We start from the raw sequence: 72089 nt of genomic DNA, 5'->3' as shown, positions 1-72089 counted from the left end.
CCTCCTATCTTTACAATCTTCTTATATCTTACTCCTTAACATGTACTTTTGATCCAGTTTCACTGGCTTTTCAACAAACAAGACACTGCATCTCTTGCCTCTGGACATTTTCTCTGGTTATCTCCCAGGCATGGGACTCTCCAGGAACCAAAAGACCTTCTTGGCTTCCTTTAAATCTCAACTAAAATCCTATCTTTTACTGGAAGCCTTGCCCAACCTCTCTTAATTCTAGTGCCTTTCTTCTGTCAATTATTTTCCATTTACCTTGTATATCGCTTGCTTTGTGTTTGTGTGTGTGTGTGTTTGCATGTTGTCTCTCTCATTAGATTGTAAGCTCCTTGAGGGCAAGAACTGTCTTTGCCTCTTTTTGTATCCCCAGTACTTAGCACAGTGCCTAAGACATAGTAGGTGCTGAATAAATGTTTATTAATTGATTGTTTGAACAGATTGACAGTACGACTACTGCCTTGCTGCCAACTGAGACATTAGAACAGCCAGAGAAAGGTTTCCAATGTGTGAATGTTCTATGGAGGATTTATGGAAAGACAGAAAAGAATTGCACGGGGTAGGAAGGGGGTACAAGCAGTATCACTGGAGAGAGCCTCCTTGACAAGGCAATCATAGATTTATCAAATTATCAGACACAAAACAAGACTCCAGACAAGTATCTTCAAAGCGTTGGGGATCCACAGTAGGATCACTTAAGGCTATGAAATCACAGGTATTATTATTTCTGCTGCTCCTCTGCTACATAGGCTAGCTGGTTCTTTGCCTTAAAAATGGATTAAATTGAAGATTTAATTGGCCCAAGGAAGAACTAAAGGTTTGGGCCACTGATGTAACTTTCTGTTGTACAAGTACAAAAGTCATATCATCTGGGTCCTCCCTTAGACTTCAGACTGGCACAATGGCCAGCATGACCAACACTGACATGGGAAACCTGCATTCAGCACAATCAGTGCCATAGCTTCTCTCAATATCCTTCATTTCTTATGGTTAAATCAATCACTGGGTGAGTGTTGCACGGACTACAAGGATTCCATTTTGTCTCAGTTTTAAACAAGAGCTACCAGACTGTCCCAGTCAGCTCTGGTCTACTACATCTGTAGTTTCCCATTCATTTTCTGAAGGGATAACCTAAAGCCGTTTCACTTACTTCAGTGACTAATCCCTTTCAAAAGGCATAATCCTCTATTTAATTATTCATTTGTTTCCTTCTTCACCATTTCCTCTCTCTCACCATCAAATAAAAGAGTTCCAGGTCTTGAATATTTCATGTGAGGGTGGCAGGTGTCTCCTGAGTGTTCACACTATTGTTTCCTCTAATTCCCTGAGAATCCTATTGGATTGGGGTCTCTCCACTGCCTGTTAATATAGCAGATGACGTGTTAATAGGATAAATTCCTGCTTTCTTCCTCTTGTGGCCTCCAGCTTGACATTAGACATACACAATTAATTAAGGGAGCCCAGTAACTCACAATATACCTTTTTGTTTCTCCCACACACATACATTCAGCCTTCTTTCTGCATGACAGGAATGTACAACAGAAAAACACACCTCTTCCCCCAAAATGATTCAATTTCTTAGGATTTCAGAAAGTGTATGGTTTTCCTTGGTTTTAATAAAACAATCCAAAAAAATTCACCAGTCTGATACATCCATGGTCCATCAGGAGGCACCTTGGAAAGTTTTGTGATAGATTGTAAATTGTCTTATGTAAAGAAAAAAGGTTCAGTATGAGTCTTTCCCTTTAAGTAATTAGCATCCATGGATGCCTCCATAAGCTACTTATATTTTTATTGTACTTCTGTTGAGGCAATGGGTTCCACAAGTTAACCACCTACTGTTTAATGAGACTGTCCTTCTTTGTCCTAAAGCTACTTCTTCATCCATTCCCCAATAGATATGTGGTTGAGGGCTATGAACAAACATTTGCTCAAAAAAATTATAAAGTATTAACAAGCATATGAAAGAATGATCCAAATCATTAATGATGAGAGAAATTCAAGTCAAAACAACTGAAGTTTTACCTCAGGTGAAATTGTTTTATCTGAGCTAATTGTCAAAGATGACAAAAGGTGGGAATAAATGTTGGAGGAGTTGTAGGAAGATGGACAGCCACGCTAATGCACTGTTGGCAGGGCTGTGAATTGGTCCAACCATTCTGGAAAGTTCCATGTGGAATTGGGCAAAGAAAGTTACTGAAATGTCTACTCTGCTAGGTATATATCCCAAGGAGATCAGAGACAGAAGGACCAATACATCAAGATATATGCATGGCAGCATTCCTCGTATTATCAAGGAACTGAAAAAATGCAGTTACCCTTCAATTGGGAAATAATGAGCTGTGGTACATTAATGTACTATAGAATGTTGCTGTGTTGAAAGAAATGATAAATATCATAAATATAGACAAGCATCAGAAGGTTTATATGAGAGGCAGCATGGACTAACTGATAGTTCACTGGACCTGGAGAAAGAAACACCTGGGTTCAAATTCTGAATCAGACAATTACTAGTTGCATGAAAGTTGGCAATCACTCACCCTTTCTGTACCTGTTTCCTCATCTGTAAGTGAGAGTATTGGACTTGATGTTCTCAGGTCCCTGCCAGCTCTAAACCTATGATGCTAAGAATTGATGCAGAGTGAAGTGAGTAGTTAAAAAGCAGTAACACAACAACCTTGGGGATCAGTGACCCTGGGCAAGTCACTTAACCTCTTTTTGTCTTACTTCACTGGAGAAGGAAATAGCAAACATTCCACTACCTTTGTCAAGAAAACCCCATGAATAGTACGGTCCATGAGGTCACAAAGAGTCATACATGACTGAATGACATTGACACATTATTATTACTTACTAAGGCATAGGAAACATTGGATTCTTTGCAGAGGGCAGAGAAGACAAAGAAAAGGATGACTCGGGTCCCTTAGATACTGAGGCAGGTAGATGGCATGAAGGGTGGAAGACAAGACCTGAGATCAGAAAGACTCGAATTCAAATCCAGTTTCAGATACTAGTTACTTGAGCCTGGGCAAGTCATCTAACCTCTAATTGCCTTAGATTTCCACATCTGTAAAATATGGATAATAATAGTGCCTACTTCTTAGAGTTGTTCAAATGTAAGTTGTTCAAATGAGATAACTGTAAAATGCTTACCACAGTGCCCAGAGTGCTATGTAAATGTTAGTTGTTGTTATTATTATTATTATTTCCTGAAGTAGTGTGTATGAGGGGAGAGGAATTGAGGGTGAAAAGGGCATAGCAAAGAGAAGCTGGGTTTACCTGAGGACAAACTTCTCTAATTCGGTTATCTCGCCTGAAGCCCAGTTTGTATTCACTTCTCAACCTTCTGGGGTTTCACTGCCCCTCTACCACACACAAAGCAGCCAGTCCATCCAGTGGAAGCATCACTGTCCTGAGAAGAAACTGTCCTTTCCAAATATGTTAAGAACACCAGCTCCAAGGCTGGCTGCAGAGTGGTTTAGATCAGGGCTATTCTGGGGCAGACGAGTTATGTTCTGCTGATAGGGGAGGATTAATGAGGCAGTCTGCTCATCCGTTGTAATTAGAAACAACGCTAAAACTATTCCCAGGCTATTTCTATGCAGGGAACTTGAACTGCTCATCAGGCCTTACTCACTCAGAGACCTGTGGGTAATTAGGGCCGTGTTAAATTTAGGAGAATCAACCCAGAGAAGCCCCATCTGTGCTGTCTCCTTAAGGGCTGAAGGTACAGTGTGCTATTGGCTAGTTCTCCAAGGACTATAAAAAGAGGATTTAGCATATACCATAAACTTTGAGGGTTGCTTAGCAAAAGTTAAACATGTCCCAGTCTCTTAGCCCCATATAAGGCCCACAGGATGCAGTTCAACTCCAAAACCCCTGACAACCCCAAGAAAATGTTCTGACATTTATGGACTCTGATTAGCCAGGCTCATATACTTGCCAGCAGAACTTTCAAAAGAGTAGTTCAAATCCATCTCCTGGAGAAATGATGACGAAATACAACTCCCTCACTAGAGAGGTGGGGGCTTGTGGATATGGCTTGGAGTATGCAGTCAATCATAGCAGTTGGTTTGGCCTAAATGGTTTTCTTTGTTGTGTGGTAGGGTTCAGCATGGCTAAGTGGGAGTTGGGGAAATGATTGTCATGTACAAAGACTTTTAAACTTTAAAATTAAATTAAAAAAAAAACCAATTCTATCTAATGTTTGGCATAGGGGATTAAAGAAGAGTCCAGCGTCTGGAAATCTGAAGGTTGAACAAGCTAAAAGAAAGGGTAGAGGTGACATGTAATGGCACATCTATGCCCTGTGGCATTGTGAGACTACTGTGTCATTATAAGGCACTTTCATGCCCTTATACAGAAGTCCCTCTTCATTGTGCTGATTCAGCAACCAATAGCCCTCTGCATTTCTAAAGAATGTTCTTCTGAAGAGTTTAAGTAAAAAACATTTAGTGGGTATAAGCTCATTTTCTTCCAATGTTGCTATGAAGTCTAGAAGGGACAGGCTAGTATTATCCCCATTTTATAGAAGTGATCATTACCCTAATTATATGGAAACCAAAAGCACAGAGTTTAAGAACAGATCAATGAGTATAGCTACACTGAACCCCAAAATTCTCACTAGCAAAGGAGATTTATTTTTTAATGATCTCATCTTGGATAGAGATTACAAATGAGCAGTGAGTTGGGCCCAGAATTAAACAGGAGAAAGAGAGAGGACTGTATTGCTTTTGGGAAACTAAAAGGGCCCTTCAGTGACTTCAAATTTCTCCCTAGGAAAAAAGACCCATCTTTTTCTTATACCAATATTTTACCAGTGTTGTATGGCTATGAGTCATGGATTATGACAGTCTCCAAAGAATTAAAAATGGTTATCACTCAGAAGGCTTTGGAGAAGTGCATGGTGGTGTGAACAGAGTGCAGTAGATAACAAACAAGGAAATATGAAGAATATTAGCTAGCATTTATATAGTGCTTTTAGGTTTGCAAAGCATTTTATGAATATTACCTGTTGATCCTCTCAATAACCCTGACAGGTAGGTGCTATTATTATCCTCATTTTATAGAGAAGGAAACTGAAGCAAATAGAGGGTTTTTGGTTTGTTTTTTTTTTTATTTTTTCCCCCCCGTGTCATGCAGCTAATAAGTCTTTAAGATCAAATTTGGAATCAAGTCTTCCTAACTTTAGGTCCAGCACTCTATCCACTGTGAATATCATCAAAGAAATACATGAAGAAAATGGGCTGGTCACATGGCAAATGCAAGGGGTGACCAATGGACAGTGACAGCTATTATGCCTCACTGAAATACTTTTAAGGAAAAGGGAAGTGTGGATGGAATTTTTCCTCTTTTAGGGGAGGGCATGTACAGAACTAAAAAGTATAGATGGGATCTTGAACCATATAACTCAAATTACTATCTACATCGAGGAGGTCACAGTATTTGAGAAACAACCTCTGATTGATCATTGCAAGCCTTAAAATGTCCTATAAATGTCAGCTAAGTGATGTATATGTGTGTGTGTATGTGTATTCATTTAATAATCATCACTACCTTGTTAAGTAGGTACTGATATTAACCCCGTTTTCCAGATGAAGAAGCTGAAGCCCAGAAAGTTTCAGTGATTGATCCCTGGCCCCACTGCTGACGAGTGTCTGTGGTAGGACTGAAACCCACATCTTCCTGGCTACAAACCTAGACCTATCTGCTATACTACACTGATCTCCCAAGGGAGGCCCTGAGAACCAGGCATAACATACTGAATATGGCTTAACCAGGACAAAAATTAAATTTCAAATATTTGAGAAAGCTAGTCCTCACTTCCTCCATCCCCAACCTTAGACATTTTGAATTGCAGAATTAACAATTTCAACAGAAAGGAACACTCATTTCCTTTTGGTTGCTGCTCCCAATACGCTGCCTAAAATACCCCTCATCCAAATAGCTTCCAAAACTGGTTTAAAGTCCAGCAGTGTCAAACTCAAATAGAAACAGGTCCCTGCTGGCCACATATTGACTTAGAAAATTGCAAATTAGCATTATCTATGTTGTGTTATATTTCTATTTGTTTTGTTAAACATTTTCCAATTACATTTTTATTTGGTTTGGGATGTACTCTGGAGTTTTGTACTGCATGAAGCCCCTGAGCCCAATTGTGACACTTTTCTGACATTATATAAACTATTTGGGGGAAAGAAAAGGTAAAGAAGAAGTCCTACCAAATTCTTTCTATGATATAAGTATAGTTTTGATACCTAAACCAGGAAGAAAGAAATAGATAAAGAAAACTATAGACCAATCTCCCAATGTTAATACAAAATTTTAAAATAAAATTCTAACAACAAGGCTAACACAAAAATCATACACTATGGCCAAGTGGGATTTATGCCAGAAACTTAGGGATGGTTCTATATAGAAAAATAATAAAAGTAATTGACCTTATCAATAATAAAGAATTTAAAAAATGGTTATAGCAATAGATGCAGAAAAAGCTTTAGACAAAATACAACACACATTTCTATTAAAAACAATAGAAACCATAGAAATGAATGGAGCTTTTCTTAAAATGATAAATAGAATAGTATTTATCTAAAACTAAGAGCAACCATTATCTGTAATAGGGATAAATTTAAAGTGTTCCCAATAAGATCAGGGTAAAGCAAGGATGTCAATTATCACCATTATTATTCAATATTGTACAAGAAATGCTGGTAATGGGTAATTTTATTGCATTATGATCTGAAAAGTATGTATTTGATATTTCTTCTCTTCTGCATTTATCTGTGAAGTTTTTCTGTCCTAATATATGGTCAATTTTTGTAAAGGTGTCAATGTACCACTGAGAAAAAGGTATATTTCTATTCTCATTCAATTTTCTCTAGATGTCTATCATATCTAACTTTTTGGAGATTCTTTTCAACTCCTTGAATTCTTATTTACTTTTTGGTTAGCTTTATCTATTTCTGAGATGGAAGGTTGAAGTTCCTCACTATTATAATTTTGCTATCTATTGCCACCTATAATTCATTTACTTATTCTTTTAAAAATTTGGATGCTGTAACATTCGGTACATATATGTTTAGTATTGATATTACTTCATTATCCGTGGTACCTTTTAATATAATACAGTTTCTCTATCTATTTTATTTAAATCTATTTTAGCTTTAACTTTGTCTGAAATTGTGATTGCTACCCTTGCTTTTTTATGTCAGTTAAAGCATAAAAAATTCTATTCCAGCCCTTTATTTTTACTCTATGTGTATCTGTCCTTTTTAAATGTGTTTCTTATAAACAACATTGTCAGGTTCTAGGTTTTGATCTAGTTTGCTATTCATTTCCATTTTATGGGTGAGTTCATCCCATTCACGGTCAAAGTTATAATTACTAGTTGTATATTTCCCTCCATCTTATTTTTCCTCTCTCTCTCTCTCTCTCTCTCTCTCTCTCTCTCTCTCTCTCTCTCTCTCTCTCTATCTATCTCTCCTCTTCAGAAGTTTAATTTGCTTCTGACCATTGCCTCTCTAATCCACACACTCTAAGAGTATGTCCCTTATCCTAGCTCATTGTCCTCCTATTTCTCTGTAAATTAAGAAGACTTCTATACTATGCTAGATGTATATGTATTTCTTCTTTAACCCAGTTACAATAAGAATAAAATTCCCACATTACTTGCCCTCCACCCTCTCTTCCCCTCCACTGTAGCAGTTCTTCCACTGAAGCCTCTTTTATATGATATAATTTACTCTATTTTGTTTTTTAGGATCATCCCATAATAATCAAGCAAACCTTCTATCTATGTATACTCTTTTGAACTATGCTAATAATGATAACATTCTTAAGAATTACAAATATCATTTTCCCATTTAAGAAATAGTTTAACCTCATTTAATCCCTTCTAAGTAGTCTTTAATTTTTACCTTCTTATGTTTCTCCTGGTTCTTGTAAGTCAAATTTTCTGTTCAGTTCTAGTCTTTTCCTCAAGAATACTTGAAAGTCCTTTAATTCATTAAATACCAATTTTTTTTTTCCTTGCAAGACTACACTCAACTTTGCTGGGTTGATTATTCTTGGTTGTAAACCCAGCTCTTTTGCTCTCTGGAATATCATATTCCATGCCCTTTGGTCTTTTAATTTAGAAGCTGCTAAATCTCATGTTATCTCGACTATAGTTCCACAATATTTAAATTGTTTCTCTCTAGTTCCCTGTAATATTTTTTCCTTGACCTGGGAGGTTTGAAATTTAGCTACAATATTTCTATAATGTTCCTGTGAGTTTTAATTTTAAAATCTCTTTCAGATTTTGATCAGTGGATTTTTTCAATTTCTATTTTACCCTCTAGTTATAAAATTTCAGGGCAATTTTCCTTGTGCCGCCACCACAAATGTTCTTGCTCCCTATGGTCCCTCCTGTGGCTACAAATGTCAGCTCCCCACTCTGCCCTGGAACTGAACAGGGACTCCTCTTTCCTGGGAGTGACCACAACCGACATGGCCCCTGCCTCTCTATAACCATGCTCAATGACATGTGCTTGCTCCTCCTGTACCACAAGCACAGCCTGGGACCCTGTCTGGTTAGTACACCTGAGCCCCTTATCCAGCACAAGCGGAAGGCCCCCACAATCATCCCCTGATCAGCCACCCAATCCCCACCCCACCACACACACACACACACACACACACACACACTGTCCATGGAGGGATGGAAGCTAAGAGTGGGCCAATACAGCTGCCCAGGGCTTGCTGTTTATCGAATCTGCAGCATCTGTACTTTGCTCTGGCCACACCACCATCCCAGAACGTCAGATCTTTCCTAATGTCCTCACAAGTTGTCTGAGGCTGGATAACTGCTTTACCCCAACTTTTAATTATTTCTGCCACTCTAAAATTCACCTTGAGGTGTTATTTTAAGTTGGGGAGGGGAAAATTTGGGAAAGCTGGGTAATTTTCTGCCTTATTCTGCTATCTTCTCACAATTCCCCGTTTTCTTTCTTCCGCTAAAGTCAGATGAAGACAGACTCATAGATTTAGAAGTAGGAGGGAACTTAGAGGCCACTCTTTCAGGTTTCTTCTCACCACTTGGGAGAAAATTGTGCTAAATGTTGCTTAAGGTTCTTCCATGAATTACCTCTGAGTATTATACTAAATATGGCTCTTTGAACAAAGCTTCCACTTTGGAAGAGGTTAGGCACTAGATTTTTAGAGTAGATTGTGTGTGGTCTTTATCCTGAGGAGGAAAAGGGACAAAATAAGTGAATAAGTACACAAAATTCAAAAGGGGAAATGGATGAGGAATTCACAACAAATCAAAACAAAACAAAGATATGGTACAGCACCATGGCCTATAAGTTATGGAACACTTCAATTATCTGGACGTCTGCTGAAGTTCTCTCTTTGCCAAAAGCAGAATTTCCCTTGACTTAGTGATCATTTCATTCTTCCAAGAGAGAAAAACCAACAAGGGGAAATTTTATTCTGGATCTGCTTGGTTTCTGGGGTGAAAATGATAGATCTTGGAAGGAAATGAGCGCTCTAAGCCTACAGATTCTGTGATAAGAAGGGAAAGATATCAATGGTCTGACATGTACTTATGGATAAAAGTTCTACCAGGGAAGTCTGGCCAGGAGGGATGGGAAGCTCTCAGGGATACAACTCTGAGGACAGAGAGAAACAAGGGGGCAGGTGGCAGACACATCATGGGGGGAGTGCGAGAAGCCTGACACCAAGGAATAAGTAAGTGATCACCAAATCACACCAAATCCCTCCTCCCCACTTTCTGTGACAGTCAATCCTGGGGCATTTCTCCAACACAACCTCACCTCTAATCGGTTGCCACGTGCCTTTGTTTCTACCTCTCCATCTCTCATATCTGTTCTCCTTTTCTTTCTATGTGCACAGCCACCATCTAGACTTTTTAAAATCCTAAGGATTATTATTGATTGTAGCTTTTTCCTACCTCTTGTGGATTTAGAGCACAAACAGATTTTGGTTATCAATGCAGAAAAAAAAAAAAACCTCACAACTATTTATGAAGGCAAGTGGACTATTTACAATGGTAGCCAGACTAATGCAAGTGCAACAGGACATTCCAACAAACAACAAACCAAATGATATGCAATATAAATTAATATAAAAGAGAAAAGAGAAAATGAGCTCTCTGGAGATCCAATCCATCCTCTTCAGAGTTGCCAAAGTGATTTTCCTAAAGGGTAGGTCTGGCCATATCCCTCCCGTCTTCAACAAACTCCAATGGCCAGTACTTAGAAATACTTAGCCCAATACCAAATGACATATGACTGAACTAGAGTGACAGCTTTCTTTATACGCTCTCTCTCAATATATACATATGCACATATACATGTGTATATATAAATTACAAAGCCCTGACAATTTAGGCCTTCTCAATAACTCTTATAGATCTCCTCACCTCTTTATTCCTACTTATATAACATTAGTACAGTCTTCCCTTAGCACTTAGGCTGCTGGAGTTGCTTCTCAATAGAATGAATAGTTAAGGAAATATATGGATGGTCCATCTTTCCAGTTATTTCCAGACTTAACTTCTCCAACCCTATAACTAAACAGACATCATTCCTTCACTCTAAAACCTTCAGCGGTTTCCTACTCTCCAGAAAGTTAATGATCTAGTAAGGGGGTTCTTACTCTGGGGTCTGGGCACTTTGAAATATATATATACATATAGGTATGTATACATAAATATATATATATATACACATATAGGTATGTAGATATATAGAGATACATATTATTGTATTTCAATATAATTGGTCTCCTTTGGATTCCTAACATTGAACACATCCCACAATCTAGTGCCATGTCACCATTATCTAGATAAGCATCCTCCCCAAAGATGTGCATAGAATGAGGCCCTCAGAGAAAGGGTCTATGATACTTTTCATTCTGGGGTGTTCTGGAACACTCAAGTATCCCAAGCCCATGTTCCATGCATAACCATGATCCTCTCTACTTTTCTAAGATCCAGCCAGGGACAGCAAGTAGCCTCAAGGGCTCCTGCCATTCTACCTTTGTTTACAGTGTGGCCTATGTCTATGTTGCCCTCTCCCTCTCTTCCTGATGAATTTCTACCTGCTTTAAAACCCAGGTCAAATGTCATCTCATTCAAGAGTCTTTCCCTGATACCATCTGTTATGACCTTTTCTTATTTTGTATTTCAGAGAACTTATAACTCTCAAGTATTTTATTTTTTTTCCATATCTGTCTCTTTTCCCTAATAGATTGCACAAGGACGATGTTATCTAAACATTTTATCTCCCATAGTGCCTTGCACAGTGCTAGGCAGAGCAGGTGCTTAAGCAATAAATAAATGTTTATTGAATTGAATGGTCCACTTTTGGTATTTGATTAAAATTCTAACCCCTTTCTTGGACTTAAAGTTCTTTCACTGCTATCCATTTATCCTACTCATCCTGTGTTCCTTTCATCTCAGTGTCTATTCTTCCCCAACAAATGGAATATCAGATAGTCTATCATTCTTCTTCACAGGTACCCTGCAGTAATTCCTCTTGCCTACACCCCTAATTTGTCCACTTCTCTTACTTCCTAAACAAAGGAAGGGCAACATTAGAGCCAGAAGATGCTGCTTCCTGAGAAGGAAGTGATGGAACCATTAGATATTCTCTACTTTATTTTGTGAACCTTACACTAACTGGATAGTAAATTCTTGTTGATTGATAGTTCAGTAGACAAGAGTTGGTGATTTAAATGTTTATGAGCTTTCTCCTTTTGCTATCCTACTAAACCAATTAATTTGGTTATTTCTTGTCCCTACCTATATATAATAAATATCCCAAGAATTCACTATATTAAAACATTGTCTACTCAGTGCTTAAAGGTAGACATGAAGTTATTCTGTGAAATGTTCAAATACAGGTGAAACCTGTATTTTTTTTCTCTGCACATCAATCTTCACTTGAAGCTTCTAGGCCCCTGAAGAGGTTGTGAGTTGGAGGGAATTAAGTTTCTTAAAGAGTAGCCAACCACATTATTTCCATGCACTGGTTAAGACTCCTTTATGGGTAGAGATGAAGTAACTTCTAACAGATTAATGGAAAAAAAAATATGGATCCAACTCAGAATTCTTGGTAGACCAGTTCTCAGGACTTTTGACCGCCTCATGCCAACTTCCTTTTTCAAAACATAAACCACCCCCCTCTCCTGTCTCTCTGCCTCTACCTCTCCCCTGTCTCTGTCTCTCCCATCTCTGTCTCTATCTCTCCCCTGTCTCTATCTCTCTCCCTCTCTCCCTCCTTCTTTCCAGCCCTGGAATTCACACATTGAAATTATCTTCCAGCCTCTGTAGACACTCTGATTGGTTTACTCTTCTCAGAACCTCCCTTTAAGGAAGGCATCCAGCTTGGTTATGTCTCATTCTTCTCCAGGCTCCACTCTGGTCTTCCTTTAACTACAAATCTTTCATGCCTCTCCTCTTCTTTTTATGTATTGTCTTCCCCTATTAGAATGTTAGATCCCTGAGGACAGGGGATTGCTCTTTCTGCTTACATATGTATACCCAGTGCTGAGAACAGTGCCTGGTGGGTAGTAAGTACTGCTTGTTAACTGTCTTATACCCACAGAACTCTAATCATGATCATTCTATGATAAAATCCTTAACTACAGAACTGGCTGAAGAACTACAATAATGCTTTCCTCTGCCTAACTTTAAAAAAATACTAGTAGAAAGTTAACATTGGGTATTAGAATTAATAAAATAAGGAGTTGTCTGAATTATGAACATCAATTAAAAAATTGAAATTTACCTGGCTTCTTTAATATCCCCTAATCTGATGAAACTTGCTAATTTGAGGGTTAGACAAAGCCTAGAGATTTACCCTACATGGAATACTCAACATTAAGTAACTCTATTAAGTCCCTATTTCTCTTTTTAGAACGAAAGTACTATTAAAAATGCTTCTATGGGATAAGTAGCTCAAAATGGGGTATATGTTGACTAACGTCAAGTAGGAGAAGACTTATATGAACTGAAGCATAATGAAGTAGGAAGAACTAAGGAAAAAACATATGCAACAACTGCAATGTAAATGGAAAGAACAATAATAGCTAGCATTTACATGGTGCTTACCATGTGCCAGGCACTGTGCTAAGCATTTCTCAAATATTATCTCATTTGGACATCATAACACAACCGAAACAGAATGCTCTGAAATTATAATGACCAAGCCTAGCCTCAAAGAAGTTAGGAGAAGGCCCCTTCCTTTCTTCATTGAGGTGGAGGGCTATGGGCATGAAAAAATGCATATCTTAGTTTTGTTGAACCTTTCTTTTTTTTCCTTTTTAATTTTTTGGTTATAAGGGATGACTCTTGGGTGGGGGGAGACTGTAAGAGTAGGTAACATAAAAACAAAAGATATCAATAAAATTTATTCTAAAGAATGTAACCCACACCATTTGTAAGCAAAGAGTTCACAAAATAAATATGACCAATGTGATCATGCCTAGTTTGGTAAGTTGTGTTCTCTGAACTTTATTAGTTCTAGATAAGTGTAAAATTTACAGGAAATTCTGCAGCCAGGCCTTCTGGGATATTTGGATTTAATAAAATCCTAGAGATCGTTTTTGGTTGTGCCATTTTTCCTACTTTGGCAGATTTTGATTATCAATACAGGACAACCCTAGTTATGGAAACAAAAAGGACTATTGACTGTGGCAGCTAGACTAACACTAGTGCAACATGAAATGCCAAGAAACCAAATTCTACCAGACAGTGAGTTGGAAATGCCAATAACAGGGAACATTTAGTGGAAATTAATTTTAAAGAGGAATGATAAGAGAGAAGAGAAAAGGAGTTGCAGAAACACAGCTGCAGAAACTATGGATAAATGTCGCCAGAAGAACCAATGAGAGCAAAATGTACCCAGAGAGAGCATCATTACCCCCAGCCCTGTGATCTGACCAGATGGGAAGGTTGTCCTTGATGGGAGGTTTGTCACTATTCTGTTGTTAGAATTGGAGTATGGAGCTTTTCATTTAAAGACTAGGTCACTGAGCCCCAGAAGAAATGAAAGCATCAATGTGGGGGCTCAAAATCGTTATGGGTATCCACAACCAAAGAAGGTTTAGGTAGGAATACATAACATCCTGAATAGAGAAGACTCACTTTCAAAGAAGAAAAAGGAGTGTGAGTGTGCATAAAGCCCCATACACACACACACACACACACACACACCCCACACACTCTCCTCACTCTTCCACTCCTTCAGTCTCCCACATGCCCTGAAGCAATATAGCTTTTTTTCCCCTTTCTTTATCTCTGCTTCCTCCAAATAAAAATTTTTAATCCTATTTCTTGTGAAGCTAACTACAAAGTAGGAGAAATGGGAAGGTAAGACATATGAGGGAGAGGAAAGACAAGAAAAAGGGACACGGATGCCAAAAGAATTTTCATTTTTATAATCAAAATGATTTTTTTACATAGACAACAGAAACACACCAATATTTTGTGCGAAAAATATTTTTAAATAAATTTTTGTCTTTTTTTGTACATTCTGATATACATATGTAACAAGGTTTATGGCACTGTAACCAGAGTCAAATCAAAAGAACAAAGGAAAGGGGGGGAATAAAAGGTCATTGCTTTTGTTTTACTCCTTCCTAAATCCAAGCTGGCCATGTTTGTCCTACCTTTCTATTATTAAAGAGCCAGCTCTAACTGGTTTGCACACTCAAAACATTTAATTATTGCACAAGAAGCCAGTGAAGGCATATGGCATGATGGTCAAGTTCCTTGTTTTGTAGAAACCTTTTAAACCCAAGAGGGAGAAAAACCAAAAACCAAAAACCAAACAAAAAAAAAAACCCAACCCAATCTCAGCATATGAAGCAAACATAATCAACAGTACCTTTTATCTCTTTAAAAGGGTGAGTGAAGGGTTCTTTAGGCAATTAAAGCTGTCTTGATACCTCCTTTTCACTGATGACCACAGCTGGATTTGGTTTATGTTTTCTGTATCAACAGCCTTGGCAGAATCAAGGCCTTTTTGTTTCAGTGTCTTTAATGCTTAATTTTGGCTATTTAAAGTTTTTTAAATTTTTAAGTAATTTATTGGGTCTATGAACCTGCACAGACTACTTAGCCATAAAGTCTACAAGTAGCTGAAAAGGGGAGACAGAAGGGGGTAGGGAGTCAGGTGGAACAACAGTACCAAGTGCTGTTTTGTTTCTACCATTGGGTTTTTTTACATGACCTCTTTAGTTTCCCTGTTTTTGATGAGTTGGTGGGACGCGAATCTCAATGTCATCTGACGTGAAATTGTTCTCACACTTGCTAAAAATAAAAAGGATTTAAATGTTTGTTTAACTAACAAACTTTACCCCCAATCGCAAAAAAGAATATTAATAATAACAATTATAATAATAATAAACAACCTCAACCCTCCCTCCTCCAAATCAAATGAATAACATCACACGGTGGTCACACAACTGTCTCCACTCCAATGAGCTTTGGCGTAAGGATTCTTGGCGTCACTCCATTATTGAGGTCTTCCTCAAACTCCAGCAATTGTCCCATAAAGTTAAGGTTGGGGGAAATAATTGGTCGTTTGCCTTTGACAAATTTATAAGCATCAGTCATGGTCATCCGGGTGTGCTTCATCAGGTAGGCAATGACGATGGTGGCTGAACGGGACACTCCTGCCTGGCAATGGATGAGAAGTCCTTTCCCACACTGGTGAGCTTCCTCTGAAAAAAGAAAGTGGGAATAGAGGGGAAGGGAGGAAGGGAGAAAGGAAAAAGGGAGAAGGGGATGGTGTTTACTCTTATGGTGTGAGCTCCATTAAAAAATATTAGCATAACTGGAACAGTTTTGAAAGCAAATACAATTTAGTAGTCATGTCACCATGAGAAAGATGGCATGGAGGATAGAAGATTGGTCATAGAGTCAGGAAAACCTGGCTTCAAGTGCTGCTTCTGATACATATGAGCTATGTAATTCTGAGCAAGGCACACAGCCTCTCAGTGACCCTGGCAACTCAGTTAAGAAAATAAATTACAGATGAGTTGCTGACCTGCAGTGGTGGAAGGAATTTCCATATAAAGAGTTCCCTATACAGATAAAATCAGTTTCTCACTCTGTCACACAGCCAGAAACCAGATGAAGGTGAAGTTAGTCATAGTAGTAGAATAAATTCTACATCTAAGAGAATTTAAGAAAAATCAATTGAGCATAATAGGAGTATGGGAGGAGGAAGAGGGTGAGAATTGAAAGGTTTTCTTTTTCAATCATTTGGGGGGGAAATATAATTTGCATTGTAAACAGTAACTGTGGGATACGTTGTCCCATCAGCTCTGCCCAAGGATACATAGAACGCTTTATGATATTGCACTTGGAACGTCCTAAAGTTTCAGACAATGATGAGCAGGGTGTAAGACCTCAGGAGACTAGTTATTTTGATTGCATTGACTTTCAGTGTGCCTGAGTTAGAAATTGACATTGGGCTTACCAAATGTCCTCATATTGCTTTTATCTACCATACAATGTTGCCACCAGCTAAGGCAGCCTCTGTAGTTTTCCCACTGGTTTATAATTTCCTTCACACAACAGTAAGGAGCTGGGTTGTGTGACTTCTAAGGGCCCTTACAGTTCTAATTCTTTTTCCCAGATAAGGAGAGGTACAGAGAGCTTAATTAACTTATTGAAGGTCAAACAGGTATTAGAAGAGCCAGAATATGAATCCAGGTCCTCTGACTCCAGTGACAGTATTCTTTTAATCTTGTCATGCTGTCCCCTTAATAATAATTGGTTGGTTGCTTGTTTGTGGTTTTGTTTTTTTTTTAATCTACCTACCCACTCAAGGGCAGTCAAAATTATCCTTTAGGCCTATGTATGTACCAAGAACAATATTTATACTCTTTATATCACTAGCAACAAAGACAGTGCCTGGCACACAGCAAGTACTTAATAAATACTCATTGATTAAAAAAAAAAGATTCCCCCCCCCTCCTCCATTACTTGTTAAGGTAGAGGATAAAAATCTCTTCTTTTAAAAAAAATGTGATTTTTTTTTTTAGAATTTTTCAGAACATTAAACTGGTTCTGAAATGAAGGGAAACTTGAAAAGCTATTCTATAACTTTTAGTGTATACATAGTGACATGCATATCGCAGGCACTCAAATATTTGCTAAAGGGCTCAGTAAATAGAGTGCTGGGCCTGGAGTCAGGAAGACTCATCTTTTCTTCCCAGGTTCAAATCCAACTTCAGATACTGACTAGCTGTGTGATCCTAGGTAAGTCACTTAACCCTGTTAAATGAGCTGGAGAAGGCAATGACAAACTGCTCCAGTATCTTTGCTAGGAAAACCCCAAAAGGAGTCACAAAGAGTCGGACATGGCTGAACCGAAACAATAAGAACAAAATGCTTGCCCACACGTGTATCTATACATGTACCATGACAGCAGGGTAAATTCTAGACCCTAAGCTATCCGAGGTCAAGAGACTGCCTGCTCTAAACTTTGTTATCACTCTACTATAGTACACCTCTGTATAGTCAGTGCTTAATTCATGTTTTATGAATGAATGAGGAAACTAAGCCAAAGTACAAATGTCACAGCAACAGAAAGAAGCACCATTGGGTACATTTTCAGAAAGAAAATGAAGACTCAGAGGAAGTAAGAATGGGTCTCCTTTGGTTAAAAAGAGTAGCTGCCTAGGAAGGGGAAAGAGGAAGAGAGACACTAAAAGATAAACATGATACAAAAATGTGTATCAATAAAAATAAAATATAAAACTACAGCAAAGAAGTTATAGTGGGTACTTAGGCAGTCTGGTTATCTTTACTAAGAACCTTTGAAAACCAAGTGACAAAGGAAATTTCCTTGAATGTCAGTTTGAGAAGTAGCATGACAAGAGACAAGGGTATCAGGATACAATTTCCCTAAGTTATTTCTATTGGCTTTCAAAAATCTCACCTGATTTTTATCTAAACCTAATTTTTATTTTAAAAACCATAGATGAAACAATGAGAACCATGAATTTTAAAATGTATCCTTTTGTATGCTGGGTTTTTTCCCCTCCTTGTTGTCTTGTACTGCTAGACTTCCAAACTATTTAGCAAATAAAATTGATTTTGGCTGCCTCAAATCAAAAGCACAAAATTTGGGGTGAGGGCATAAGATTGTGGTCAGGGCTACTTATCTCAAGATTTACTCACGGGTCAAACAATTAATAGCCCTCTGCATCCATGTAAGCTATGGTTCAGGTCATTCTTCAGTTTATTTCCCCCACCTTTGACTTTCAATTTTTTCCAGCTCTGTTCTAGGTGGTCCTTTTGAGTGCTTTCCCATGTTAATTTATTAGTTGATTTATTAACTAGCATGAGGTATATATGCTCTAGGATGATTCTCTCGTCCTCTTCCTCTCCCCCTCAAAGCTTTCCCAGTTCTATAAATTATCCAGGTTTGCCTGGCTAACCCAATGCAAGGAAAACAATTTCCTCATGCTTCTCATCTATGGTAATTAAGCCAGACTATATCATCAGCCACACACCAGTCTATTTTTCACCTACATGATGATGATGAAACCCTTCTTACTCAAAGCCAGAAAGTAGAACATCCTCAGGGCTCAAAACTTGGCTCCAGTATGGTCAAGGAAGGAACTGAAAGTTTCTATGTAGCCATAATTAATTATAGGTTAGTAAAACTAAAAGAAGAAGACTATATATTACCAATTACTAACCACTGCTGGGGTGAGTATACTGTTTAACATGAGCACTGTGGAAGGGGTACAAGCATCACTGCATGGTTCTGTGAGGAATCCCAGCTCTGCCGCAATATCTTTCTGTGGTGACTTTGACCTGCCAAAAATTCTCTGCGCCTCAGTTTCTTTAATTTGGAATTGAGGGGAGGGGGTTGTTGATAAGCTCATCTCCCAGTTCTAACATTCTGTGATTTTAAATACAAAGAAAACAAAAGCAAGGAAGGAGAAAAAGCAGCTTAGATGCCACAAAATGGCTCTGATTTTCATAATAAAGAAACACCCTGCATATATTATTATTATTTTTTTACTTAATATGATAAAGACTTGCTACTGACTGTGGCATTTTGGATAGCAATGTGTGTTTACCCCTACAACCACCACCACCACCACCCACCACCACTACCTTCATCTCACGACCTTGATGTATTTTCTATAATCATTTCTTCACATCTAGAAACTTTGATGCTAATAGTTCTCTTCTCCCTTTTAGTCAAAATAAGCACTTAATTTTTTTCATTCATTTATTCACGCATTCATTCTCTATCTTTGGATCCTGCTATAGTTCCCTAAAGGTATGCCTTTTTCTATTTGTTGTGTGTTCTTAGTTGAGCAAGCACAAGGAATATGGTATCTCCTCACCAGGACTAAAATTCATCCCTCTTCTGTGCTAGGCCACCACCTTTTAAGAGATGAAAACCGAAACCTTGGTGACCAAAAGAGGGAACCCATACAAACAAACACCACAACCCCATCAACATTCCTGCAAGACTTCCTAGAACTCTGCTTGAACAAATGGGACCCTGCCCTGGCATCCCTTTCCCATCAAGCAGTGCTCTAGAAGCCTATGCTAGGGAAGTAAAAACCACTGGGAAAGTAAAAGTTAAGCCTAAGGGAAGGTAAAACCAGAAACTGATAGACCTGAGTCCTTCTTCCCCCTCCTTCCCTCATGATCTAGAGGAGGAACAGAATCAGGTATGTTACCCTTCGCAAGAACATGTTAAAGAGAAGGGGTCCACTAGGGGTCCAGATCAGTAGTAGTCTATGAAAGGCTTTGCTAGTAGAAATTGTGTCATTCTATATATTTGTACCCCAGCACCTAGCACCATACCTGGCATAGAGTAGGTGCTTAAAATCAATGCTTGTTAGGGCAGCTAGGTGGCACAGTGGCTAGAGCCCCAGACCTGAAGTCAGGGGGACCTGACTTCAAATCCGACCTCAGACCAATCTCTTAACACTTACTAGCTATGTGACCCTGGGCAAGTCACTTAAGCCCAATTGCCTAAAAAAAAAAATCAATACTTGCTGATAGACTGGGGGTAATAGATAGAGCCCTGGATTTGGAGTCAGAAGACATAGAATCCTAGTCCTGTTATTTAACTGGCCAAACCAGCTAGCATTGATTGAGCAACTTACTAGATGCCAGCTACTGCTAAGGACCGTGGATACCAAGATGGGCAATGATCAGTCCCTGATATCAAGGAGCCCACAGACTCTTTGAGGGACAACATGCGAATGACTAAGAGATATACAGAGTAAACTGGGGGTAGCTTCTTATGGAAGGCATTAAAATGGAGAACTGGGTAAGGCTTCTTGCAGAAGGTCAGACTTTAGATGAGAATTGAAGCTAAAGAGGAAGCTCAGAGGAGGATGGGGGGCAGCTAGTGAAAATGCTGGGAGATTGCCCTATGACTTTTGGCAAGTCATAATTATACCTCTTTGAGACCCATTTTCTTCATTTGTAAAATAGGAATACTATATATTCTATCTACCTCACGAGGCTATCTTTATAAATCCCCTGAGTTGTGGGTATTATTATCCTCTTCCATGTACTTCTCATCTCAACTGTAGATCACCCAGTCACCTCTTATTACAGACGAAGTGGCCTTTCACTATCTGAATAGGTCTGAATTTGATTTCTGAAGGTAATATTCAGGATAACTCCCTTTCAGAACTGTAATTGGATACGTGGGTGATAGGAGCAAGCAGCAGAAATGTTAAATTGACTTTTCAAGACAAAGTCAGATGAGGAGGAAGAAAGATTCCATACCCCCCACCCCCTAAGACATTAGTTCCCCTGAGCAGAGACTCAAGGATGGGAGGGAAGGAACTGCCATGGGGCTAGCTAGGGGGAGAGGAAAAGGGAAGAAGCATACTGCCTGGTAGCTTTCCATTTTCTCTAATTATCCTCGATAATTAGCTTAGCTGTTGCTATGCTGGTGAGGAGGGGAGCAAGTGATTTTTACAGTATCCCCTAAATTCTGATGCCCTTGGGTAAGGTCCTAATTGTCCTGGCCTAGTTCGGGCTCTTGCTCCTTTCGATTATATAGAGGCAGAAGAAAGGAAGAAAGGAAGGAAGGAAGGAAGGAAGGAAGGAAGGAAGGAAGGAAGGAAGGAAGGAAGGAAGGAAGGAAGGAAGGAAAGGAAGGAAAGGGAAGGAAGGAAGGAAAAGGAAGGAAGGGAAGGAGGGAAGGAGGGAGGAGGGAAGGAGGGAGGAGGGAAGGAGGGATGAAGGGGGGGGGGGGGAAGGAAGGAAGGAAGGAAGAGGAAAGGGGAAATCTTGGAATCCAGACAATTGATGAGCCTGCCCTGAAAGCAGAAACATAAGAGAAATATGGTAAAGGAATGCCCAGAGGAAATAGTTACCAATGAACTCAAAAGCCTCTTCAAAGTATTGCCTCAGGTTCTGTTTGTTGCTGTCCGTGGCAGGCAGTCGTTTGTAGTTAAACAGGCCCTTCTCATAGTGGTAGAGGGGGAGGTGGGTGGTGACATTGATGATGTAGCCAATGTTCAGTCGCTGCATGGTGTCCAGGTCCTGAGCATCATGCTCATTGCCGAGGAACAAACAGGGCAGGATGGGGGTCAGCTCCGCGTTCTCAATGTCAGGGGTGGTGGGGGGGAGGGGTTGAGGTAGCACACTGGAGGCTGCAGATGCTCCCCCACCACCCTCTGGGCACTCCTGCAGCTGGAGGGAGCTATCACAGAGGTTTTCATGGTTCTGCTTAAAACTACTGAGTCCACCTAGAAAGGGAGGAGAAAAAAGAAATTCAAATAGAAAATCATTAGTTTTTTTAAATGATGGAAATCTTTTTTTTTTGGTCCCATAATTTTTTTAATGACAACTGATATTTATATACACGTACAAAATAAAGTAAAAACAGCAAGCAATGCACAAGGAAAGTATTCAGTCATGACTTTTACTGGATGCTTTCATAGGGTGCATATATACCCTCATCACATCCAATTTTGAGGCATACTTGGGCTCAGTTTTGTAAGTCTTACCACTCTCACTGGATTTTAAGTTCCTCGAGGACGGGAACTATATCATTTTCCATGTTTTGATTACCTTCCAAATTCATTTCAACAATCATTTGTTATTTGACAATAACAACAACTCACATGTATCTAGAGGTTTACAGTTTTTTCCAAGGCCTTTCTTTATATGAGCCTTTAGGTGCCTAAGCTGTGTCCTCCAAATGATGATTTATCTTTGTTTCATTTTGCCCATAGCCTAAAGGAAATGTATACTTTTAGGGGCTAGGAGTAAATACCAAAAAAGTCTACCTCCCTATATGATACCACCTAGCATCAAAGTATCTATTCTGTTACTTTCACGGATGTGGTCAAATTCCAAGCATTCTCTTTTCTACCTATAAATGGGGGTGGGGGAAAGATGAGAAGAGGAGAAATATTCTCCAAGGTCTCTTCTTCGTAGTATTTTCCATTTTTCTCTCATAGATTTTATCTACCTCAACTTCCAATGGAGATAGAAGTCTTCTTGGAGGAAAAATAAAATGGACATGTGGTGATTTTTGTGCACAGTCAGGTGGATACCTAATGTACGTTCTATCAGAACTAGACAGGCTGTAGTTATGTGAATCAAAAGAAAATAGTAAATGTAGCAAACTCAGAACTGTATAGAGAATACATCTGCTGACACCTCCCTGAAGTACTTAGTACACAGAGAAAACACAAAAGTTTACATGCCTTAGATACGATGATGCCCAGCTACCTTGATAATATAACATAATACAGAAGGTGATAGTGAAAGAATCAAGGGGATATAGTCAGGTTAAAAATCAATATAGAAAGCCTGTTACCTCACCAGTTTCTGAACCAAATGCAATTTCTAGTCTTTCTCTTTCAAGTTTCATCTACAGTAACCCATCTAGCAAGTCCAAAATAGACAATATCTTAGAATGCAGATATCAATAAAACCGGTAAGAGATGAGCTGAAATAGAGAAGAAAATGGAAAAGCCACTTTATTCCTGGTGATAGCTCTCCTAAAAAATGTAAAGGGTCAATATTATAATTACTGAACTCATTCAAAAAGAAACAAAAATAAAACAGCTTTTACTTGGAAAATGAAGAAACACATTGGGGCTATAATTGGCTTCCATATTTAGATAGATACCTCCAATCGTGAATATCACTATTCTACTAGCTAAGATAACATTGGCCATAAAGGTAAGCTCAAACAGAATTTTTGAAAGAGAAAGTGAGTGGAGGAAATTCAGGAAATAAAAAACAAAACAAAACATTTTATGTGAGAGGTCTCTTTCTATGTCTCCCTCTCTGTCCTTCTGCTCTATCAATCTCTCTGTTTCTCTCAAAAATTCAGTCACCTACCATAACCACCCATTGGAGGACCTCTAAATGATTACAAAAACCTGCTTAGTCTGTCTCTCATGGAATTCGACTAAATACTTCCCATCAGGCATTCATAGTTTAGATCCTCATGCACTTTCTCTGAAGAAGGAAGAAGGAAGATGGTATACTTTTCTGGATCTGATGTGTATAAGGACTGATCAAAAACGAGCTACACAAAAACTTTAAAGGCCAAGAAAAAAGGTGTCTGGGCTGCCATTCTTTAGTACACTGAAGCTGCATTATATCTTAAAGGGAATGATCTTTAAAAGGAAACAACATACTCACACACCAAAATACGACACCTCCCCCCCCAACAACTCACACTCAAAGCTGTGTGCTGCTTTTTCAAATTCCCTTTCTATACCTCCTTTCCCGATGACATCAGCTTGAGGCTCCCCACCTGCCCAGTTGCCATAGCAGTTACACAAAGACACACAATGACATCAGTTGGCATGATATCAGCTCTTTGAGTGCAAACAATACAAGAAGAACTACTCTGTTTAAAGACTTTGGTACAACTGTGTTCTGGGGAGCCAATGATGTAATGTGAACAGGTGGCTTGGGCCCTCCATTTGCCTACAGGGTGGGAGGGGGGCTGGGAGATCCGGTAGGGATGAGGAGACCGTGCATGACAGACACTAACGGAATACTCCATATCATTTGGAGTGTGCGCATATACATTTTATGTTGAGGCCATATGGAGCTGTATACACACACTCAATATACTTGGTGAGAAAACAAGCTGAAGCATGAGGGTTAGCGGAAAGTATGGAGAAAACATACTGGCCTGGATAGGGAGATACTTGCTGAGGCGTCCAGAGAAATAGTCTAAAGTTTATTAACCCAAAGCTTCTCATCCATTTTCATTTTAGTAAATTGAAACATATGAATATGGGCACACACACACACACATGCATGTGAGAGCAAGAAGAAAGACAGGTTAGAAGATGATTCCTGTTCAAGTCTGAATTGTTCTAGATGGTTTATGGGGTTCCTCTTCCAACCATGAGAGTATATGATAAATGTACACACACACACACACACACACCTGCAAAATGTTTCTCCTTATGTGGGCATAGTAAGAATGAAGAATAGGTGGAAGGGATGAAGGTGGCAATGAAGGTAGGAACTAAGGATTTTTATAATTTTTGAAAATTTCTGTGGGGAAGTAATGGGGTGGATTTTTTTAAACCAGCCAAATATTTGTGACTGTAAACCTTAAAGGGCTATCTAAATGTTAGCTATTATGATTATTGTTATCATAGTATTTAAAAGCCAGTGTATCACACATATAATTTTAGGAATACTTCTCTGGAACTATGAGAATATTTAATAAGTCTTGTGGGGGTTTTTTTAAGTTTATGATAAAGGGCCTAAAGTAAAGACCAAGGCTTTTTCTTTTAAAACAGGGTGGCCACCAAGAAATTCGACCAGTTTTATTTAGCATTAGAAAAATGACAAAATACTTTTTTAAAAAACCCCTGAGATGACAGACATTCCCTTTCTGAAAGGCTAAAATCCAACTTCACTTAGTTGGCTGGGAAATGGTAGTCAGACTATCTTTGGATGGATAGCTTTTTAACAGGATTTTGTTTTAAAAATGAAAGTCTATGGTTCTGGCCACAGGGGCTCTCCTTTCCTCCCACTTCAAAGTTATCAGCACAAATATTTTCTAAGCGTGAACAGCTTAGCTAGAGCTACAGAATACATGTTTGACACTGCTTCCAGGGACCAACACCAAAGCGCTTTGGAGCACTACTGATGAGTCTCTCCCCACTTTGAGAGAGGTTAGAAGGATTTATCTTCTTCTCACCTGTCTTTCTTCCCCGCCTCTTTCTTCTTGCCCTCATATGCATGTGTGTGCCCATGTTCATATGACAGGGATTGTTCCACTGACTTTGAAACCCTTTGACAAAGGAAATGTGTGCCAGTGGAACTGATGCTTCCCAGGGACTGAAAGAACATTTAGTGATGTAGTTGAAAGCTAGTCTTCTCTCTATAGTGAGTTTGAGAAACCTCTTTGAATGTATGAGCCAGAAATCTCTTCCACATGTTAAATATAAAGAAACTTTTATACACAAACTCATGAATTTAACGCTAAGCTGGAAAGTAAGCAATTTCCAAAGACTTCTCCATCCCAAAAGAAGAAAGGAAGAGAAATGTTAAGTGCAGATAGCATGTAAAGTGAATTTATCTTCGGTGTTTGTGGCCAGAGATGCGATGGCAAAGTAATGGATTGAGTACTAGGTTTGGAATAAAAAAAAAAAAGAACTTGATTCAAATTCCATCTCTGATTTTTACTGGACAAGTTACTCAACCTATCTGTGCTTCAAGTAATTCCCTAGTCTTGTGTAAACCAGAAAAGACTGCTAGATTTGGAATAGGAGGACCTGAATTCAAATCCTGCCAACTACTGATTACTGCGTGGATAATGGGCAAATCACTTAACTTCTCTAGGCCTCAGTTTCCACATCTGTAAAATGAAGTTAGATCAGTTGACCTTTGAGGGCTTTTCTCGATCTGAATGTACAGCCAAGTCATTTATAAGTTACCTGCTTGAGTAAAAGGAAATCCTATAATACAGGTTCCTCAGAAGTCATAAATCCTTTCTGTATTCTTCTCTTACAGGTACCAATTCAGTGCCAAAGTATTATAGCAGTTCATAAAAGAAAGGAAGGAAAGAAGGAAGAAAGGAAGGAAGGAAGGAAAGAAGGAAGGAAGAAAAGAAAGGAGGGAGAAGAGAAGGGAAGGAAGGAGAAAGGAAGGAAATTTATTAAGTATCTATTATGTGCTAGGCACTGTGCTAAAGTGCTTTATAAATATTATCTCATTTGATCTTCACTACAACTCTGGAAAGTAATTGCTATTATCATCTCTTCTTTACAATTAAGGAAACTGATGCAAACAGAGGTCAAGCAATTTGCCTAGAGTCACACAGATGTTAAGTGACTGAGGCTAAATTTGAACTCATATGTTCCTGATTCCAGTCCTTGAGCTCTATATACTGCAGCACCACCTATATGTCTCCAGGAGAGAGTAACAGATTATTATGAGCTGGGATACTCAGGGTAAACTTTAGAGAAGAGCCAGGATTTCAGATGCGTCTTGAGGATAGGGAGGGATCAGATAAATGGAGAGAAAGGAAAGGTCACCAACTGAAAAATCAACAACCAGGGACGGAGAGGCAGTACAGTATGGTTATTAAAGTATTGGACCTGAAATCAAGAAGAACTGTTGGGAATTCAGGCCAGATATTCACCCAGTCTATGACACTGAGCAAGTTAACCGCTCTCTGCCTCAGCTTCCTCCTTTGTAAAATGGGAACAATAACTGCACATACACTATAATACTGCTGTATCAAATGAGATAACATACACACTTAAGTACTTTGCAAAACTTAAAGGCTCTAAAAAATGCTACTTAATATTATGTAAACTCCTACCACAAAGAACTGCAGGCAAAGGATACCAATGTAGAAACAAAAATAATAACAACAATTATTATTACTATAGCCACATTTATTAGAGAGCTTTCAGGTTTGCAAAACAATTTTAAATATATTGTCTCATTTGATCCTCATAACTCTGTGAGGTAGATGCTATTATCCCCATTTTAAAGATGAGAAAACTGAGGCTGGAAACAGTTATATGACTTGCTCAGGGTCACATGGTTAACTCATGCCTTCTTGACTCTAAGTCTAGTACTCTACCTGCTGAACCATCTGGTTGCCTTTTGTGAGGGGACCACTTTAGAGAATCTGCTTTTATGAGGCTTACATTCTTTACCATTCAGTTGTCTTTTTACTTCAAACTCTGTGAGATTTCGGGGTAGGAGGGGTTGTGTGACTGGAGACTGAACTTGGAATGACAGGTCCCTATGAATACTTTCATCCATGACTCACCACTGGAAGTCAAACTCGAGTTGCCAATTAGAAATTTTACAGTATCAGAGGTAACTTGGTGGCACAGCAGATAGAGCACTGAGCCTGGAAAACCTGCACTCAAAGGAAACCTCAGATACTTAATAGCGTATGACCTTGGGCAAATCACTTAACTTCTGTTTGCCTCAGTTTTCTCAACTGTAAAATGAGGGTGAATTAAAAATTATTTAATCAACTAATTAATTAAAATAAAATTTAAAAATTAAAATAAGATCAAAATTAATTTAAAATTTAATTAAAGTTAATTAAAAATAGGGTTGTTGTGAGGATCAAATGAGATAATATTTGTAAAGTGATTTAGCACAGCACCTGGCACACACATAGTAGGTGCTATAGAAATGCTTTTTCTTTTCCTTAGTGCATAACTTTTTAATGCCTCCTTTTTTCCCATCTGTAAAAATAGAACATCTTTCCCCGTACCCCACTTTGACTGAAAGCTCCCAGGACTTCCTTTCTTTTCTCTTCCTGGGCCCTTTATTCTTTGGCTTATGCAAAATGCACTATTTATGTGTTTACCCGATGCTCACTCATTTTCTCTCTCTCCTGGGCACAGGCCAACCTGGATGTGGTCTTCATTGGACCGTAAGCACCCAGGCTCTATAGAGGGGTGGAATTTACATAATATCACTTTGTATAGGACCTTGCACTGCAGCTACAGAAAGAATTATGTTTTACCAATATTTCTGATGGTGTAAAGGATACCAGCCTGGCTGAGAAACCAAGGAAGGTTTTGCTATAAATGATGAATATAAAATACAAATACATACGCACACATAAACAACACACATACGAGGTTGTCTCTCCTTCATGCTTATTTTGTGTTATAACCAAGACAGGTTGGTACCCCTTACAGCAGAGGTCTTCAGGAAATGAGGAGATTCCTCAAATAAGGCCACTTAGCTGCTATTACCAATGGTTTATCCCTACTGTAAGCTTTCATGTATTTGATTTAGATTGCTTTAGACAAGCATATTTTGACGATGTCTCCAAAATGCTTAGATAGCTGCCCTCTGTTTGCTTGAACATTGATAAAGATTCTCAAAAATTGCTCACTCTCACCAATTGTGGGTGGGACAGTTGATTCTTTTTCTGCTCCCCCGGGGTGTTACAGAAAAAGGCACAGGAGCTGGAACCTTAGGTGTTAAGTGTTGGTGTGGAAGAATAGCCTCCCCCCAACACCATCACCATCACCACCACTACCACTACCACCACTACCACCAAATGACAGCTGCCTAGCCCAGTTCCCCCATCCTAAGTGGTTTTTCAATATTAATTCCCCATCTGTCATTTCCAAACTAAGATTTAATGGCTGATAGTCTGGTGGACAACAAACATAATATGATAATATTTGAACAACATGGGCAGACTGCTTGAGAGGATCATTGAGATATCTGTAAATATAGCCTGTTCCTTTAAATCTGTTACCTCATTTATTTACATTAGAACAGAAAGCAGGGCCAGAAGCAACAGCTGATGACAATCCTGTGTAATTTTCCACAAGGACAACAATTAACCAGCTTTGGGGTGATTTAACAAGTAGAAGACTTCTATGAGAGGCAGATTCTAACTGCAAGGGCTCTGAGGTACTCCAGCTCTGGCAGACTTCGAGAGAGATCCAAATGCCTAAAGAAAAGCTCCCATCCTTTCTACAGAACCTTAGGGACCCAAAGGGGACTGGGCTGGAAGAGTCTGGGAAAGGGAGGAAATAAAAGGCCAAAGCATCCTCAAAAGAGGGCTGGAGGGAGGCAGGCAGCAAGGTTTATGCTGCAGCTGAACTCAGAAGACCTGGGCTCAAATCGTATTTCTGACACTTACATGTGTGACTGTGGGCAAAGTCATTTAGGATTAATGGGTTTAGAGTTGGAAGGGACTTTAGTTTGGAGACTAGTCCAACCCCCTCACTGCACAGATAAGGAAACTGAGAGACAGTGAGGACAAGTGATTTGCCCAAGGTCACAGAGGTACTTAAAATTCTCTGCTTTATTTTCCCCAGGTATAAAATAATGGGACTGGCTAGACTAAGTACCTTGGAAATCTCCTCCAGCTCTAAACCTAGGATACTAATATATTTTTATTTCTGTCATTCAGAGTCAGAAATGCTCTTCCACCAGTAAGGAAGAATTCCTACTTTTCAAAGCTAAAAATGTGAGTGGCAGGTCTTTAAAACATGGTGGATCAGAACTCTGACCAACCACATTGTTTTAAGAGAGCTGCTGACTAGGTAATCAGTGAGTGCTGCAGACAAGACTGGTCCTCTCCTAAGGGTCTAGATCAGACAGCAAACAAGCACAGAACTTGCCTCTAAGGTCTCATTCTTCACTGATCTATGTCCAACTTTCTTAAATGTTGTCTTACCCAAAGACAAGGGAAAACACGATGAATAACTTACCTATAGTCCTTCTCCTAAGATTCCAAGACTGGAAAGGTGATTATATGGGTGCATGAGATATTTGGAGGTAAGATTTCATCCTCTGATTTAGAAAATGCCCTGATTAGAAATTTGTGTTTTTCCCCTACCTCCACACAGGAGGTTGGGGGCTCCAGATTTCACACATGCTGCCATGGAGAGTTCTTCTCCTTCCAAAATAATTTTATTCTCACCAAAAAATCCTCAATTAAGAGAGTGTAAAAACAAAAATGTCCACCTTCAGTAAAATTAATTTACCTAAGTATTGGGCCAGTTACTGGCTTTCAAGTTCTCACTGTCAAAATAAGCATTCTTTTTAAGCCCAGCTCAACAGCAATATTACTAAAAGTAGATAGTTCAGTTGTTTTTCTTTATTTCCCCTCACTCTACAAAGTATCTGTGTGTGTGTATGTATTGTGTGTATATATACATACACTATATATATACATATATACATGTGTATAGTATATATAACATATATATATACATATATATGCTAAGCCACACCTGTCCAGAAAGAAAAGTTCATAAAAATATTTCTTGTTTTTATTAATTTTAGCATACTCAGTTATGTTCTTTAAAACATACACACACACACACACACACACACACACCCCTTTTATAACATCTTTAAGAGCAAATATTGCTCCATTTTAGAGACTATGAATTGAGTGGATAAGTGACTTCCTGACAATGAATGATGAGACAAGGTGAAAAGTCCATCTTTTTTCATTACACCAGCCAGTCCATCTTTTTCCCAGAAACACAATCTGGCCTCTAGCAGTTTCTACAAACCCTCTTCTTAATTTTTATAAATGGAATTTCCTCTCTCTCTTTGGCATCATGCTGAAGGGTCTCTTTATCTTCAAAATATCTTAGGCTCCTGCTTATTAGCATACCTTCAACACCATGAGATACCAAACACGGCCTGGCGATTTTTGTTTCAACAAACAAAAGAAAATATGGAGAAAGGTTCTAGTTCACAGGAAGAGTTCATAGCCTAGATACGGGACAAAAAGGAATTGAATGCCCTCTTCCACCCTAGGAAGGTATATGCTTATAAGTTTTTGCCTCCTGTTAGGTTTAGTCTTTGGAATAAGTTAGCCTTCCTCTGGGCCTGAAACTCTTGCTAAAGAGTCTTGTTAGATTTGCCATAACCAAAACACCCTCCATACCCAAAAAATGGATGACTGGGATAGCTTCCAAACTGGGCCTCAGGGTACTACCGCCCTAATCTGGACTCACTCTTGAGGGGCTGACCTAAACTGGCCTGACTGAGGGCCAGAGCGAGTGAGAGGGGCTGTCCAAAGGCCAAAGTTGCATCTGAGAGGGGAGCACACTGGGACCCCCAGGGCCAAAGTAGTCAAACTCAACTGCCTGCACCCCAGCCCACACACAAAAGTCAACTGTGATTCCTGGCTTTCTCCCATCTACTCTCCTGACAATCAGGCAAGGCATCTCTATTACTGAATCACCATCTTGGAACACTGGATCTTCTGATAGACATACCACAGCGGTGCTTTGAACCCCACTTTGGGTACCTGCTCCATATCCTATCTATATCCATCGGTTATAGGGTCATAGATTAGAACTATAGTTGGGGCCATCAAGGCCAACTCCATCATTTTACAGATAAAGAAACTGAGGCAGGCAACCAAGGTCACTTGCTGAGAGGTCAGGTGGCTAGTAAGTGTTTGAAACAACATTTGAACTAGGGTCTTCTTGAACTCCAAGCTCAGCTATGTTACCTAGGGCTTCCTACCATACTCTTTGCAAAGTTCACTAGTTAAATAGGTCAAAATGAATATATATATTTTTAAAATGTGAGGTTATATTGGAAGGTGGGGGAGAGGCATTAATAGAATGATAGAAAGTATGGTCTTCTACTCTTTTCCTTCAAGAGACTCAACAAGCTATTCTGCATTTTATTGTTTCATTCTCTGTGGAGAAGGGAAGCATTCTCTGCCTTTCAATGCAGATAAAGTATCACTAGACAAACAAACATGCCAATCAAAAATCCTGGCAAAGCTTTTCATCAAACATGGCCAGTGTAAGGAAGGCAGAGAACAGGGAAACAAAGAATTGCTTAATAATCTCCAACCCCTCGAGCGAAAGACATTCACCTTAGACCTCAAATTAAAAGCAACAGAACTTCATGGTAAAAGTGGGTTTTCTAGTGGGTTTTAATCTAACATTCTGTCCAATTAAATACATCTCTGGAAATGTCAAGAGCCAGACTCAAGGGAGAACACACTTCTATGGTGAAACATTCCTTCTGGAAGTTGCATTGAGAGGTCATCTAGAAACATTCATGGTATCATGATAACACGCAGTTTATTGCTTTTGGCCCATAAGGGTGCTAAGGCAGAGGAATTGTGAATGAAGAAGCAAGAAGCTATTATAACAACCTCTGACAAAGTGATGGCTGACCACAAAATGCCTAGGATTTCTTGTTCTTCCCAGTTTGGGAAGGGAGAACACTAACACTCAGCCCTCAGCCAGGAGGATGTAAGTTCTTCACATATGGGTTAAGGCTTGGGACTCTTAAGGAGAGAGAAGGGAGAAGTGGCAGTCATCCCATGGAAGTAGCAGGACCACAGCAGCAGCCTGTGACATCTGAAGTTTCCTTCTGTGAGACCATGAGAGATGATCTCTACCTAAATAAACAAATTGGGAGAGAGAGAGAGAGAAAAGAGAGAGAGAGAGTGAGAGAGAGAGAGAGAGAGAGAGAGAGAGAGAGAGAGAGAGAGAGAGAGAGAGAGAGAGGTTTGTTTGTGACAGTAAGTTTTTATCCCAGTAGGAGTCCTGAGAAAAACAAGCCAGCTGAGAGGAAAATACAGGCCTTACCTTGGCCCCAGACTTATTTCCACTTAACTGTGTCCTTTTAAATTTTCTTAAAGAATACAGTTGCTAGATTTAACATCATTTCTCATAAACACCTATGACTGACCCTGTCCTTATGATGCTGGGTGTTCCTTATTTGCTTCATGAGAATGTAATGGCAGCCACATCTGAGACAGGGACCTTTCCCTAGGGCGAGGTTGGGAACTCTACTCATTACTAGAGAATTTTACTCTCTAAATAGTGGCATAAGCACCAGCTATTTCATTTTTTTTTTCTTTTTCTTTTTTTTCTTTTTGGAGGCAAGTGGGGTTAAGCCCAGGGTCACACAGCTAATAAGTGTCTGAGAGTGGATTTGAACTCAGGTACTCCTGACTCCAGGGCCAGAACTCTAGCCACTGCACTACCTAGCTACCCCTGTGCCAACTATTTCAAAATTACCCTTTTAAGTAAGGAATGACTGTGAACATTAACCACATTTTATAAAATTGCCATATAGACAGAAGCCTGTGTTATACTATGAAATACCATGAAATTGAACAACAATAAAATGTGTGTGCTCTCCACCAGTGTCCTTTAAAATGGTGATGCTGAACATCAATCAGTTGGTCATCTTCAATGAACCACCCACACTCTGGCAAGACAAAGCCGGTAAGACCCCAAAGGCATGTGGCATTACAGAGAATGATGGACTTGGAGGCAAGATGCCTAGGTTCCAATAACGATTCTAAAGAATCTTAATATCTGTGAAACCCTGGACAAGTACCTCTGAGCCTCAGTTTCCTCATCCGTAAAATGCAGATAATAGTAGCACCTACCTCACAAGACTGGTGTAAAGAGTGATTGAAATAATGCATATAAAGCTCTATATGCATGTAAGCCATCATCACAGCCATGAGAATCGCATCCATGGATACTTCCAAAATGCTTCTGAGGTTAAAAGGTAGGGGCTTGGAAAACAAGAAGGACATCTTTACATATCTTCATAAATTTCTAAGGAGCTCTACTTAACCAATGAGTTTTTGGCTCAGAACAACTACAGCTTCCTTCAGTCACTCAGCAAAATTCCATATTTGGCTGGGATACTTAGCAAATTCAAGCATCTCTGATTAACCTCCAGAGAGTCTGAGTTTGAGCGATCTCTTTTCAAAGGTATCATCACAACGTTGACACTATACTTACCAATTCCCCACACACACACACACATACAAGGAGAATGGGGTTTTAGCAGATTATCAACCAAACCAGGCTTGTTTGAGACCCAAAAAATCAGAGGTAATGTTCACACGTTGACTCCCTTCTACAATAAAGTGAAGTTGCTTTATAGGTCTAATCTTACTTAGTTTTATGTAGTCATTCCCAAGGAAGCAAAAGAGACCTGGAATATGCATTTCAATCCCTTGGGAACACTTTTCCATTTGATCAACTATAAACAAAATCCTTGGGTGTCATCCAGGAGCTGTCACAGGTTGATAGCTATATTTTCAAAGTGCACACTCAGAAACACACGCAAAAAAAAAAAAACTCGCTGAGTATAGACAGACCAGGATCCCCCAAAGGCTCAGGTCTTGTATCATCAACCTGTACTATGAAAATTTTAGGTTTTCAATTCAGCAAGCATTTATTATGTAATTACAATGTGCAAGGTTAAGAAAAAAAAATATATATATATAAAATTTACCCTCAAAGAGCTTACAAACTGGTATGGGAATAATAGATTGTAATAATATATGCCATTAAGAATTAAAAACAAGTTAGAATGATGCATATGCACACAAGAGTGTTAAGAAATTGAAAAAAAGAAAAATTCACCCTTATCTGGCTTGGAAGGGGTGGGAGGAAGACATTAGGAAAGAGGTAATAACTGTTACCTTGATGAAAGGAAAAGGTAAAGATATGAAAGGGATTCTTTCCAGATACAGAGAACAGTATGCAAAAATGTATAGATCCTGGAGAAGGCAGGTTGAAAATCGGTCAATAGCTATATATTAAGTGCCTTCTATGTGCCAGTCATTTTGCTAAATACTGGACATACAAAGAAAGGTAAAGGTAGTCCCTGGCCTCAATGAGCTCACATTCTAAGGAAGGAGACAACATGCAAATAACTACTTAAATAAAAGATATATACAAAGTAGAAGGGAGGCAATCTCAGAAGGAAGATACTAGCATTGGGAGAGAGTTGAAGACAGCCTCCTGAATGAGGTGGGATTTGAGCTGAATCATGGAGGAAGCCAAAGAGGCCAGGAAATAGAGGAAAAGAGAGACAGCATTCCAACGCCACTGAAAAAGAACTGAATCAGGAAATGGAGGGCCATGTTAGAAGAACAAGAAGATGGCCAGCATTGCTAGATCACAGAATACATAGAGGAAAATTAAAAGTAAGGAAAAAGGAAATGTAGAAAGAGGGAAGGTTGTGGAGGACTTTAAAAGCCAAACAGGGGTCAGCTAGATGGCACAGTGGATAGAGCTCTGGCCTTGGGGTCTCGAGGACATGAGTTCAAATATGGCCTCAGACACTTGACACTTACTAGCTATGCGATCCTAGGCAAGTCACTTAATCTCAACTACCTCAGCAAAAAGCAAAAAAAAAAAAGCCAAACAGAGGATTTTACATTTGATCCTGGAGATAACAGGGAGCCGCTGAAGCTTGAAACATAAAATGTATGAAGGCGAATGATGAGAAATAACGCTGGACAAATATGTTGAGCCCAAACCATGGAGAGCCTTGAATACCAGGCTAAAGAGTCTGTCTTTTCTTCCCCTATTAGGTAAAGGGAAGCCACTGAAGGTTTTGAGTGAAGAAGTGATGAGATCAGACTTGTACATTCTGGTGCTTATATTGGAAGGATAAATTGGAAAAAGGAAATAGGAAGAGAATTTGGAGGCAACACTTATCACAGTAAGTAAGGTAAACAGGGATTGCAAAGAAAGGGGGTGTAATCAATAGCGTCACATACACAAAGAGATGTGGTCAATAGTGTTACATACGCAAAGAGTTGTGGTCAATAGTGTCACATACACAAAGAGGTGTGGTCAATAGCGTCCCATATTACACAAAGGGTAAAAGAAGATAGGAGGCTGGGGAAAGACCACTGGGGACTTCGGAGAACAAGGTTTCAGAAAACTGATGACTACAGAGGCCAGATTGCAGGGGCTGAGAGAAGAGTCAACTGGTGGAGAGGAAATGGAGGCAGTGAAAGTAAGGAGAGATATAGGGAAGATAGCATGGAGTGATGGTAGCAGGATAAAGGGAAGATTTTTTCTTTGCTTACTTGTTTTAACATAGGGGAATTCTGAACATGTTTCCAGGTTGTAAGGAAAATCCTAAAAGACAAGAGGAAAATTGAAGATGAAAGAAAGAGGATGGGGGTGGAATAAGGTCCTGGCAGAGATATGGGGGAAGGAGGGTCGTCTTGGCAAAGAAGACCATACCTCATCAACTGTGCAAACTCAAGGGAAGAAGGAAACAACGTTGACTGCATGGAGAGGTTTTGATCTGTAGAGGATGGAAATTTAATTCAATTCCATTGATTCCACATTTATTAAGTAATATGTGGGAGGCACTCTATGGTGTGTGTGGGGGGGATATAGAGACAAAAGTAAAAATTATACTGTGTTATAGAAATTCTTGTTGTATTCCATAAATAAAAAATAAAAATAAATTAATTAGTAAATAAATGAGGAAAACAAAGCAACAATAAACAGTCCCTAACGTCAAAGAGTTCCTATCCTACTGAAGCATTCGATATACACAAGGAGAGGTAAATGTAAAATACTTTGGAAAAGGAGAGCATATTGACAACAATGGAGGTGGGAGCAGATTGGGAAAGGCCTCAGGGAGGAGGTGGCCTAAGAATTGAACACTGAAGGGAACAAAGGATTGTAAGAGGCAGAAGTGTGCAGTTCAACCATAGAGAACAGCCTAAGCAGAATCCTAATTTGTGGAACAGCAAATCAATGCATTTGGCTGGAAATTTTAGCGCAAATGGTGAAGAAGCTCATGAAAGACAGCATCGGTTTTCTAAGTGAAAAGGATGCTTGTCTGCTAGGCAGGCTTCTACCGCCCTCTGTCAGATGAAGAGAAGTAAAGATGGGCCCGGAGATGGGAGACTGCCTCTGTAGGAGAGAAGAAAAGGTTTAGCCCAGCTACAGTAGGTCCAGTATTCAACGATTAACAAAAAGACTGCTGCATAGTTGTGAGGATCCATAGGAGGAGAGCTAGTCAGCAAAAGCGGTGATTTCTTTCGAAAGCGTTAAGCAGGTTGGGAATGAGGATCAGGAACAAATAAGCAGATGAAGGGGGTCATCCGGAACTGGGGATTAACGGGACAAAGGGACTAAGGGATCAAATGCAGACCTGACCATAGGGTCAAGGCTGAAGGAAAAGAAAGGAATTCAGGTCAGCAGGACTGAAGGTCATGGAAGATAAAGAGCAAGTTCAGTAGGAATGAGACCATGAGAGAAGCAGATAAACAGGAGATTGATGTCAGAGGAAAACAAAATTCAGAGCTCAGGATGTTAGAAACAGAGAAGTTTTGAGCAATGGGAAGGTCCAATATGCAACTTCCAAGTGAAGACAGAGGTTATAAAAAGCAGATAAAATAAGGGCCGAGGATATTCAAAGGGTCATCTACACAATTAATGAAGTGAAAAAAATCACCAAAGTTTATGGCAAGTGAGAGGAAAGAGAAGACAACTGCAAACCAGGTGTTAAATAAAACTGAGGAAGGTCAGAGTGTGACTTAGAGGTCAGTCAATGGCAGTGGCAAGGATCAAGAGAAGGCAATAAAGTTGGATGCTATGAAATTTGAAAGACAGAGAGATGAAGATTGACATACAGCAGAGCAAGGTTCTGAAAATGGCAGAGGAAAGTAAGGAAAATGCTGACTCTTCCTTTTGGCCCCGAATCAACCAAACATTTTTAATGACTAACACCAATCTGGAATTAATGGTAGCACAGCTTTCATGGTTGGCAAAGGGAGAAAAATCAAGTGAAAGAAATAATCCAGTATGACCGTTTGGAGGCCATTTAGAATTATCAGCAGACCATTAAGCACCAGAGCAATATCAACCACCTATAAAAGCAGGGGCAGATTCCAAACCTCGACATGACGGCAGAAGAGAGACGAGCTGCAGATCTCACATCCAGATTTTTAAGCAGTTTCATCAACATCTTACATAAGTTGTGCGTGACAGTGAATGGCCAGATGGAATTCCCAGAGACATCCCGGTAGGTCATTCATCTATTAGCGCTCAAGGTACGGGGCAGGTTGGTATAGTAGAAAGAACACTTAATGAGGAGACAATCAACCTGGGCTGTATTTACAAATGCTATCCTTCATTGACTGTGATGTAATCAACGAGTTGTTTAATTCAACAACAAAATAACATATCACGTCTCTGACCTTCCATTTCCTCATCTGTAAAATGGGAGAACTGAAAGAGGGATTCTCTGCAGTACCTTGAGTCTATAACAGTTCAGTTCTGCTAATTAGGACATGGAGAAAGGGATCAAATCAATGCAAAACAAACATATGAGTGTCCACTACATGAAAGGTGTTGGGCAAGGAAATGGAAACACAAGTGAAAAATAACCTTCAAGGGAGCAGAAGTGGAAGACAATTTATATAACAATAACAACATTGTAAAGGCAAACTGACAGACTTGGGAACTCTGATCAATACAATGATCATCCATGATTCCGAGGACCAGTGAGGAAAGATACTACTCACCTCCTGACACAGGTGATGGATTCAGGATGAATAAAACATATTTTTGGATGAGGACAATGTGAGAATCTGTTTTGCTTAACTCTGATATATTATAGAGGTTTTCTTTTTCTTTTTTTTGAAATGAAAAGAACAGGAGGGAGAAAAAAAAAAGCAAATGCTTGTTCATTGAAAAATACAATAAAATGGGGGAGAAATAACCATCAAGTCATTGGCAATCTGTGCCAAAGAGGGAAAAGGAAGAGTCATCTGCAGCAGTATCCACAGCAGCCTAGAACAGAACAATCAGCAATAGGCTGGCTCTTACTGAGAGCCATAGCACCGGGCAAAGGGTGTGTCTAAGAATGATATTGGCAGAGAGCACTGGGTTTGGAAACCGGCATCTTCCACAATAGCATCCCTTAGGCAGCCATACAGTATGGCATATATGTATGTCTGTGCATGTGCATTTATATGTACAGATATATACAATATGCATTGTGTATATATTTATATACATATTCCACATGCATATGAATGCATGTATTTGTCTGTAAGTATACACAAAGGTTATCAAGGGTAATCTTAAAGAGATGTCACTAAAGGGCAACATTCAACTTGGGGTGGGGAGGGTGGGATAGGTTTGAGGAGGGGGATGTGGCTAAAGAGGTCAAGAGAGGCCAAAAGAACAGTGCCACAGCAATTCTAGGATGCATGGATGTGTGGTTCACCTCATGCGTGTGTGCTTCAGGCCCTTCTTAGCACCAACTGGCAGTATTAAAATCCCTTTCCTGATCTAAGTCTCTGCCCAGAGGACCTGTCCCCTACACCAAAGGAGACCTTACTGCCTGCTCTGGCTGCAAGCCAAACATACTATTTGTACATGCCTAAAATGCATGCCGACATGTATCAGTCTTTTTCAGTCACACCTGCTCACACAGTGACCCCTGCTAAATAGCACCATCCCCTTCTACAGAACAATGGACAAATGAAAGTGCAGTCAGCTTTCCTGCCAAGCACTCTCAGATCCCAAACAAGGATGGCTTGGGCACACAAAGGACACAATGCATTTAGACATGTTGACTCACACCAACACTAACAAGGTACTTTACAAGGCACTAAAGCCAGGGCGGTGTAGTAGAAGGAATACTGGTCCAAGGAGCCAAGTGACCTGGGCTCTAGTTCCACTTCTGACTCTGGGTGATGTTGGCAAATAATTTCTTTTCCCTTGGACCAGATGTTTAGTAAGGTCCCCCCCTAACTGTACCATTTTGTAACTCTGACAACCAGATGTGAAGCTCAGATCAGGCAGAACAGATAATTATCTGCAAGGAACCTGTCTGATCACTAGGGACTATTGCAACGGAGAGTTCAATAGTCTCCAAGTTTATTCTTCTCAATGGTTATTTCAAATTCCATGCTTCTCCCTCTTCTCAGAAATCTACAAAAAACCAGACTGATATTCCTGTGGTTACAGAGGTTCTGAAACCTTTCTAGCTGTCAAGTTCCTGAAACGATATGAGGAACAGCAGCAAGAGAAGTTGGGAGGTGTCTTCCTTCTTCCTCCACTGGCGACATTAGAGAGGTGGCAAAGTCCAGTAGACAGAGGGCAGGATTTGGAGTCAAGAGAACCTGAATTCTGTCACTTACTACCTCAGTCAAAGTACCTCACACCTCTCTGGGTCTCAGTTTTCTCATGTTACTAAGTAAACTATTACTACCATGATTTGAAAAAAAAGAAGAAACAAAATTGGAAAGAAAATGAAATTGGGGGAGGGTGCAGAGCTATTCAAGAGTCTCTCTGTAGGCTGCATTGAGAGGCATGACATAAAGGACTAGGCAGATGATAGTTCCCCATCTTCTGCCTGGTTAGAGCACACCTAGAGCATGGGATTCAACTTAGAGTCACATTTTCAAAGGCACACTGATAAGCCAGAGGGTATCCAGGAGAAGGCAACCCAGAATGGTGAAGGGCCTTGAGTATAAAGCATAAAAGCAACAGCTGAAGAAACTGAAGATATTTAGTCTGAAGTAGAGAGGACTTGGGGTGGAGGGCACAGGGGTTGGAGGGGGTAGAGACATGATAACAATCTCCAAATATATCAACAGCTATCATGAGAAAGAAGGATTTGTCTTAGTCCACTTGGATACAGAGGGAATTAGGAACTATGGTTAGAAGCTGCGAAGAGGCATTGAAGTAAAGGAAAATATTTTAACAATCGGAGCTGTCCCAAAATCTTGGGAATCAGTAGATTCCCCTCACTACAGATCTTCAAGCAAAGGGAAGATGACAACTTGTCAGGTATGTTCTTGGGACTGTTGTTAAGGTAAGGGTTGGACCAGACGCCTTTCAGGTCCCTTCCAACTCTGATTCTGTGATTTCCAAAAGCTTCTTTCATAAATAATGGGCCATTCTTCCTTTTTGTCCCTGTGATGCCACATGTTGGTGAAGAGTTCCAATTGGACCTTTTTTTGAATCTGCCCCCTAGGGATACACCTGGAGTAATCCATCAATCCATCGGGATAAAAAATTCCAAGTTAGTGACCTGCAAGAATGTTGGAAAATAATACCTCTTTGAAGGAAAAGAATGAAAAGAATAGAAGGATCGAATTTGGAGGGAAGAGAAGGAAGCAGAATTCAAAATTACAAATTTTATTATAAGATGTTATTCCTTTGGTCTGGAAACAGCATACCATCTGTGAAAATCAAAGGAGATAATGTATGTGAACATGCCTTATCTTAAACAAATGAGAGGGTTTATTGTGTTGGTGGTTTGGGTGAGAGGCAGCATGGCAAATGAAGAGAATATTGAACTTGGAATCATAAGACATGGGTTCTGGGTACCAGCTCTGTCACTTACTATGAGACCTTGAGCAAATCACTTAACTTCTGAACATTCATAAAACAGGGATAATTATTTTTGCAATGCCTCCTTCAAAGGTTGAAAGGGGAAGGGGCAGGGGTTTTGTAAATGGTAAAGCACTATATAAATATGGGCTATCCCATCATTTATCAGATTCACAAAGCAATGGACACATTCACAAAAGTTCTTTCTCTCTGAGTAGATCTGCTGTGTATTCTGTTTCTCTGAGATTATTCAGGTCTTGCTTCTTCAGAAGGACATTTAGTCTGTGGAATGCCTCTCTGTTTTGGTCACCACTTCTACCATCCCTCAAAGTCAGATCAAGGAGTGTGGAACCAAAGGACATCCTCATCTCTCACCTGGCTGCACTACCTTAGGACTTCTCTGACTAACTTCTCCACCATGCCCCAGGAAGCTGATTATTGGGATAACTTCATCATCCTGTAAGATCCTAGTAGCCTTGGTACTCCATCTCATCATTACCTCCCGCCCTCTCTGATTGGAGGGTGGGACCAGGAACTCCAAATCTCTACCTGGAAAACCCCAACTCAAACATGTCCTCCTCCCTTACCTGTCTGCACTACCTTGAAACTTTTCTGATTCCTCCACCATGTGCCCCACCCAAAGGGCTATCTTCCCCAACCTTCCCAGCTTTCAGCTTTCTTTGCTGTTTAGTCTTTCCCCATTAGATTGTAAATTCCTTGAGGGCAGGAACTTACCAAAAAATGAAACTGTCTTTTTCATCCCCAGAGCTTAGCACTGCCTTGTACTTAACAAACATCTATCAACTGTTGGCTGTTATTGACATGGGTTAGAATCCCAACTCCACAAACTGTATGGCCTTAGAAGAGTCTCAAACTTTCTGGGCCTTGGTTTCCTCATCTTGGGGATCCTCAACATGGGGCAAGAAATAGACTAAATGATCTCTAAAGCCCCTCCAGCTCTCATATGTAGTTCAAATAAAGGTAGAATGTCTAAGATTAATAATGCATTTAATTCTATTTTCAAATGTCTAGCGGACCTTCTAAGATTGCCTGTCTTTGACTCTATATGTATCTTATATGTGCCTATATATTTACATTACCCCTTCCATTATTATGTTCATTTCCTTGAGGGCAGAGACTGGTTTTTTGTGATTTTTTTTTTGGCCTTTCTTTCCAGTTCCTGCCACATGATAAGTACTTCACTAATAAATGTCCATTGATTGAGAATCTTGACTTAATTTGGGGACAAGAGGTTTTTGTTTTGTTTTGTTTTTAAAACAAGTGTTGTCTCATTTGAAAAGACTCCATTGAGTCTTTGAAGTATTTGCAGAGTTGGACCAAACTGCAAAACTCCGTTTTACACACACACACACACACACACACACACACACACACACACACCCCCTCTCCCCTCCTCTCTGTATTAAGCCTATATGAGTGAAGGCCAACTTGAATCTAGGAACAAAAGTTGGGAGTGTCCCATTATTTGTCGAAGGAGAAGCTGCTGTTCTTTCTATTCAGGTCATCCCCCGACATGACTGCTTCTTGTTGTTTTGAATACCAATGATCAGCTTTCACCCTTCATGGCAAAGTAGGAACCAACAGAAAGAGCTCTTGCTTGCTCTGGAGTCAGGGGACATAGGGTTTGGCTTTCGCTTTGGCATTTTCTACCTCTTTGGGAGGTTAGAAAAATTCAATCATTGGACCTCCCTAAGTTTTAGTTTTCTCATCTGGGAAACATCTAGACAACCTCAGAGGTTCTTTCTAGCTTTAAAATCTTTGATACTACGATCTTGTAATTTCTAAGTAAGGACTCCAAGGCTTAGTTATGGCAAATTCTCTGGTTTATATGTTGGCAAATCAATGTAGATGAAGAAAAAATTTAAAATCATTATTATCATTATCATTATCATTGTCTTATAGACAATATTTCTTAATGTTTGTAAGAGTGTTGTATATATCTTAGCTTATTTGACCCTTATTTGAGCCAGCCCTGAGAGTTAAGCCCCACAGATATGATCCCCTTTTTTATAAATGAAGAAACTGAGACCTCAGGGGGAGGCACATGCTCTTACAGCTAGTAAATGTCATGGGCAGAATTCAACTCTAGTTCTCTTCTGACTCTAATTTTTTATTCTACCACATTGCCTTTCATTTGCCCTTCCCCCCCCTTAATACAAATGTATTAAATGGTTTATCCTGTCTTTGAAATAATCTGGGATCAAAAATGAAGAGAGATTGAGTGAATAAAAAGAAAGAAAAATAGGATAGAGGGTTTGTTGTTGTTATTTAGTAGTTTTTCAGTCCTGATCCCATTTGGGGGTTTTCTTGGCAAAGATACTGGAGCAGTTTGCCATTTCCTTCTCCAGCTCCCTTTACAGATGAGGAAATTGAGGCAAACAGAGTTAAGTGACTTGCCCAGGGTCACTGCCAGACTCCAGGCCTGGCACTCTATCCACCTCGCTATCTACCTTCCCCCACAAAAAAAAAGAGGCAACTCACAACTCCTGGTTACTGGAAATGTTGTTCAATTGTTTCAGTCGTGTCTGATTCTCTGTGACTGCATTTGGAGTTTTCTTGGCAAAGATACCGAAATGGTTTGCCATTTTCTTCTCCAGTTCATTTTACAGATGAGGAAACTGGGGCAAACAGGGATAAGTGACTTGCTCAGGGTCACACAGCTAGTAAGTGTATAAGGCTGGACTTGAACTCAGGTTTTCCTGACTCCAGGCACAGTGCTCTACCCACTGCACCATCTACCTGCCCTAGATGTTTCACTGATCAGATTTACACCACCAGGAAATATAAGGCAGGCATTTTAAACTTTTAGGGAATTAGGTGGAACAGCGGATAGAGGGCTGGACCTGGATTAGGAAGACTTGAATTTAAATTCAGCCTCACACACTTCCTAGCTATGTGACCCTGGACAAGTCACTTGGCTTCTATTTACCTCAGTTTCCTCATCTATGAAATATGGATAATAATAGCTCCCACCTCCCAGGATTGTTGTGAGGATCAAATGAGAAAACATAATGTAAAAGTGCTTTGTAAACCTCAAAGTGCCAGATAAAAGGTAGCTATTGGCTACTATTAATAAACAAAGAAAATTCGTTTTGAGGTTTTAGGCCTCAAGAGCCTAAATAGCCTAGATAGTAATTGTCTAAGGTTTCCTAAGATTACATTCCTTTTGCACCATGGCATTTCTTCATGCATAGTTATCTAATCAAACTAGCCGAGATGATGAAATTTTCTAGGCCTCTTAAAAGTACCCATCAAGGGCATGCCGATTACCCTCTTCTCTCCCTTCTGCACCTGACAATCATGGAGGGAGAGCCAGAAGGAACCCTAGAAGCAATCTTGTCCAATCTCCTGGTTTTAAAGGCAAGAACCTGAGACCCAGAGAACTTCAGTTACCTGTCCAAAAGTCACCAGGGAGTAAAATGTGGTACAGTGAAGATCTTGAACCCAAGTCTTCTTATTTCAAATCCAGCCACAGTAAGGAGATTACTGTTTTCTCAGTGACCTCAGATCACTTTCCAACAATGGATATGATTAATGTTTTGGGTATATAGGGGAGGAAATATGCTTTTTGTATCTGATGAGGAAAGTATGCTATAGCTTACAGCGGTAGGCTTAGAACATACCAACCCACCTAGTAAACTCTTGAGCAATGATCCTGGCTGGGTATTTTGTAGCAAAATCTGCTGGTTTTAAAATAATTCAGTTTTACAAACTAAGTGATTTCTCACTTATGAACTCTTCTGAGGGAAAGGCAAACTTAAACCAAATCTAGAGTATGCCCTTCCCTCTCTCTCCCCCCATCACGAGTCCCTCCCCACTACACCAGTGGTTCCATTTTTGGTAGTGGTTTAGAACAATTCACTGAACTTATAAATGTACAAGGAGAATAATTAGCTGTGGAATAGCCATTTGTGCCTTTAAACCTTTTAAATTTTATTTATTTTATTTTATTTTAGCTATTCACAGTTTCAGCCTCTGTACTACATCTTGGGGCAATGAGTTTCATATATTTACTACCCGCTATACAAATTCATACTTCCTCTTATTTTGCCCTAAAATTCCCTTTCGTGCATAAATGGGTGCCTCCTCACTCCCAGTCCCTATCATACCATTAAAGAGAGTACAGGCTTTAATCATGTCACCCCTTCAAAGGTGAATGAACAGCCCCAAGATTGTTTAAGGAGGATCTTCATTATAGTAGATCCATCACCTTGATTTCTCCATGTCACTAAGAGAAGTTAGTAATACCTAACCTTTATGATTGACATCAAAGGAGATTATCACCACCTTTTCATGAAATTTCATAAAATAACAGAGTTGGAAAGGGGCCTCAGCAGCCCCATAACTAGAGAAGAAAAAAAAAGAAAGAAAGAAAAGCCAAGATTCAAAGCCAGCTCCTCCATCTTCAAATCTAATATTGTTTCTGCAGAACCACAGAAGCTCTTTTATATTGTGTCTAGATTTTCTATGGCCTTTCCAATAAAACATTTATTATTAAACACCTATGTGTAGAGCACTGTGACAAACACGCTAGAGGAGATACAAAGTTTAGGTAAGACATGCCTTTCCCATACCACTGAGGACACTCTCCATTCCAGTCCCCACTGCTTCAGATATTGTCAAAGAATCCAGGTAATCTCTCTCTAATCTCTCCTTTACTTGCTGCCAGTGTAATTTTCTTAATACACTACTTTAATTGTGTTGATTCTCAAATCCAAAACTTTCTTTGGCTTTCCATTGCCTCCTGAATGAAATTCCTAGAGTCCTAACAATTCAAGGCCTTCCACAATTCAACCCACCTTTCCAGCCATAACACACTACTCCTTACCACATACTCTATGTTCCAGTCACTTAAGACTGGAAATTCTTCCTTCTTTATCAACCTGTCTTCAACTGTCATGGAGCTTTGGCTCAATCTACACACACACACACACACACACACACACACACACACACACACACACACACACACACACTCCCTTTCCCTACCTCCAACCATGCCAAGATTGTATTTTCCTGTTATTGGTGCCCATTATGCCTGTAAAAAATCCCTAGCTTCCTTTAACGCCCACCATCATTGCCTTCTCTTTCATGAAGGCTTCCCAGATCCCCTCCTCTGATTAATGGTAAGCTCTTTGTCCTGAACATTTTTCATAGCACTTTTCCTTGGCCTCTCCTTTGCAATTCCTTACATGACGGTAATTTGTATACATCTTTTTCCCCACCACAACCTTAATTCCAATGTAAGCTCCTTGAAAGAAAGACCTGTTTTCTGTTCATCTTTCTTATTCCCAGTGTCTAAAAGAGCTCTTTATATGTAACCAGTGTTCAACAAATCTTTGTTCAACTGACATTGAGAATTGTAGTGAATAATGACAGTAAATAAATTTACTGTGATAATGAAACCCACAAGGATAATTCAGTTTGGAACAGCCAACTGTAGCACTAGAGGCAATATTGTCAGCATTCCACCACTGGGCAGCTAGGTAGCACAGGAGATAGAATGCTGGGCCTTGAGTCAGAAAGACTCATCTTCCTGAGTTCAAATCTGGCCTCACATACTTACTGGCTGTGTTACCCTGGGCAAGTCATTTAACCCTGTTTGCTGCCTCAGTTTCCTCATCTGTAAAATGAGCTGGAGAAGGAAATGGCAAACCACTCCAGTGTCTTTGCCAAGAAAACACCAAATGGGGTCATGAAGAGTCAGACACAACTGAAAAATGACTGAAAAACAAAATTTCACCACTCGCCTCCCTGTGTGTCCTTTACCATCTGTCATTTGCCCATCTCTCTCCTTTTCTTTCTTCCATCTCTCCTGCTTATGGCCTAGGCCTGCCCATAGCAACAAATGTACCAAGTACTGTGCTAGGTGGTGAGCACACAAAAAGAAAAAAAAACAATTCTTGCCCTGTAAACAATTACAAGATATGTGTGCATGTAAAATTGCTAAAATATATAATTTTGGTGAAAGATATTAGCTGCTGGGGGGGGGGAAAGGAAGAATCAGGAAAAACTTCACATAGAACATGGCTAGGGACTCCCAAAGCAGAATGAGTACAAGATACACCCTAGGCATAGGGGCCAACCCATGCCAATACACAGAGATGGGAACGAAAGGGTCATGTGTGAGGACAGTAAGGAAGTCACTTTGGCTAGACCATATATGAAGGATGATAGTATTTAATAATATTGGATAGATAGAATGGGAACAGGTTGTTAATAGCTTTAAATGCCAAGTTGGTATATTTAAAACTAGAGTTAATAGGACTGAATAGGGAATTGGTGTATTCTGTTGGAAAGAGAATTGGATTTAGAAGCAGAGGACCTAGGTTCAAAGTCTTGCTTTGCTACTTATTACCCATCACACTTTCCCCATCTGTGAGCTGAAGGGATTGGACTAGACAATTTCCCAAGTCCCATCCAGGCCTAGATCTAAGATGAGTAAAACAAATAAACAACGAGCAAAATAATGCATAGTTTTAAAAGATTCGGAGGGGAGGGGGCTTTGTCTCTTAAATTCAAGTTTTTGAAGTTTCCTGAGCCTTACCATAAATGTAATAATTAAAGCCCTGCAAAATAAATGCAGACCTTTCAACAACTCCTGAGGGCCCACCCTCATTGTCAGAAACATATCATGGAGTGATAGCTTTTATCTATAATAATACAAGGCATACACACATTTCTTTAACTGAGATGTAGACTCAAAGATCCTTTCCTTTAAAAAGAATAAACAAATTCCCCATTGCAAGCAAACAGTGACTTGGTTTGCCAAGTTCTAAGTAATGAAAGATGCTGCAGTCATGAAACAATGATGGTAAGAACCTTCTCGTGGACTCTAGATTGAGTAAGGCAGTCAGACACCTGAAGAAATTTGATGACAGACTATGGGAAGATAATGTATTGATTAGAATCCCCAAAAGTAAAAAAGTGATCGAGTAGATTAAAACTTCACTAATTCAGAGTCGTCTTGGAGATGGAAGAAAAAAGCAAATGCAAGTAATAGGAGTGGAGAAGATTTTAAAATGAAGGTGATGGCAATTCTATTACATTTCTTCATTACTTTTAAAATTAATAGCAAGTTAAATCCTGAAATGATTTCAGAGACCATCACGTGATGTTCAACTCTCTCATTTTACAAATGAGGAAAACTGAGGACAAAGGACATTAAGTGACTTGCCCAAGGTCAAACAAGTAATCAATATCAAAGGCAGAACTTAAATTAGAATCCTCTGACTCCAGAGCCAGTATGCTTTTTGCACCTCATGGCCATTTCCCTGAGATCAAAAGTCACCTGTAATTAGAACATTAAATATAAATAAGGCTAGTAACAGGTTTGTTTGTTTTTTTTTAAATCTTGCTTAGTAACCCCCTAGCCCTTGTCTCTGTAATCATGTTCACACAAATGTTGCTTAACAAAACCTCCTCTCACTGATGGTCTATGGTGAATAATCAAAAATTCTGAGTGAATGCAAATAATAAGTTTTTCACCATACAACATAAGAGACGTATTGATACTCTTTCTTGACCAGACATAAGCCTTTAATTTGAAACCACCTGAAGTTTTTTAGTTTAGTACAATGCCCAGTAAAGAAAAATGTATTAATTTTTCGAGGTGTGAGCACAGAATAAGGACATGCTTCTTAAAAGGGAAGATAAAAACTCTATGCAAACATGAACCTCAGAGGACAACATCATATCCAGGTCATGACCCACTTCTTAAATAAGATCACTAAACACTCAGTGCTAGGGGGAACAAAAAAAATGAAAGAGAAAGCAAACAAGAACATGATGAGATCTTTTGATTGTGGGTCTCCAAGGAAGAAGTATAATAGGTCGCTGACATTCCAACGGAAAAAAGTGACCCAAGTTAAAATTCAGAACTGAAAGGGAAGGGTGAACCAACTCCAATTCAATTCAAAAATGTTTAAGCAGCATGAGACTCCATCTAAAACAAGGTACTAGAGGTACACCACAAAGATAAATAAGATATAAGCCCTGCCCTCAGGGAATTTATCTAGTACTATAAATAAATAAGATGTGCACACGAATAACTACTACAAAATAGAATGTGATAAGCATGCTCTATAGAATGGGAAAATACAATGTCCAACTAGTAGGAAGGGGGGCAAATTCAGAAAAGACTTCATGAAATAGGTAGCATTTGAACTGGGTCTAAAACGGATTGAAATCAACAAAGGTTGGTGTGAGGAAAAGAGTACATTCAAAGAGAACAGTGTGAATCCTCCTCTATGAAATGTAAAGTTCAATATGACAGGACCATAGACTATGTGAACAGGAGAAGCATAACATAAGATTGTAAAAAGCAGGCTGGTGCCAGATTGTACAGGGTCACTCTTAAATGCCACTTTTAAAAGCTTAGACTATTTTCAGCAGGTGATTGGAAACCATTTAAAGGCTTTGAGTATGAAGTGAAATCACCAATGTCACTATGCTTTTAAGGTGATTAAAGCAAAGAATGGATTAGAGGAAGAAGAAATATGGCACAGGGAGTTAACTTAAAGAAACTATTTTCAATTAGTCCAGGTAATTGTTGGACTCCTAATAGATGGACAAGATTGATAGCAATGGGAACAAAAAAGAAGACAAGAATGTTAAGAATTGATAGAAAACTCCAAACTCCAAAGTCTACTGGTTCAACTTGTATCTGAACAGGATTTCCTTTTACAATATCACCTAGAGGGGAGGTCCTCCAAGCAGCGTTTGAAGACCTCTGACAAGAGGGAAATGTATTATTGTCGGAGGAAGTCCATTCCACTTAAGGAAAGCTCAAATTCTTAGAAAGTATATATTTACATGGAACCTCAATCTGCATCTCAACAGCTTCCATCCATTGTTCCCAGCTCTGTCCTATGGGCCCAAGTAGAACAATCTTCTTCTATGTGACAATTCACCAAGCTGAGAATTTTGTGGTTACTCTCTGCATTCCAAACCATCATCCAGGATACAGACTCCATTTCTTCATGATATCATCCCTAGATAGCAAGGTGTCTAATCCTCCAACACACCTTCAACATGAAGCCTTTCCCAATCCCCTCAACTGCTAGTACCTTCCCTCTTAAAGTACCCTGAATTGAAAAACTTTATTCTCTTTATATTTATTCTTCATATACCTATGTATGTTTGTTTTGTCTCTTCTATTAGAATATGAACTCCTTGCAAGAAGGTATTGTCTCATTATTTGTAGTTGTAGTCCCAGCACCTGGAACAGTACCTGGCAAAGGGTTGGTGCCTAATAAATGCTTTGCTAATCAATGAGATTGATCCTAGTTACTTTTATCTTGATGCTATGTGGTAGATGTGTTGCAGTAAAATAAAAAGGGTATATCAATCAAAAGAATGTGGAAAGTAAAGGTGGAAAAGGTTTCAAGTATAGTTAATTGAGAGAATGTTGATTCCTTTAACATAAATAACGTAACCAATGAGAAGAATAAGGGAGGGAGGGTCAAGTTCAGTTTTGGATATGCTGGGTTTGAAATTCTAGAGGGTCAATCTACTAGAGGGGATGGGGAAGCGGGGAGGAAGAAAAGAAGAGGAGAAGAGACAGGCAAAGATAAAAACAGACAGAGATGGAGAAAGAGGCAGACACATACAGAAGGAAAGGGAGAGAGATAAATGTGGGCATCATTTTCATCATATGTAAGGACTAAAGGAGACAGAAAAAGGGAGGAAGATGACCAAGAGTAGAACCTTTGGAAAGCAGCCATCACATTAACTGCTCTAAAGCAGGTTGGTGGAGCAATTGGTCAATAAGCATCTATTCCTCACATGAGCCTGTAGTAACAGTAACTAACTTTGGGGACTCCTTGCTCTTAACATCACTATTGAGAAAGTCTTACCAAAGTGCCTTGGGTCCAGCCAGGCATTTCTGTTCATATCTCTTACACATTTTACAGCTCCTGCTCATTCTATGAAAAACTTAATATCCTTGCAGACAGGGATCAGATCTATTGTGAATTGCTAGTGAAATTTACAAATAATACTACTGATTAGTAATGAATGAGTCTAGATTTCTTGAATCTACTATCCTTTACCTGTGACTTGAAAAGTCTAATGAAATGCAAACAAAAATACACCTTTGACACCCACCACCCCCCTCACCCCACCAATCTTTTAAGCACCATTCCTGAGACAAGAATATGAGGAACAAAATGGTATAGATGACCTCCCAGAAGGTTAAAATACTTACCCCACCCCCAATATGTTTCATGCATCAAATCTCTGTGAAAAGTTAGGAAATCACAAAATTCAATGGCCTGAAGAGACCCAGCCAATGGAGAGTGCAGCATCTGTAAATGGTCTAGAGCGCAACTCTTTCCATATATCAGTATTCCATCATATTCCCCACTTGTATGTCACTTTGGGGTTCCAGAACCACTTCCACCCAAAAACAATAGCACATACATAAAGAGCCTTCAAAAAGCTGCCTAGTGGGCAATAACCAAATTCTATGTGAAATAAAACACTGTACTCAAGAAATTATCTCCAGGAACCTTCACAAACCTGTATGATTCTGGCAGAAGATAAGCAACTAACCTATCATCTACCCTAGACTAATAAATCACTTCTTCCCCTCTGAAGTCATGTGTTTGGTCCTGTCCAAGGAGGCAATTCATTACCAAGCAAACTTATGCTTGACCTCCATGACTGTTTTTGTGTCTGCCTAGAGTACCAAAAGGTCCTTGCACCAGCCTGGTAATGTTTTCCTCAAAATCTTCCTCTCCTTATATATCCTATATACACAGAGAAGAAAATCACGTGAGTTGTTTTACCTGGATAATTCTTCCCTCTTATTTGAGTTAGCAACTGCTGTTGCCTTCAGAAGCAGTTCTGGCAGGCATGAGTTAAGCTAAACCAAAAGCTGGCCATTTGCCATTAGCAAGGGCTGGGGAATGAGGAGAGCTAGTGTTTACTCGTCGACCCCATCTATCTCACTATATCTTAGCCTTCCTCCTACCTTCCTAGCTTAGATGTAGGTCTACAGTCCTCCAATATATCTCCAACCCTGTACAGGAAGACAGGGAGTGAAACGGGGCTATAGTAGTTGCCTGGCCATTCTTCTCCCCTGGACCAAAAGGCACCCAGCTCCAAGTATCTGAAACTTGAAAGAACAGAAAATACTAAAAAGTAAGTAATCATTGCCTTTAAATCACTTTCAAATTATTCTCCCTTTCTTCATGACTCCCATACAAACACATGAGCAACCTCAATTAGAGTACTATTTCACTCTAAGGAACAAGTAATTCCTGGAGAAAATGAGAAATGTTAGATCCAAATTCCAATTAAATTCCAATTTTCATGTACATCTGGATAAGGCACCAATTTTTATAAGTGAAAGTGAGAATCCCAGAGATTAATGAAGATTTGCAGAGAATGGTATCAAGCTAGGCCATAGATTCTTCCCATATTCATTCTGGAGTGAAAAACAATACTGGAGAAAAGTTAAAAAAAAATCTCCAAGTGAAGTCAGTATTTAATTATGATTTAATATATATCAAATACAAAAAAAAAAGTTACAAAACTGACTAGAGTTGCTGGTAGAAGAGGTATTAACTCACTTTCAAAGGTCTTAAAATGACAAGACAGGATCTCCCTAGGAAAGAAGTAGCCCTAAGGGGATGGATGATTGTGTAGAAGGCCGGAAGGACTGGTTAAAAGGGAACAGCTTCTTTCTCAATTCTTGAGAGGAAAAAAACAAAGATAGTTCATCAGTTTAAACTGAGAGATGCTATAACCATCAACAAGGTGTAACTTTAGCAAGCAGCAGGATATATTCCAGCTTTCTCACCCCCTAGACTCCCCACCAATAAAGGGCAGGCTACTCTCTTGCCTCATTGTCCAAATTAAAGCAAAGTTCTCATTTCTCTCAACTTTCATAATGCAGCATGTGCCCATTCTCCCCGCTCTCAATTCATTCCCCCTTCCCCCAACTTTTGTAGTTGGATTGCAAGTGTGTGTGTGTGTGTGTGTGTGTGTGTGTGTGTGTGTGTGCACGCGCATGTGCGCACGTTTTTCCTGAAGCACAAATCAAAAATACATCAGCCTGACAAGGGGCCAGAAAAGTAAAGCTGTATAGCCTTATACTCTCATTATTTAGACGCGTGACATCAGCTGGATGGATTTATAATCACATTTTTTACAATTCCCATTATAAATAAATAATTCTAAGATATGCCCAAATCACTCAGGCCTCTTGGCTCAACATGCTTTTGTAATTACTTGGAGCTCCAACTGTATGCTACTTAAATTAGTTAGCAGTCACTCAGTTATTTTTAGGTCATAGCAACGAGTTCATGTACATACACACACACACACACACACACACACACACACACACCTCCCTAGCAAAGTATTTTCCCTCCTTCAGAACAAGAGCCAGATGTATTTTAGCTGTTCCCCTTTATTTCTGTTAGATCAGCCTGGCATGTTCAGAACACATCTGGAAGCTAAGATAAGAATTTTAACAGTAAGAAATTTTACATGAGGAAGAGTATTTTCTGTTATCCTTTTTTTCTGTTGTTGTTTGTTTCTTGTTTTTAAATCTTCCTAACATCTTTATGAGGCAGCAAGGTGGTATTTGAACCACTGACAAGCCAAACTCAGGAAATTTGTGATATTTTCATGGTAACTTCTTCCTTTACAGGCTAAAGCCATACATCTGAGGTCTCCAAACTCGTAAAAGTCTTTGTAAGGCTCTCTTTTTGGTACCTCTTTTTACTGTAGAAACACTCATCATAGGTAACTCATGTACCAGGAGGCATCATGGAAGGTTTTCTAAAAAACAAGTTTCATAGAATGCCTTCATGTACAAACTTCCTGGGCTCTCTTTCACACCTCTCTCCCCACCTTTCCCTTTTTGTCTCCATAGTCCAACAAAACTCATCAAGTCTCTTAACAGGCCAGTCAGACAGTGGAGTAATTGATTCCCAGTTTGAGAGAGTACAAGGAGGAAGATGGGGGCTGCTCCAAAGAGGCATTTTCAAAAATCGCTCCAAATACTCCTACTCTCCTCAAAGACAGGAGATTTCTCTAGCATGCCTGATAGCTTGCCAAACACAATGGGGGTTCCTCAGTTTAAAAAGAGACTTTTTTTTAAAGTGATATGAGTAAATTCTCTGCTTCCATTCTTCAGACTTTTTTTTTCTTTTAAGGAATATGAAGGCATTGCTTTTCATCCCTTAAGTTGGCAGATGTTCCTGTGAATCCTGCTTTGTTAAAAAAAAAAAAGCGGACTTCTAAACATAAGGGAAAGTTAGCACACTCCTTTATTACAGCCTTGGAGATTCATAGAAACAGCTAACACAGACCCAGTTCTGCCTTCTCAAGCCTCTCATGCCTTCACCAGGATTCAGTTAAACCACATTAGAAATCTCCTGCTCTCACAAGGGCTGAGTAGGCTGTCTCTCTCTCTCATCTCTCTATATACTCTCTCACTATATATATATATATATATATATATATATATATATATAAATATATATATATGTATATACACTCTCTCTCTCTCTATATATATATATATACTCTCTCTCTCTCTCTCTCTATATATATATATATATATATATATATATATATACTCTATATATATATATACTCTCTATATATATATATATACTCTCTCTCTCTCTCATCTCTCTATATACTCTCTCTCTCCATATATATATATATATATATATATATGTATGTATGTATGTATACACACATCTATATGCAACACATATCCCTATACATACATATATATATATATGTGTGTGTGTGTGTGTGTGTGTGTGTGTGTGTGTGTGTGTGTGTGTGTGTATAGAAGTATATATGTATATACATTTCTTTTTTCCTTTCGATCATTCTGGCAGGTAGGAAAGGAGCCCACATCTGATGCCATTTGCCTCTCTGAAGAAGATGAGAATCAAACATGGTTTTAGACATAGGTCACTAACCAGTGGGATTGTAAACTAGAACGTAACCTAATCCCAGGGGCTCCAGCTTCTCTGATCAGTTTCTTCCCAACCTGACACTGCCTTACTAAAATGGTAACAGAGTAGCTTCTCACTTGACAGGCAGTGCCAAAAATGGAGAACATGGCGCTGAAACAGGGGGACATAAAACTTGGACAGTGAGGGTAGCAACCAGTGTTTACAAACATAAAACTGAGGATCAGATGGGCCGGCCATAAATTAGACTGGATTACATGGAGCAAGAGAAATCTCTCAAAATAAATGAAAGAAGATTTAGAGATTCTGCCATATGGTATATTTTAACCCATCCAATCCTCTCCCTATGCTTAACTTCTTGACCCCAATCCGCCCCCCCCAAGCTACTCTGCCAAAAAAAGAAAAGAAGAATTACCTACTTCAAAATGGCACCACTACTACTCTACATAATAAAATCCTAGACGACCAAAGGGCTGGCTTTCCTAAATCCAAACCCTGTAGAACAGCAAAGGCAAATTAACGTGCTTGGCCTCAAGCAAGCACGCTTCAGGAGAACCTCTAGGTAAAGCTGTTGACTGTTATTTTAAGAAATTCCCACCTTCTCTTTGGTGTCAAAGATACATAAAGAAACCCATTTCTTACCCATTCCATACAAACCCAAAGAACTGTGAATATTTTCAAAATTAATTCTTTCCCTTATTATCAACCCATTTTGGACCAGGTCCATGATAGAAATAATCTTCCTTATATTCCCTATCAAAAAATAAGATTAAATGCTCCTAATATCCCTTCCCTCTCCATGCTATAGATTTAATCCAAGTCTACAGGATATCTAAAGAAAAAGCCACATATAAGCCAACCTCTACCGCGAACATCTTCTAAGCCCAACTGTCACTGCTTCTCGCCAATCTGAAAATGTCTGGCCCCAAGCAGGACCCAACCAGGGCGCCCAGTGGTGAAGTCAGCAATGGTCCCGCCCCGCTGAGGAAGTCTCACTATCTCATCATTGAGGAACAAGGCCAGGCTGCCCAGTGTCTCAGAAGCATAGATAGACAATAAACCATAGGGGTAACCCCTGGGTTGCACTAGGAAGACTCTTTGCCCAATGATTGATCACCTACATCCATAGCTAACTACAGCTCACTGCAGACCAGAGGACTGTTTCTACAACTCTCCCTAATTACCACCATGATTGAGTTCCAGGAGTTATCGGAATTTGGTTCATTTATTCCTTTCCTTGGTTAAGAATCCCCAAACATACATGCTTAAGAACCTAGCCTACAGAAGAAAAAAGAGAAGATCATTAGGTAGATGATGGCTCTGTTGTTTCCCTTTCTCTTTCCTCCCCAAAGACACCAAAAAGCTGTTGAAGAAGTCCCTCCACTCCCCGTGTGTGTGTGTGTGTATAACATATATAACATTATATATAATATGTTACATTACATATATTACATTATAGATATGCATTTATGTGATATATATATATATATATACACACACAAATATATTAAGACATGTCATGAGACAAACTCAAAAATGAACATATTTATAGCCCATGACAACTAGAGAAGTAGACATTTTAGCCTCACAGCATCATCGTGAAAAACATCTCTTTTATTGATTCCCATCATAGCCTACTAGATCTAATAAGTATGGGACTTTCCAGGTGGCTACATGCAATGAGAGTAAACTAGGGGTTGGGAGTGGGATGGGGTGAAAAGGAGAATAACAGGGAAAAAAAGAAGGAACTTTATTTTTTCCAGTTAATACAAGATATATGGAGGTAGGAATGGAAATTGAAGAGAATGGCAAATGAGAAACTACATCCAACTAGACATGCAAAAAAGACCTAATTTGCTCTAGCAAAATGAGCACTGGTAATTTGCATAAGCAGATCACCCAATGAATAGACCCACCACCTTTGATCAATATATTTCTACAGGCTGGTTATAAGTCAGAGCCCTAATGTCTATCAACATACAACTGAAGAGGGACAGGAACACTGTATCTTTTCCTCCATGGGCAAGGTAGAAAAAGAGTGGCACAGAGTGCAACAAGGACACAGAGTGACACAAAGGAGATTAAGTTTAATTTAAGTATCATCCAAGTGCTGGCTTGGAAGTGAAAGCAATTGGGAGGATATTTGACAGTCTTAGGGGGCAATGCGAAGCTTTGCGCTTTGCCTCAAAGTAATCTAAAGCAAGATGTGATGGGACACTGGAAAAATCCTTGTAGGAACAACATTGCCCAGGAGGTGAACAGCTCCAGGAACCTCAAACTTTTTGGCTTTTCCAGCAATGAGCTAAGTGATGCTATGGAGAGACAACCCGCTTTTTCACATTGAGGAAAGAACTAAGACAGAATCATATTATTGCAAAAAGACTTATTATCCCTTCAGAGCTTTAGTAAAGACATAGGCATATTTTAAAAAATTATTTGTAAAGGAGCTTTTCCAGACTACAATGACATGTAGGGAAAAGCTCAAAACCTGTCTTATGCTTAAACCATTCTTTCCAAAGCTGATAAAACATATTGAGGTGGGGAAGTGATGGGGAGAGAACCATCCCTCAGATAGAGGTATCTGTTTCAAAACTTGACACTGTTTTATTGTTGCTGTTGTCAGTTCTCTTCTCCTCTAGCTCCATCTCCAATAACATATCAGAAACAATACGAAGATTCTCATGATGATACCCCCACCACTCCCTGCACCTTACATCAGGATTTCACTTTCTAGTTTATGAGTGTTTTCATGTACATTTGTTCATTTTATCCTTATAACCACCTTTAACAAAGTAAACAGGGTAGTCACTATTATATCAGTTTTGCAGATACAGAAACAGAAGCCCAGAGATGCTAAGTAACTCCCCTCTCCAAATCACACAACTAGCTGGTACCAGAGTTGGAACCAGAAACCAAGGCCCCTGGATTTCAATTAAGTACTCCTGGAGGAAGGAAGGTAAAGAAGATAGCAAGAATTGAGAGTATTGGGTTTTCATGGAGAGGGAGAGAACTAGTGTTAAGTCCAAAAGGAAAACAAAACAAAACAAAAGCAAATACACAGCAGATTCCCAAAAGGAATAGGTTAAGGGTGAGGGGCAGGGAAGAGGTCAAGTACCTTTCAAAACCAGAGGCTCTTTGCCTTCTCTCTTCAGTGACTCTAGGACTATGTGAAGTGGTTGGGAAGGCATCACCCGGCTGGGTTCATTGGTATTCTCATCATAAACTATGATTTCTTTGGAAAAGATCCTCTTGAAAGAGTCCTTGCCTTCCCTACAGGAGATCAAGTCCAAGACTGTGATCTTGCCTTGCTGCAATCTTCTCCTGCTGATTTTATCAGAACAGTTAATATGGACAGCCCCCTGGATGTGGCTCTTATTGTACTCCATGAATGGCCTGCAGTCAATGATGACAGGACCCTGGCTCTGTTGGTGACTTTTACTACATTTGGTCATCTTCTTTGCCAAGTCATTGGGGTAGATTATTTTGATGCTGGCTAGCGGCTTGGGGGTCCCCAACATGGGGCTGCTCACCCCACCTGATGGACTTAAAGAGCCAAGATTTTCATTGTTGTTGACCATCTGGTTGGCAGGACAGACAGTAGAGGTTCCTATGTTGGTGGAAGTGCCGGCAGCGATGGCTTGGGTCTGGGCCTGATTGTCCTTGTCGTAAGTTGCCACAGTGCAGCAGCTGGCACTGCTGCATCCACAATTCAGGGAGCGGGCAGAGCAGGTGGATGAGGGCATATACGTCAGATTCGCAGCCTTTAGTGACACAACGGTGGTGGCAATCACGGCTACGTGGTTATCACTGATAGAAGAGGCAGATTCAAGGTAGCTAGAGTCTAAACAAAGGTTGAGATCCTGAGGTCGGACTGGCCTAGATAGTGCCACTACTACCCTGTCGTCTAAAGGAGATGGAGGCATGAGGAGGCTGAAAACTGGCAATTCAAGAAGAACTCAAGATAGTCTGTAAAGAAGGGGGAAAAAAAAGAAAAGTCACATGACACAAAAGAGGTCACAAATGCAGGCTGTTGCATTCTATGCCTCAGTCTGAGGAAGGGGCTTGCCATTATATCCTTCCTGGGGAAAGTCACCCTCAATGCCTTTTACCATGCAAGTCCCAAAGAGTTCAGCTCCTTCACATGTATGCAAAGAGGATGCAAAACAAATCAGCCCAAGCCTACTCTGACATCCCACACTTAAGGGCAAGTATGTATAGCCCATGCAAATAGAAATGAAGTCTACCTTTCAGGATTTAGGTTGCCAAAAATAAAATTAAAAAAAAATTTCAATCCAAGAGTAGGAATTTAAAAAGCACAAAGAATCACCAAATTGCAGGGCTAGATGGAATCTCCTGGGGTTATCTAATCCCTGCCCTCCTCTGGGAGGCAGAAGTATACTTGAACTGTCTGAGAAGTATAGCTGTCTACTATTGGAGACTCTCATTTGTTTCCTTTGCCCACTGCAAAGGAAAAGAAAAAGATGATCAAAATCTCTGGAATAGATGATATGGATATACTGCTAGGTAGATCTGAATAGGCTTGTCAACTTTCTTCAAGTCAAAATAAAAGAAGCCTGAGAGAAGCCCTCTTACTAACATGTATACTTAATAATCCAAAACTGTCATATGTACTACATACCCTGAAAAAAGTACAATATAGTAACATGTTTCTTTCTATCACTTGTCTGAATATTAATTTTATTAATATAAATATATAATATATATATAATATAAATATATATAAATTAATATAAATTAATATAAATTAATTAATTAATTAATCACTTGTCTGAATTTTCTACTTTTCACTACCACTAGACTAGTGTGGCACTAAAACAAAGCCCCAGAGTCAGGCCTGGGAATCCTAACCCTGCTGGGTCCATCACCCCCCTAGTTCCCCTGCTCTCAACCAGCCCTCTTGGTTCCTTCTTCAGTCCCTTCTTCAGTCCTTCTCTTCTCCTCTGCCTGCCGTCCTCCAATCCCAACCCCCATACACAAAGGAGATGCCTCCCTAAGCTGAGCAGTAGACCAGAATGTAGCAAGCCTCAGTAGTAAACACTGTATCTTACCACTATCTATTCATATTTTTTGAACTTCAGATCATCTAAAGATCTTCTAAAAAGATTTCTAATTTTGAAAAATGTTTTTTTTAAACAGCAGTTATATGTTATCAAAATTGGTTCTGCTTTGAAGACACACAGTAGTGTGTCTGCAAAGAGCCAGGGTCCTTCCTGTTTGATGGAACATCAGCTCCCTTCAACCCAGACATACTGATTCTCTGCCCCGCTTTATTAAGGCACACACGGAAAAGAAGCCAAACCCCAAAAAGGAATGGCTCACCAAAATGAACTTTAAAACGTGTTTATAGTGGAGAAATGTCATCTTATGTACAATTATCAGAATTCTCATAAAGAAAAACAAATGTCACAGTGCCAAATCAAAGCATGTACACACACACGCACACACAGACACCACAGACAATATCTTATACAGACTCTGATTAAGATTTCCTTTACCCACCTTTAGATGTCAGCAAAGGATTCACACTCCCCCTACTCCCCTATGGTATATTTGAAAAATGAGTTACTATTTGAGAATGCAATAGAATTGTTTCATCAGGAAGCATAAAAGTATTGTATTATCTGACAAAATTTGTCCAGGCATCAATAGACTTCCTTTCTAGAAAGACAGAATAAATGTGTACGTGTACACGTACACACACACACACACACACACACACACACGCACGCACGCACACCTCTACTTACATTCACATATAGTGCGTGGATGCACGGGGCATCTCATACACGCACATAGTATATCAAAGATATCTGCATCTCTGCAGCAGAGGGTCGTATATATTTTCCATGAAACCATGAAGTCCAGCACTCCAAATCTACTAAAGATGTATGAGGAAGCTTCCCCATCCCACCCCACTATAGCCATTGCCAGAAAGGGGCTAGAATGGAAATGAAGTGATTAGATGATTTTTTAAACAGCGCCTTCCCCTCCGCTCAACATCACTACAGTCCCTGCACCCCCCCCCCATCACTCGCACACCTCAGAGGAACCCGCGCGTTTTAGACGCTTAGAACTGCCGCAAAGCCCCGAACAAACCTCGGTTTTCTTCTCCCAAACCCAAGTGGACCGCATAAGAGTGGAAACGCACAGAGTAACGTAGCCACCAGCCCAAAGCCCTCTAACCTTACCTTGTTTTCCCCCCAAAAAGGAGAGTATCGCATCGCACACACACAAACACATCTCTAACCCACACCTCCACTCCTCTCCTCTCCTCCTAGGCTTGTAGGCGGCGACTTCCACTTACTTCATAAATAAGTATATCCCTCCACCATTTGGCGCTTCACTTTAGCTATCGATTTGTACATTAAACCCCCATTCACTTAGCTTCATTGATCTCCAGCTGCAACATAGTTACTTTCTCTTTTGCTACACTGTAAATGTAAGGTTCGTAGGAGGCGGCCCAAGCTCAGACGGATAAGGGTCTGGGCCAATAGGCTCTAGGTGAAACCCAAATGCCACCTCACAGCAGCCAGCAGCCAATGGGTGTCGAGAGGGGGCGGGGGAGGGGGGCGTGGCCCTGTCTCTTTAAGGAGGGTTCATCCGACGCCGCTTCGGGTCCTCTATGTTATAACACGGGCGGTGATGTCATTGGCAGCCAATCAAAAACTTAAAAGAGCCTGCCTGAGCTGGAGAGGAGCAGCTGCTCTCTATTTACATGTAAACTGAACCAGTAGGAAGCAGTTAACCCTTTCTTGGGCTGAATTGTCAATGGACTGTACTTTCCACTTGGGCTAAATGTCTGTTTCCATTTGAAAAGGCCCTTCCTTCCCTCTGGCAGAGACGGTACCAACGTTAAAATTTCCGTTTTCTTTTAATCTAAAAGAAATGGTAAAAAAAAAAAGTCCCCAAATGAGTAACTTTTCAAATACTTAAAGAGGAGAAAAGACTCGCCTTCCCGGATTGAAGGAGGCTCTAAATCCCTGGTTTTACTCAAGACTGTGAGGTTCGCCAGCCACAACTAAGAGAATCACGCCAGTCCTCAGGACTCGAGATGGATTTAAAAACTCTGTGAACCTAGTCCCTGTCCCTTCAGCTCAGATTATATTTGCGGACAACTCTAAGAAGCTAAGCCCCAAGGGTGGATTTTCTTTTCGCCTCTCCCACCCTCAGCATCTCGGAGCTGGTCACTTGAGAAGCAAAGAGTCTGCAGATTCGGCAGCGTCTCTCCTCTTGAGGAAAGGCTATCGGGCCGATACTAAGTCCGCTACTTCTTCCACTGGCTCCCTCTCCGGCAGTCTGGCAAAGGATGAGAAGTTTCCACTTGTCCAATCCCTGAGAGTTCAGCCCAAGCATCACTCAGCATCCTGTGTTGGCCAGAGTCCGAGCCCCGCGCCGCTTTGCCTAATGCCTCTTTCCCCAAGACTACAGTACTTTCAACTACCAACAGTGCATGTAGCGAAGCGACAACTGCAGCTGGCGCCCGAAGATCGAAAAAAGAGAGAGTTTCACGGCACCAATACCAGACAACCTATTCTCCAAGATTTGCCTACTAGTTCCCCGGTCACACCCCCACCTTCCCCGCTGCCACTGGAGGAACTAGAGCCACGACGCTGGGCCAAGTCCAGAGCGCGGCATCCTTCAGGTAAAAAAAAGTCCAAAAATGGGAGAGTTGCCGATGGCTGCCTTTGGAGCCGGTGCGTTTCCCCGGGGCTTTGTTGGGTACAAGCTTCGGGTGCCTGCTTGAGCACACCGGTGACAATTGGTTTTCTAAAGTGCAAACCGAAGGAGCCCCGACATCTTTGGCTTTGCAGGTGCCCATCAGTCCCTCCTCCCAGAACGAGGGCCCCATCTCGAATCTTGGGCTTCGGGGAACGTGGAAATTTGTCTAGACGCACCCAACAGTTTTGTGAGTCGGTACCCCCTTACCTCCCCTCCCAGTGCAGTAACTTCAAGGGGGGTGGCTTCTGTTTTAAGGTTGCACAGTCACCCCGAAAGACCCCTGGCGAAAGGAAAAAGGAAAAACCAGAGCAGCATGTAAACCAAGGGGAGAAGAAGCGGAGTCAGAATGTAATGAATAAAACTGAATTTGGCCCACAGACCCTTGCAGTGCTGGAGTCTTCCATCCCAATTAATATAACTTCTATATTCCGAGAGCTTCCAAGGAAAATGAGATCATCTTCAGACAGCTCAGGCATTGAGGGATGTAGGTGGGCCGAAGAGACTTTCTTCAAACCAACCCAGAAAGATGGTGGGAAAGATGCCCAGAAACCTGAAAAGAAGGGTGGAAGCTCAAAAAAGTTTCAATGCCATAAAAGTACCCCAAGAAATGCGGTGTTTATCCTACCTAGAAGTGAGGCGAGAAAAATAAAATAATTGCAGTGGAGAAATACAATAGGAGCCGTTTGAATGGTTTGGTGTGTGGAGTTATGGTTAAGTCTCAGAGCCAAATAATCTTCCTCAGTGGCAGTTACACTCATGCCTTAAGTGCATACCTTGAACCAGAAGATACCACATTGTAACCAGAGGACAGCTGCAGAAGACAGATACTCTTAAAAGGTTGGTCCTTTCAGCATTCTCATTCTCTCATTTCTCTCTCTCTCTCTCTCTCTCTCTCTCTCTCTCTCCTCTCTCTCTCTCTCTCTCTCTCTCTCTCTCTCTCTCTCTCTCTGTCTCTCTCTCTCTCTCTCTCTCTCCTCTCTCTCTCTCTCTCTCTCTCTCTCTCTCTCTCCTCTCTCTGTCTCTCTCTCTCTTTCCCTCTCTCCCCCTCCTTCCCTGTCTTCCTCCCTCCTCCTCCCTCTCTCTCCCTCTCCCCCTTCGAAAGAGAGATAAGCCTAGAAGGAGTAAATGCAAGCAGAAAATTACTCCTTCCCATATAGTTTTTTTTTTAATTTAACAAATACCAAGTCAATTAAGGGTAAGTTGGGGAAGGAATGAAAAGAATTTGTGGAGCACCACTTCCCACTCCCCCCACACACACACATATACAAATACATACATAAGCATTAATTCACGGAGTGACATATTACCTGATCTCCAAACCTTTGAAAAAAAATGTTGCTAAGACATGGTCAGAAAAGTTGAATGCAGAGCAAATCAGAACAGGGCCTTATTAACTTTCTTCTCCTTAGAGCTGTCAGTTTGGGTGGCAAGGTTTGCTGTTAGCTTGCCCTTCCTTCCCAATGTAGCTATATACACTGATGAGCCAGAGATAGAATGCATCATGATGAAGGAGGAAGAGGAGGAGGAGAATCCCTCCTTTGGTTTTTGGCAATCACATGTTATTTGTACTTTTCAAAGTTGATACCAATGCCTCAGTTTCTTCAACTGTGAAAAGGGTAGAAAGTTATCTAGCCCAACTCACTTTTCAGGGGAGAAAACTGAGGCTCAGAGAGATAAATGTGCTTTGCCCATACTCTCATAGGTAATAAGTAACAAGGCTAGGACTCCAAGTTCCTGCTACTTTTCAGCTGTGACTTTCCAGGGGTGGGGAACCTGCAGCCTCAAGGACACATGTGGCCCTCTAAGTCTTCAAGTGCAGCCCTCTGACTGAATCCAAACTTTACAGAACAAATCCCCTTAATAAAAGGATTTGTTCTGTAAAACTTGGACTCAGTCAAAAGGCTACACCCAAGGACCTAGAAGGCCACACTTTCCCCACTCCTGTTAACCTCTCTAAGGTCCTAGATAAAAAGCTGGAAAAGGTCCTAAAGAGCAACTGACCTAATCTCCTTCTGTTACAGATGAAGACAGTGAGAACCTGAAAAGTGAGATAAATTGTCTAAGGTCATATGTAGTTCAGTTATAGAGTCAGGATTTGAATCTGAGTCCTCTAGCTCCAAATCTAGCGTTCTTCCCACTCTACCATATTGCTCTGAGTCTCAGTTGTATCATCAGTAAGGTAGGGATGATAATAGTTACTACTCCCTAACTTACATGGTTGTTGTGATGACTGAGTGAGATAATGTATGTAAAAAGACTTTGTAAAGCCCTCCCTAACTGTTACAATTAAAATGGACATAATTGTAACTTGTCCTCTTTCATGAGGTTCTTATGGGATTATTATGGGAATAAAAAGAGAAAAAATAGAAATGCTACTCCTTTGACGAAGTAAAATTCCCATCTACAAATGCAAGGTATCTAAAGAAGAGTTTTATTCCCGCAGGCATCAAGAAACAGTACAGTGGCCCTACTGAAAAGTGCTTATTTGACCTATATGGAAGGAAGGAAACAGGTCTATTAAGTGCTTCCTATTTGCTAGGCCCTTTGCAAATATCTCATTTGATCCTCAAAGCAAACCTGGGAAGATAGGTGCTCCTATGATCCCCATTTTGTAGTTGAGGAAACTGAGGCAGATTTGCCCAGGATCACACAGTTAGTAGATGTCTGAGGTCACATTTGAACTCAGGTCTCCCTGACTCTGGGTCCAGCACTATCTACTGCACCACCCAGCTGTCTCTAGGCAGACCTATATCAGATTTTTCCTATTAGCCTCACTAGCTGAACCCAAACAAACCAGAGGTTTCTGCAGTAATAGAAAGGCATTTACTAGAAAAGAAATAAAACACAATTCAAATAGTAGTTAAGGCGATTAGTCTATTACCCTTTCTTAACTAATAGGTTATAATCAAGCTAATACTTTGGGAAAGGACATATATACTCATGTTTGTCAAATCTGACTAGATAGTTCTGAAAAAAGTACATTAGTACATATGTGATGTTTATCAAATGTCCCTATGAGTAGATCATTTGAACTTAATTTAAAGTGTAGTAGAAAGGTTTCTTTCCAGAGGGAGGTTTATTGAATCACTCACTCCCCTTCTCAAGCTTCGGTTGTACAAGAGGTGACTTTGTCCCTGTTTTTGAATCATAAATGTGGAAATCCTATCTGAAATACTGTCCTGGCTGTTTATATTTTTAGTAGCAGCCAGCCAATGGCTATGTACCTGACTTGGGTATAAATAAGGATTAAAGTCTTCACTGTGCTGGCAAGTCTTAATGTTCAATTTTATTCCTAAAGTTAAAAAAAAAAAGGCTGGAGAGTCTGGACCCTATTTGGCTTTAAGTGTTTTGTGGCATGACTCCTCACATTTGTTCAACATGAGCATCATTTTAAAAATCAGTGAAGCTTCTAGGTGGTGGTGGTGGTGGTGGTGGTGGTGGTGGTGGTGGTGGTTGTGCCATGTGCCACACAAAGCAAGTCAGGCTTCCAGGATTCTTACCTTCTAGGAGCTTATGACTGACTAGTGACAACAACAATGTGGACTAACATAATAAATAAATGGGAAATGCTGAGCAAATATAGAAAATAAAGACCTCTTCTCATGAAATGAAACAAAAGGAAGTATGGCATAATGTATAGAGTGCTGGGCTTGAAATCAGAAAGACCTGATTCTACTCCTACCCACAATAATGAATAAATCACTGACCTAAGAGGTTTTCCTAAACTATGTATCACACACCTGTATTCCAAACTCAGTAAACTCCAGTGGCCTGCTATTATTTCTAGGATCATCTGAAGCTCTTCCCAACATGGCCCCTTCCTACCTATCCAGTTTCATTGACCTTCTCTCGTGAGCTCCATGGTCCAGCTATACTAGCCTACTGTTTCTTATACATTAAACAACTGTTGCCATGCCTTTCCATGTCTGGAATGCTCCCCCTTCTGTCTTCACTTTTTTGAGTCCCTGGCTTCCATCAAGAGTCAATTCAAGGGGCAGCTAGGTGGTGCAGTGGATAGAGCACTGTCCCTGAAGTCAGGAGGACCTGAGTTCAAATCTGACCTCAGACCAAATACTTGACACTTACTAGCTGTGTGACCCTGGGCAAGTCACTTAACCCCAATTGCCTTTTTTAAAAAAGAGTCAATTTAAGGGTGCCAAGAATTGGGGATACAAAGAAAAAGCAAAAACATTTCCTACCCTCAAGAAACTTACATTTGAATGGAGAAGACTATATATGCAAATACACTTATGTATTCATAGATTGAAACACATAAGATAAATTTAGTAGATGAAAAGTAAACTTGGAAGGGAAGGCACTGGTAAGTAGGTAGGTTGGAAAGCCCCCCACCCCTACTCCTTGCAAAGGTAGCACTTGAATTCTGAGAATGTTTTTTTTAAATAGTATTTTTTTTTCGATTAAGTGTAAAGACAAATTTTAACATTCATTTTTTTAAAAAATTTTGAGTTCCAAATTTTCTCCCTCCCTCATTCCCAAATTGTAAGCAATTTGATATAGGTTAAATATATGCAATCAGGTAAAACATATTTCCAATGTTAGTCATGATGTAATACAAGAAACAGACCAAAAGGAAAAAAAAAACATAAAAAAGTGAAAATAGCATGCTTTGTTCTGCATTGAATTCTGAATCTTAAAAGAACCTTATACCATTTGTCTCCTCTTCACCCCTACAGCTCCTTCCCTAATTCAAGCTAACACCACCTTTCTTTTCGATTATTACAGTAGCCTTCCAATTAAGTCCCCCTACCTTGTCTCTTCCCTACTCCAATACATCTTTTACACAGCTGCCAAATGATTTTCCTAAAGCACATCTAATCATGTCCCACCTCCACCCCCCCATTTTCATAAACTCCATTAATTTTGTATTTACTCACAAAGTTAGCTCTTCTCTTTGACATTTAAAACTTCACAATCTGGTCCCTTCTTATCTTTCTAGTCTTACACATTATTCCTATCCACATACTGTACAATTCAGCCAGACTTAGTAACTTACCTTCCTTTTGTCCCAAGGCCCTCTATTTTGCATCACAGTGCCTTTGCCCTCACTGTGCCCATGCTAAGGATGTTCTGACCTCCTCCCCCCCAAACCACCAACTCCACCTATTGGAACCCGTGGCTTGATTCAAGAACACAACCCAAGTGTCCCCCGAGCTGCTAATGCCTTCCCTTCTAAATGTATCTTGTATCTACTTCAGTTGATCTTGAATGGACTTTGATATACATGATTTCTCCCCGTTAGAATGTAAGCTTTTTGAGGACAGGGACCAATTTCTCTTTTTCTCAGTATCCCCTGTGCTTAGCACTGTACCTAGTACATACTATGTGTTTAATCAAAGCTTACACAATTGATTGGGTAGGAAATTGAGTGACTGAATAAAATTCAATAAAACATTTAAGTGCTTACTAGGGTTAGGTACTGAGCTAAGCACCCAGTATACAAGTAAGAGCAAACCAGAAGATCCCTGCCCTTTAAGGAATTTACATTCTAATTTAATTAAAAGGAAATTACCTTCTAATTTACACCTAAAAGGGGGAAGGAATTCGACATACTTATTGATTCCTCAGATACCTTAATTTCCCAGTTCTTCAATCTACTCGACTCCCATGACATACTCCTTTACTCCACCTTAGCTAAACACTGAGATGGTCCTGTCTTTGATCTTGTCACCACGCACAAGTGTTCTACTCCCTTGATTGTGAACTCCAAATTCCTTTACCTGCTCATTTTTTTACCATTCCATCTGTCCCTTTGATCTCTAACTATTTTTTTATCCTGTGTCCTCCATTCTCTTCACCTCTCTGTTCTTTCCCTGACTATCCTCCTTGCTGGTTACACTTTCCTTCCTTCTCCCTCTTGACCCTCTGGTGAGCCAACTCAGTTCTACACTATCCTCCACTCTTGAGTCCCTTTTCCCTTTGTTTTATGCTTGTTCACACCTTGAGAAGCTCCAACCTATGATCCTCTTCCTTCACTCCTGATTGTAGATAAGTTGTTTTCATGTTGTCTCCCCCCATTAAACTGTGGGATCCTTGAGAGCAGGGAGTATCATTTGCTTTTCTCTGTATCCCCAGTACTTAGCACAGTGCCTGGCACATAGTAGGTGCTTAATAAATGTTTACTTACTAGCTGATTGACACAATCAATGGAGCTCAGAGGAAATCACAAAATCATAATAACTGAGTCCTCTTCAAATTTGTTGTCTAATTTCAGCTAGGTCCTTACCACAGCAAGGCAAATGCTATATTCTTTCCTTTCTTATTCACCATCATACTCTCTATAGGAGATATTCCAAACCTTCCCAGCTTTCCTCATAGGTCCCACAGCAGCCCTCCTTGACACCCCTTCATCACTGAAGACTTCACCTTATACCTCACTGAGAAAATTGAGGCCATTTGCCCAGATTTCCCACTTCTTTCCTCATCTCACATCATTCAGCCATCATCCTTCACTCAAGTCTCTAATGAAGAGGCCACACTTCTTTTTGCCAAAGTCAACCTCTTTACATAAGCCCTTGATCCACTTCTTCCTAACTTCCCCAGAACATTGGTTCTTGCCTAGCTGTCATCCTACATCCTATATCAATCCTTTTATAACCAGTCTTTTCTACTTGGTGTCTTCACTTCATGTCCTTTCACTTTCTTCTAAACCTTCTGCAGTTTAGCTTCTAACCACACTTTCAACTGAAACATCTCTCTCCAAAATTACAAATGCTGTCTTTATTGCCAATTCTAATGATCTTTCCTCAATTCTGATCCTACCTGACCTCTCTACAGCAGTTGATACTGTTCATCCTCTTTTCCTGGATATTCTCTCCTCACTAGGTTTTCATGATTCTGTTCTTGCCTAATTTTCCTCTTCTTTGTCTGATTTCCTCTTCTCAGTCTTTTTTTTTTTAATAGTGTCTTCATTCACATCATGCCCTCTAACCATAGATGTCCCCCAAGGCTCTCTCCTGGACTCTCTTTTCCTTTTATGTTATTCACTTGGAAATCTCATCATTTCCCTTGTTCAATTGCCATCACTATGCAGATGATTCCCAGATTTAAATTCCCAGCTCTAGTTTCTCTTCTGAGCTCCAGTCCAGTTTCACTAGTTGCCTTTTGGACATTTTGAACTGGGAGTCCCACAGGCATCTCAAGCTCAACATGTCCAAAAAAAAATGTACCTTTACCCCCCAAAACTCTCTCTTTCCGATCTTCCACATTATTGTTAAGTACACCACCATCCACCTATTCAGCCAAGTTCACAACCTAGATGTCATTCTCAACTCCCACTCTGTCACCTGTCTATCCAATCCATTGTCAAATCTTGTTGCTGCTTCTTCTGCAGCGTTTCTTGTATGTGTTTCCTTCTCTCTATTCACACAGCCAAGATCCTAGTACATGCCCTCATCATCTCCCTCCTGGCCTATTGCAATAGTCTTCTAAATGGTATCCAAGTCTCAAGTCCCTCATTTCTCTAATCTGTCTTCCACTCAGCTGACAAAGCAAAGGTCTATCTATATCACAAGTCTCTTTACCTTCCACCCTCAGTATGAAACTTACTGCAGTGTATCTTTTACTTGTAGAAGGAAATTCAAATTCATAAAGCACTACAATACTGGCCTACTTGTAGTTCCTCTAATACGACACTCTATCTCTTGTCTCAGTGCCTCTGAACTAGCTTGGCTGTCTTTCATACCTGGAATGCTCTACCCATTCACTTCAGCCTCTCGATTTCTTTGACTTCCTTCAAAACCTAACCTCAAATCCTACCTACTGCAGAAAACCTTTCTAGGTCCCCCCTGCCACCAGATGCTAATGCCTTCCCCTCCCAAATTGCCTTCCATCTGCTCTGAATATATCTTATAGGTACCTAGTTGTTCATATATGGTCTCCCCTATTAGCTTTCAGGGTAGGGGACTGTGTTTTTGTCTTTCTTTCTGTCCTGAATGCTGGCACAGCATCTGATACATAGCAGGAGCTCAATAAATGTTTGTTGACTTAACTTATCCAGTATTCTTTCCACTGAATCAAAATGCTTCATCTTCTGAGTCATAAACAAGCTCATCTCCCATATATCATTTGAAGTAAGATTCTCTAAATACATTACTTTACACTTTCCCATTTTAAACTTGACCACATTCCTACCTACTCACTCAGCCTTGTGAGATGTTACTTGTCCTTTATTTCCATGAGGTTGGCACTAGAGAAGCTTAGTATTTCATATAGACCTGAAGATTCCACTGTGTACTCTTTCTTATAGATGATTATAAAAATGTTAAGTAAGCGCCCACTCCTGGGAAGCCCCACTGTTAACACTTCTCTATTCTCTCTCACTTGATGTACTTTAATCCACATTCCTCCTTTTTTTTTACCACTTCTGAGGAAATGAACAATAGTCAGTGTCCTCATGATAACCCATCATGGTGTGTCATTTTGAAGGCTATATACTATTTGCAATAATAATTGACATTTATAGAGGACTTTTAGTGTGCAAAACATTTAAATCTCTCATTTTAAAGAAGTATCAACTAGTGTCTGTCTTTTTGTCTGTTGTTTTTTTTCTTCCCCCCAGTGGGATTAAAGTTTCTTCCTATTTTTCTCCTCACAGTTCCTCCCTTCCCCACTGTTTTTTTTAACTTTCAAAAAGGCTGATGTTCATTTCCTCATGTGCTAATCTCCCAGATGGCAGGTCCTCTATTTATTATCCAGCATGTGACTGATGCCATAAATGGCTTTGGCCGGAAAGAGGCCATTCATCAAAGGCCTATGTTTTGAAAGCCAACTAGTTAGTGTTCTTAGGAATCAGGTGAATGTGTTCTACAAGTGAAATGTAGCTCTTAATTTGAGGTAAGACTCTAAAGCAGCCAGTAGTTAAGCAAAGGTTCAAGTTCATAGGAAAATTGCTCTACCTTCTTTAAGGGCCTCCTAGACAAAGGCTAGGGATGCCAACATCCTCAGTTTGATTAGAAATATACAAAAAGTATATTCAGTCATTTTTCAATCCTGTCCCAGTCTTTGTGACCTCATTTGGGGTTTTCTTGGCAGAGATACTGGAATGGTTTGCCATTTCCTTCTCTAGCTCATTTTACAGATGAAAAAACTGAGACAAATAGCATTAAGTGACTTGCCCAGGGTCATACAGCTAGTAAGTGTCTGAGGCTGGATTTGAACTCAAGTCTGTCTGACTCCAGGGCTGATTGCTCTATTCACTGTGTCACCTAGCTGCCC

The 72089-nt window shown here is 40.0% G+C and overlaps 1 protein-coding gene across 2 annotated transcripts; it reads right to left on the bottom strand.

Moving 5' to 3' along the window:
- Nucleotides 1-14439: 14439 nt before the first annotated feature.
- On the bottom strand, nt 14440-61618 carry DUSP10 (dual specificity phosphatase 10). Of its 2 annotated transcripts, none has more exons than XM_020982221.2 (4): nt 61441-61618; nt 58231-59081; nt 21400-21774; nt 14440-15741 (listed from the first exon to the last, which is right to left on the bottom strand). In XM_020982221.2, exons 2-4 carry the CDS (start codon nt 59036-59038, stop codon nt 15476-15478), a joined length of 1449 nt encoding a protein of 482 aa, XP_020837880.1. In that variant the 5' UTR covers nt 59039-59081; nt 61441-61618; the 3' UTR covers nt 14440-15475. The 2 variants fall into 2 exon arrangements, with proteins under 2 accessions (XP_020837880.1, XP_020837882.1); XM_020982223.2 differs by lacking the exon at nt 61441-61618 and adding an exon at nt 61325-61416.
- Nucleotides 61619-72089: the final 10471 nt, after the last annotated feature.

This window comes from Phascolarctos cinereus, unplaced genomic scaffold (assembly GCF_003287225.1).
Source record: "Phascolarctos cinereus isolate Bilbo 61053 unplaced genomic scaffold, phaCin_HiC Scaffold_5;HRSCAF=322, whole genome shotgun sequence".
NCBI lineage: Eukaryota > Metazoa > Chordata > Mammalia > Diprotodontia > Phascolarctidae > Phascolarctos > Phascolarctos cinereus.
The sequence above is the reverse complement of the archived record's forward strand: the minus strand, read 5'-3'. Positions and strand labels throughout refer to the sequence as shown.

Coding starts and splice junctions, on each gene's coding strand:
- DUSP10 (XM_020982221.2), bottom strand. CDS start 59,038: ATGCCTCCATCTCCTTTAGACGACAGGGTAGTAGTGGCACTATCTAGG. Junction 21,775..58,230: donor AGAGCCTCTGGTTTTGAAAG/GTACTTGACCTC, acceptor CTCCCTTTCTAG/GTGGACTCAGTAGTTTTAAG. Junction 15,742..21,399: donor AGAGGCTTTTGAGTTCATTG/GTAACTATTTCC, acceptor TTCTTTTTTCAG/AGGAAGCTCACCAGTGTGGG.